Raw genomic sequence first — 72,089 nt, 5'->3', positions numbered from 1 at the left:
AAAGAGAAAGTTATTGAGGATGGTATGATGACACCTGGAAGAATGACTTCGGGCTATGAGTCTAGTGATACTTTAGACAACGAGCTTGGTATTCCGACTGTCTATACGCCTGGCACAAGGTAGAACAGGTACATTCCGTCTCATGAGAGAGGTGAATCGAGTAGTGCACCACAGCTTAGACACTTGCAGAGGGTCAGATACCCTGTTGACAGGTTGACATGCAGTGGCTACTTTGCAAAGCATTATGCGTACATGAAAAAAGTGATGGAGATCAAAGAACCAGGTACTTATGCTAAAGCAGCAAAGGATGAAAATTGGTGCATGGCTATGGACGAAGAGATGAAAGCCTTGGCTAAAAATCAGACTTGGGATTTGGTACCACTACTTGAAGGGAAAAAGCCTGTTGGCTGCAAATGGGTTTATAAAATCAAATGTAAGTCTAATGGCAGTGTGGAAAGGTACAAAGCAAGGCTGGTCGCTAAAGGATATGCTCAGCAGTATGGCTTGGATTATGATGAAACATTCAGCCCGGTTGCAAAAATGGCAACCATACGAACTGTTATTGCCTTGGCTACTGAAAAAGGCTGGAAATTGCAGCAGATGGATGTTAAGAATGCATTCCTCAACGGTGATTTAGTAGAGGATGTATACATGGTTCAGCCGGAAGGGTATGAGCACCCTGATTTTCAGCATTATGTATGTAGGCTGAAAAAGGCATTATACGGGCTGAAACAGGCTCTGAGAGCTTGGCATGCTAGGATCAGTCTACTTGCAGAGATTGGGGTTTGTTGTTGGTAGGGATGATCATAGCCTATTTACAAAGAAGACAGACAGTGGTTTAGTGGTGCTGGTCATATATGTTGATGATTTGATAATCACTGGTGATGATGACTTGGGCATACAGCATGCAATGAAGATGCTGAAATCTGAATTTGACATGAAAGACCTGGGAGAACTAAAGTATTTCTTAGGCATTGAGGTAATTCCAGCTGACAATGGGTTATGGCTGATGCAGAAGCACTATGCCATAGAGATGCTGAAGAAGTATGGCATGGCTGAATGCAAACCGCTGGATACACCTCTTGATCAGAATGTCAAGCTAGACATGAACACTGGGGCTGAAGTAGAGGATGTGACTATGTACAGGCAGATGGTTGGTAGCTTGATTTACTTAACCATCACTAGGCCTGACTTGAGCTATGCTGTAGGGATCATTAGTCAGTTTATGCAGAAGCCTAGAAAGCCGCACTTGGATGCAGTTAGACGCATTATGAGATATGTTAAGTCTACTGTAGAGTATGGGTTGTTCTATGCCAGAGATAAACCCTTGATATTGACTGGATACACGGATGCAAATTGGGCAGGTTGCTCATATGATCGTAGATCTACGAGTGGATATGCATTTGGATTTGGTAGCGGCATGATTAGCTGGAGCAGCAAGAAGCAGCCTACAGTTGCTTTGTCAAGTACTGAGGCAGAGTACAGGGGTGCTGCATTGGCAGCATGCGAGATTTCATGGCTGCTCAAGCTTATGGCTGATTTGGACATACAGGTAGATGCTCCAGTGAAGCTACTATGTGATAATCTGAGTAGTGTACACTTGGCTATGAATCCAGTTTATCATGCCAGGACGAAACACATAGAGGTACACTACCATTTCATCAGAGAGATGGTTCTCGCAGGACGTGTTGATCTTATGCATGTAAAGATAGATGAACAGGTGGCGGATATCTTTACCAAGTCCTTGGGTAAAGATAAGTTCTGTGGTTTTAGACAGCTGCTTGGAGTTCAGATGCTGTCTTGAGCTTGAGGGGGAGTGTTAGAATATCAAGCTCATTTATGTGTGTTGACCGTGGACACAGCTAGTCTAGCCATAGTAGTTAGGTACATTAAATAAGTCGGTGCCACTACTAGTGTAATGGTCTTATGACCTTAGGTTGTACTTTCACTATAGAGTGTGGAATGAATAATATAGTGTGAGAGAGGAAGCATGCTGCTTCACTCGGTCTGACATTTATCTGCCTCTTTGAATTTTAACAGTAGCCGTGGCTGAAAATGAGACATGGGAATTGGTTGAGTTTCCTGAAGGCAAAGTCCCCATTGGTTGCAAATGGGTGTACAAGGTTAAGTGCAAGTCAAATGGTTCGTTAGAACGTTATAAGGCCATGCCGGTTGCAAAAAGGTATGCACAGCAATATGGCCTTGACTATGACGAGGCTTTCAGTTCGGTGGCTAAAATGGCAATAGTTAAAATTAACATTGCTTTGGCAGCATGAAAATGCTAGAAATTATGGCAAATGGATGTCAAGAATGCTTTCTTGAACGGTGATTTGGTTGAGGAAGTATATATGGAGCAACCTGAAGGCTATGTTCATCCGGACTTTCCTACACATGTATGTAACCTAAAAATGGCTTTATATGGATTGAAGCAAGAACCTAGAGCATGGAATGCTTGGATTAGTAGTTACTTACAGCAACATGGATTTAGATTGGGTGATGCAGATCACAGTCTATTCACGAAGAAGACAGATCATGGATATGTATTTCTAATTGTTTATGTAGATGTTCTTATCATCACTAGAGATGATGAAGAGGTCATTGCTGAAATTAAATCATGTTTACAGGTTGAATTCAGAGTCAAAGACCTTGGTGAACTAAAGTATTTTCTTGGGATTGAGGTAGTGTCTACGCCTCAAGGTATATGGTTGCTACAGAAGCAGTATGCTCATGACATGTTACAGAAGTATGGTATGGCTGAATGCAAGCCTATGGAGACACCTCTTGATCAAAATGTTAAGCTGCAGATTAATGTTGGGAATGATATAGAGAATGTGACCATGTATCAACAGATGGTGGGCAGCTTGATATACTTGACTATTACCCACCATTCTGACTTATGTTATGCAATGGGGCTGATTAGTCAGTTCATGCAGAAGCCTCGCAAACCACATTTAGATGCAGTCATGAGGATCATGAGATATGTAAAGGGTACTATAGATTATGGGTTGTTTTATGCATATGGAAAATCCCTTGACTTGATATGGTTTACTGATGCTAATTGGGCTAGTTGTGCCTATGATAGGAGGTCAACTAGTGATTATACATTTGGATTGGGTAGTAGTATGATCAGTTGGCAGAGTAAGAAACAACCTAATATTCAATTGTCTAGTACAGAAGATGAGTACAGAGGAGCTGCCTTAGCGGCTTGTGAAGCAGTTTGGTTGATGAAACTGCTAAAAGACTTGGGAATATAGCCGGAAAGTAGAGTGAGATTGCATTGTGATAATACCAGTAGTTTTATGTTGGCTAGCAATCCTGTCTACCATGCTAGGTCCAAATATATTGAGGTTTACTACCATTTCATCAAAGAAATGGTTCTTACAAGGCAGATTGACTTAATTCATGTGAAGACTAAAGAACATGTAGCAGATATATTTACGAAGTCTCTTGGTTAAAAAAATTTCATATATTTTACACAACTAATTGGAGTTTATCAGATGGTTTGAGCTTGAAGGGGAGTGTTAGAATATCAAGCTCCCATTACTCTTTAGTGAGTCTATCTTTATGTGTGTGACCAACATTAGCTGGATACAACTGTACACATGTGTGAGATTCAATAAGTTGGTATAGTCACTGACTTAACCACAGTTAATCTTGGTTATTCATACCTATGCGTGTAAGTCTCTTTCAGTTAGTATGATGGAAGAATAATGGAAGAAGAACAACAATGAGCTGAGGCTCATCTTCCACTCCACTTTGTCTCTCTCCCTCTCTTCCAACAGTCCTATGCTCCTAAGGGAGGTAGGTGTTTTTGTTTTTCTAAATCACTGAGCACCTAAGAGGGCAAAGGGCCAAGTGATAAGTGCCCCTATTATGTAGGACAACTCTTGAGGCTCATGGAAGCTTAGAGGGGCTCTCAGTTAGTAAATTCCCTGTTGACCGTAGACGGAGTGTGATCACATACAACCCAATCTTGAGGGATTTGAAGGTTTGGGACAGTGTCTTTCTGTGGAAAGATAGATTTGTACCACTCTACAGAGTGATGATTCTGGATGTTACTATGAAATAAAGTATCTGATTTTTGAATTGTTTGTTATGTGCTAAAGATTGAGTTTAATGAACCCATTTTAAGGGAGTAATAAAAGGAAATTGATTTTATATGTCCAAATAGCATGGTAGTATGCTTTGCTAATTAGAAAACTAAGCAAACCCCATTGAGGAAAGTGGGTGGCTTTGATCCTAAACAATCAAATGCCTATAGTTGGGTGGACCCGATAAGTCAAGTAACTTTCCAACACTAGATAGAGCTGATTAAGTTGTGACCCTCCCAATACCAGCAGGATTAGTTACTAGGTTTAACACCATTTTAGGGGGTCAGAGGTGAGATTTTACCTTATGGGTAGGGGAATGAACTAAGTGTGGTGTTAACCTCACTCCTGCCTTTGATTGATTACAAAGTGGTCTTTCTTAGGTAGGCATTAGATTGATGTTAGGGGTGACTTGTCCACACTTCCCCTCTGAACTAGAACTAAGATTCCCATGTTCAAGTAAGTCCAAGGTTTCCCATGGGGAGATGGGATGGTGATGTGCATGTATATGACTTTTAGTCAACTACTAAGAGGACTCCTCTAGGTCTGTTGGAGGAGGCACCTCACAAGGGCTGAGGGTAAAACAATTGATAAAATGTATCGTAACCATGATAGTCATATTCAATTATAGTGTTGAGGTGTTCTTCGTTATGCATTTCATCATCCCCCTTGGGCTAAATTGTGGCCTTGCCTTTATTCTTGCCTTGCATTTGAGATGGATGAAAGGTGTCCTTCAATCTTGATGGCTCTTCCTTTTCAAAAATAGGAATATTGGACAAATCTATTTTTCTTCCAATGGGATTATAGTGTGGGGCTTGAGGGGTCATGGTGGGGTGGAATAGAATCATGGGTAGGATGAGAATCATTCATCTTGCTACCCAAACATTTGTTGATGACTACAATCAATTCATCAAGCCTACTATCCATCCTATACATTGACTTATTAATCTTATTAATATCACCAAGAATCTATCCTATCCATTAACTTATTGAGCTAATAAACATCACCAATAATACCCACATTTATATGGTTCAACTCCATTGACAACTATTGGTACTCATTAAAACCCTGAGGTATGAATGTCGCTATCCACATTATGTATGCTATGAGCATTTAATACACTTATTCCCTCATCCTCTCAATCATGATTAATAACCTCACTTGATTGGTTTAGTGAATTTTGATAGGCTCTAGCATCTTCATTCATTGCATCCATGATTTGGTCTTTTCGTTTGTTCTTAGCCAAGGTACTAAAGTGTTGTCCACAACAATGACCATAAGTTGGGGTAATTTGTCTATAACTCAAGATATGGATGTCCAAATTCCAAATTTTTTGACTCAAATAAAAATCTAAGGATTCCCTCTATCCAAAGAATATCAAGTGTCAAATATGATTCAATATAAAACATTTTGTGACCAAAATGCAATGGCGATATCGAATTTCCTACACCTTATCATCAATAGTCTATCCCACTTTTATTTTGATGTGTAGCACAATTCTAATACCTATAAAACCATATTAAAGACTTGTAGGACTTGTGCATATGCTATAGGAACTTGTCAGAAAAGAAGTAACCGCCTACAAGTACCAAGAATGTGTTGAGAAACCTCTGCATTAGTCAATGACACTTATAAGCAACGAACCATATGTAGTACCCTAGTCAATGTTTCTTGTAAGTTCTTGTAATCTCTGTAAGCACTAAATGACACAAAATTGAGTGTCCGATCAAAACCTCATGTCAAATACATCAATCTTTTCATGCTTCTTCAACACATTACCCAAATACGCCAATTCTTTCTGGTACACATGCACCTTTCCATATCATCATGATTTTTTTTGCATCTATGACTATATGTATCTTTCAAGACAAAGTGAATATAGGAGTACATAACGAACTATCTCTTTCTTTTTTTATATAAAATTTTTCATCATTAATCCTTGTTTATGCTTAATCCTTTGCATGTTGATGGTTACTAAGGGCCATCTTTGTGGTTGGAAGCCTACTTCTAGAGTATATTAGTCAATTTGCAATAGCTACATAGGAACTAACTAGTTCTACCTGATCCTGCTACCTATTCCATGTTATTGATCATTCTTGAAAAACTATTGAAGTATCTCTTGAATGAATGGATGAGATTATAAACACCTACGGCCTTGTTGCTTTATCTATCAAGATTCTGATATATATTTAGGTCATGCTATTCAAAATGAAATTGGAGAAAGCATGCAATTGCTGCTTTGGACTTTTGGTTCATGTTGTGTAGAAGAATCGCTTGTAATGTGTCTGCTTGATCACGTGGGACACTTCTTAGCAGCCCATCGGGAGGGGAGTCTAGAAAGCACCACCTGGCACTTGCAAGGAATGTCACAGGGTTTGTGATCTAGGTCTTCCCGAGTCTGCCCTGAAGCGGAAGTATCCAGCCGTTCCCACTTAGGACCGACCTGAAGTCACGGTTTCTTTCCTATCAGCCAAGTCTCTAGGCAGTAGCTAGTATCGAGCTCCAGATGAACCACTTTGCGTAGGAACAACAGAGTCAAAGCAGATTTATGTTGCACTTGGTTCATGGAGAATGGGAAACGAGAGGGATGCGAAGCTCAACCTCTCTGCCCATAAGGCATAGTCCCATTCCGCTCCCCTAAAACAACATAAATTGGGATTCTAACTCTACTGACTCTAGGTCTTAATAGTATCGTTTTCACATCTTTTGAGAAACCCAGCTAATCGGGACCACCCTTCCATGCGACGGACCCAAGTCACGTCCACCGCACTTTCCTTAGGTTGTTTAGTTATCTAATTACCTAACACATTATGTTTGACATGCAAAGGAAGCTTCCTTAATTAATCAATTTAAACACAGGTTCCTTCACGTAACTTAGGCACTGACACAAAAATAATGTCAAGCAAGTTCCTTTTTCAAATATTTGATATTTATTTATCATAGTCTTGGAATACATCAAGTATCATACCCGAAGGCTATCCCGGCAATCAACAGGATTGCTGCTCCAAGTTTTGCCCGTAGACTAGTACACGGGCCTTGAGATCCCATCTCAAGTCACGTCAGCCTCTTGTGCGGGATTCGGAGGCAATGAATTTATAGCCAGAGCCTCCCCTGGCACCCAAGCGTCCTCTCGCTCCAAGCAACACCCACGGAGAGACCTCTTGCGGCGGGTCCGGTCCATGTACTCGGCGTGGCTAACAATCCCCTTGGATAGGGCCAGGTAGGCAGTCGGAGGTAACTGAACCTGCCTCTCCCTCCAGGCTTTTAACCTGAAGCATTACATGTTTTGCCTTGAATTAGTTCCTTGAGTAAAGAAGTTCAAACAATGTACCTAAGTGTACAATCACGATCATTTCAGTGGTTGTTCGTATGACCAACTACTAAGGTGTGATTCCTTCTTCCCGAATGCTCCCAACATTCGATCTTGGATCGTTCACAACTTGGCGAGATTCCAAGTGCTTGGAAAGCTAGTAATCAAGTTTATATGGGGGATTGATTTCTATCTATCCACATAGAAGGGGAAGGTATAAAGTCCCTTTCAATTTTAAAAATATTTTCTAAAAAGTGAGAGCAACCAATGTAAATGTACTCTATGTGATTTAGCCAAATAGGGAGGGGTTTATCATTTTCAAATCCTCTCCTACAACCATCAATACTCATGCCATCAAACTATTTTTAAATGCACAACCTTTCACATAGAGGGTGTCGAAATTATAAGTACCGTGTGATGCGATTTAAAACTTTCCCGAACATTCCTATGATCTTTTTAAAACAAAGCGTTCTAATAATGCAACTAAGTTTTCCCTATGCAAATTTATACTTAATGCACCCATATCATGCGGAAATGAAAAGGGTGAACTTGATGGAACCTGAACTTCCGCAGGAGGGGTATTATCGGCTTGCGCGCTCCGGGTGGGGACTCCTACATGTGCTACTCTTACTCTCACATGTGTTGAGATGACAAGCTCAACACATGCGGACATTGATGATGGACCGCCTGGTTAGATGGGTCCACACGTCTACACTTAGCACGTCGGTGGTCATTATGACTCTCACATGGCCACTGATTCATTACTTATTATATTCAAGTTGTTACACCTATTTACAGCTGGCATAGTTATAGCGCCAGTCGACTAGTGTAGTCAGTTATACATTGTTTGACTTAGTAGGCCACTTTCATTTTATGTTGTATCTTATCTATACTTTGTGTACATTGTAAAGAGTGTGGAAGAAGAAGAAGAAATCAGCAAGAAAACGTTTTGGCCTCCATCTCTCTTCTTGTCTCTTGAGTGAGCTTCTCCTTGTGCATTCTGTGTGTGTTCGGCGCAGCATCTTGAGCAACTCCCCCCACCACGCGATTCTTGACATGGTATCAGAGCCGCACCACTGAGAGAGGCTGATTTCGAAGGTTGAAGCAAAGGAGAAGAAGCAAGGTTCGAGCAAGCAAGCCACGGGTAAGAAGCTCTCCCATCCTTCCACTCTTTCTCTTGGATAGTGCCTGTGGAGGCACCGGAAGCAGGGCAGAGCAAAAATCTCAGATTGCAGTGAGATTTGGTGTGCGCAAAGAGCGTTGTATATTCTGCAAATATGCCCATTAGGGCTTTCGCGCAGTTATTTTGGGCATTTGAGGCCGTTTCAAGGTCCGTTTTAGAGCCGCAAGGTTGCAGATAGCAGTTTCAGGGTACGCTGTGACTTCGGTTGTATCGACTGAAAGTGGGTGCGCAGGTTACAGATTTCAGATCTGTAAGATCAAAGGTGTTTACCAGTGAGTAAGTACAAGGTTTATTTGCAAACTGGTTGCAGATTGCATGTATTGTTGAGCAGACAGTAAAAAAGGTTGTCTGGTGTATTGCTATGCACTACAGGTCGAGGGTTGCAGAAGATTTGCTTGCTATTTGGTATTATTCTTGTGATAATGGCAGAGAATAGTGGAAGCCCCATCATTGAGAAGCTCGACAAGAACAACTACCCTTCATGGAAGTTCCGTGTCACGAACTTTCTTATTGGAAAAGGCCTCTACGAGTTCGTTTTAGGTGAAGAAAAGGAGCCGGAGGTGAGTGATCCTCCAACTGCAGAAGAGACAAAGACACGGAAGGAATGGAATGCAAAGGATAAAAAGGTCATGTATTGGTTGTCTGCGGTAATTGACAATAATATGTTGGGACACATTAGAAATGCTGAGAATGCATATGCAGCTTGGACCATACTTGAAAGTATGTTTTCTGTAAATACAAAGGCACGAAAGATTCAACTGAAGCAAGAGTTGAATACATTGAAGAAAGGGAAGATGTCTATCAATGAGTATGCATTGAAGGTAAGGAGCATTGCAGATGCCTTGGCAGCAATTGATGCAATGCCCGATGATGATGATTTGGTGTCGTCTACCTTGGGTGGACTTAACAATGAAAAGGCTTGGAAGTCTTTTGTAACTTCCGTATATGTTAGAAAGCCATTTCTAGATTTCGATGAGTTGGTCTCCCTTATGATCACTGAAGAGATCAACATGCAGAGTGAGACATCTGAAAGAAGTGGTGAACAGGTCCAAGCTTTCTACTCCAGTTCAGGAAGGGGACGTGGTAGGTTCTCTTCAAGAGGCCGTGGTATAGGACGTGGTAGTAACAACCAACAAAATAGATTAAATCAGCAATTTGGCGATATGCAAGTTTCAGGAGGTCGTGGTAACTTTAGAGGCAGGGGGAGCTTTAGAGGAAGAGGTGGATGGAAGAACAGAGGTTCTAACAACTCTAGTATTGTGTGCCACTACTGTGGCAAAACAAGTCATATTGCAGCCCAATGTTATGCTAAGAAAGATGATATCCGTAGTGGTAAGTTGCAGCAAGGAAACTATGCATCGTCTTCACGACAGAATGAAGACAAAAATGAACGTCTGTTTGTTATGCAGCATATGCTGAATGCTGTTACAGGAAAGGGAGCACATGATGATGTTTGGTATGTTGATTCAGGTGCATCCAATCATATGACCAGCAATGCAGAATGGTTTGGAGAGATGCAGAATTTGCAGAATGCAAGTTATGTGCAGACGAGTGATGACTCATGCCACCCAATTTCACACATTGGAAAAGTTCCCTTATCCTTGCATGATGGTAAGACAAAGAGTCTTTCAGATGTATTACATGTGCCATCTATTACAAAGAACTTGGTGTCAGTCAGTCAAATGGTAGAGCAAGGGCTGCAAGTCAGATTTAATGCAAAGGGCTGCTTTGTAGAAGATTTCAATGACAAGTGCAGGTTGGTAGCAAAGGGAAGTAGAGTTGGACGTATGTTTACTCTGGACGCTGGAATTCCTGCTATGAATGCTGCTATGTATGCCAAAGGAAAAGGTGTTGTTGCAGACATTGAAATTTGGCACAAACGCATTGGACATACAAATGGACAAAGGCTGAAATTAATGCAGTCCAAAGGGTTGGATACAGGTTTGCCTACATTTAGAGTTGCAGAATTTCAAAAGGTATATGAAGCATGTCAGTTTGGTAAGCAGGCAAGACAACCTTTTTCACATGATAGAGATGTAAGCAGAAATATCCTTGATGTTGTGCATACAGACATTTGGGGGCCTACACAAAATGTATCTCTTGGAGGCAAATCATACTTTGTCACATTCATTGATGATTGTTCTAGAAAGCTGTGGGTATATTTTATGAAGGAAAAGAGTGAAGCGTTTGAGCACTTTAGAACTTTCAAGGCTGCAATTGAAAGAGAAACATGCTTGAAAGTAAAGTGCTTGAGGTCAGATGGAGGGGAAGAGTACCTCTCAAATGAGTTCAGTGATTTTCTGAGGTCTCATGTGATAAAGAGACAGTTCACATGCAGGTATACCCCACAGTAAAATGGGGTTGCAGAAAGGAAAAACAAGCATATTGCAGAAGTTGCACGCGCCTTGATGGCTGAAAAGAATATGCCTAAGCATTTTTTGTCTGAGGCTGTTCATACTGTTGTTTATATTATGAACAGAACTCCCACAGCTGCAGTTCATGGTATGACCCCCAAAGAATGTTTTACAGGTAAGAAGCCTGATGTTTCACACTTGAAAGTGTTTGGCTGCATTGTGTATGTTCATGTGCCAGATGAGTTGCAGAGGAAACTGGACCCAAAGGCTGAAAAGTGTATCTTTATTGGATACTCTTTAGAGCAGAAAGGGTATCGCTGTTACAACCCTGCCACATGTAAGTTCAGAGTGAGCAGGGATGTCATCTTTGATGAAATGAGCAGTTGGTATGCATCTAGTGGTGATGCATTGGATGTTGATGATGATCATGATACTCATGTGCAAGCTGAAAAGCAAGAATCATGGACTCTTAGTGGACCAGAGACATCATCTAGTAGTCCTTGGTCTGGGAGACTAAGGAGTACCTCTACATCTTCAGGTGCATCTAGTAGCACTACAAGTAAAGACAAAGGAAAGAATAAAGTGTCAGAAGGCATTGATGCAGTTCTTGATGGAAACTCCAGTGGCTCAGAGAGCTTGGATGATGAGCTTGGCATTCCTTCAGTGAGGACTCCAGGTGTGCAGAGAGCACGGGTTAATGCAAAGACTCCATTGAGTGATCCAGTGGTACACAGGTCTAGCAGGGTGAGATACCCTGTTAAAAGATTTGGTTTTGAAGGTTATGCAGCTCACCATTATGCTTATATGGTGAAACTAGTTGAGGATGTTGAGCCCACATGTTTTGAGGAGGCTGTTGGTCATGCTCATTGGGATGCAGCAATGGATGAGGAGATGGCTGCATTAGAGGCCAATAAGACTTGGGATCTAGTATCATTGCCAAAGGGAAAGAAAGCTATTGGATGTAAATGGGTTTATAAGATTAAGCACAATACAGATGGTTCTATTAGCAGGTACAAAGCTAGGCTGGTTGCAAAAGGCTATGCCCAAACATATGGCATAGATTATGATGAAACCTTCAGTCCAGTTGCTAGGTTGGCAACTGTCAGATGTGTGATTGCTTTGGCAGTAGCCAAAAGTTGGAGGTTGTAGAAAATGGATGTAAAGAATGCCTTCTTGCATGGTGATTTGCAGGAAGAAGTGTATATGGATCAGCCAGCAGGTTATGAAGATTTAGAGCATCCCACGTATGTGTGCAGGTTGAAGAAGGCACTCTATGGGCTCAAGCAAGCACCTAGAGCATGGTCTGACAAGATTAGAGAGTATCTTTTCAATATTGGTTTTTATGTTTCTGATGCTGATCACTCACTTTATGTGAGAGAGGGAGATGCAGGTTTGGTCATCATAGTCATCTCTGTAGATGACTTGATTATTACAGGTGATAGTGATGGTGGGATTGCTGAAGTCAAGGGATGTTTGAAGATGAAGTTTGAGATGAAGGATCTAGGTGAGCTAAGGTACTTCCTTGGCATTGAGGTGATCAGATGTGATGATGGTATATGGCTGTCCCAAAGACAGTATGTCTTGGATATGTTGTCCAAGTATGGTATGACAGCATGCAAACCACTTTCAGTTCCGTTGGAGCAGAATGTAAAGTTGAGTGCTGATGTTGGGGATGAGATAGAAGACCCTACTATGTTCAGGAGGATAGTGGGGAGTTTGATCTACATGACCATTACAAGGCCAGATTTGAGCTATGCTGTTGGTCTTGTGAGTCAATTTATGCAAGTACCTAGAAAGCCACACTTGGATGCAGTCAGACGCATATTGAGATATGTGAAGTCCACTTTACATTATGGACTTTTCTATGAGGCAGGTACAGATGTATAGGTGTTTGGATACACAGATGCAGATTGGGCTGGTAGTATGTCTGATAGAAGATCTTCCAGTGGATACATGTTCTCTCTTGGTAGTGCAGCAGTTGCATGGAGCAACAAAAAGCAATCTACAATTGCTTTGTCGAGTACAGAGGCTGAGTATAGAGGTGCTGTTGTTGCAGCATGTGAGGTAGTATGGCTGCAAAAACTATTGGCTGATTTGGATGTGCAGGTGGAAGGTCCAGTTGTCATTTACTGCGACAACATGAGCAGTATACAGTTGGCTAGGAACCCTGTGTTCCATGCCAGGACAAAACATATTGAGGTACACTACCACTTTGTGAGAGAGAAGGTACTAGTAGGTGAGATTGACTTGGTGTATGTCAGCACACAGGATCAGATAGCTGACATCTTCACAAAGGCATTGGGTACAGAGAAGCTTCAAAAGTTTCGAAGCTTACTTGGAGTTGCAGAGATGCAGTTGAGCTTGAGGGGGAGTGTTGAGATGACAAGCTCAACACATGCGGACATTGATGATGGACCGCTTGGTTAGATGGGTCCACACATCTACACTTAGCACGTCGGTGGTCATCATGACTCTCACATGGCCACTGACTCATTACTTATTATATTCAGGTTGTTACACCTATTTACAGCTGGCATAGTTATAGCGCCAGTCGACTAGTGTAGTCGGTTATGCATTGTTTGACTTAGTAGGCCACTTTCATTTTATGTTGTATCTTATCTATACTTTGTGTACATTGTAAAGAGTGTGGAAGAAGAAGAAGAAATCAGCAAGAAAAGGTTTTGGCCTCCATCTCTCTTCTTGTCTCTTGAGTGAGCTTCTCCTTGTGCATTCTGTGTGTGTTCGGCGCAGCATCTTGAGCAACTCCCCCCACCACGCGATTCTTGACAACATGTGCTCCTCTCGTGTGGCGCTTTGGGGCCATTGCAATTGGGGCTAGAGAAGGTGGAGGATGTGCTGAAATTCCCCGCAATGGGCAGTCCTTCCCTCCGGCAAGGGAACTCCCTTCGCAGACGAATTGCGTCCTCCCGTGTTCTACGGATGAAACACCCCCCAGGAAGCTTTTTTTTTTGTTATTGGATTTCTGACAGGTCATGCTAAGAAATGAGATGGAGACGATGATGGTGTTGATGAGGAGGGTGGCGATTTCAGGCGGGGCAAGGGGGGTTGCTGTTAGGCGGAGGGGAGGTGGCGCTACTATTAGGCGGAGGGGGGGGCGGTGTTTGTTGATCATGGGGGGGCCGCTGCCAAAGACGACCCCGGGGGGAGGGGGGGCTTCCTCTTATATGGTGAGGGAGGGAGGGCTTCATGAGGGGGGGAGATGGCCGCCACCCCTCCACCTGGGGGGTTGCATGCCCCCCTCTCTCTCTTTACTCCCTCTCTCTCTCTCTCTCTCCCTGACATGCTGTCGACGGGGAGAGAGAGGGAGAGTAAAAAAATTTGAATTAAATTTAAATTTTTTTAAAAAGGGGTTTCATATGCATGGGGGATGTTACATCCTCTCCCTCTTAGAGGAATTGAGATGTCCTCATCTCGAGAAGATCTGGGGGTATTGTTGGTTGAGAGTATTTTCATCCATCTAGGTGGCAACCTCTTCGGGATAATCTTTCCACTAGATGAGGTATTCTCTCAAGGTCCTTGATCTCAAATGCCTCTCCCTAACATCTAGGATTCTATCAAGCCGTAGCTCAAGGACCCCTTGGCTAGGCATTACAATTTACTGATCATCAAGTACATGATTCAAATTAGGCAGGTACTTTTTCAATAGGCTAACGTGGAATACATTATGAATCTTTAGAGTTGCGGGTAGGTGTAGTCTGTAAGCATTAGGCTCTAGGCACTTGATGATCTTATAAGATCCATAATACCTCAGACTTAGCTTCTTGTACTCTCCCAAGGACAGTGAATGCTTTTTAGGACGTACACTGATGAAGACCATATCACCTTTGACGAAGGATTTGTCTTGCCATTTCAAGTCAGCATAAGCCTTCTGTCTAACCTTGGCAGCTTGAATGTCTTGTTTTATTGATTTGATTTGATCATCCATGTCTTCCAGCAGCTGTCTTGCAGCTTCTACCCTCAAAGTTGGATCTGAGAAGTTCAAAGGGGTATGACAATCATGCCCATACAATGCTTGAAAAGGGGTCATTTGAATACTTTGTTGGTAAGAAGCATTGTAGGCAAAGTCAACCAATGGTAAGTATTGAATCCACTTTTTGGGTTTGTGACAACAGTATGCCCTAAGCATATCTTCAATAACTTGATTGACTCGTTCTATTTGACCATCAGTTTGGGGATGGTAAGCTGTAATGAAACAGAGTTGAGTTCCAATAGCCTCAAAGATAGCCCTCCAGAAGTGTGATGTGAACAGAGAGTCATGATCACTAATGATTCTTCTAGGTAACCCATAAAGTTTGAATATTTCCTTGATGAATAATCTTGCAATGTCTGAAGCTTTATAGTTCAGGGATGAGATATGCGACCTTGGTGAGCATATCTACTACAACCAAAATAGAGTTATATCCTCCCTGAACTTGGGATAAGCCAACAATAAAGTCCATACTAATGAACTCCCATTTCATTTGGGGAATATCAAGTGGTTGCAATTTCCCAGGCATTTTAACATGTTCTTCCTTAATGCATTGACAAGACAAACATTCCATGACATATTTGAGTACGTCTCCCTTGAGCCTTTCCCAAAAATAGCACTTCCTGACCGTGTTAAGGGTCTTGGCATAACCAGGATGTCCTAAGAAAGGGGAGTCATGGGCTTCCCAAAGTATCTTCTGCTTGAGAGTTTGGCTTGAAGGGATACATAATCTTGTCCCAAAGTAGACAAGCCCACTACTAATGGAGAATTCTTGATACTTTGTCTTTAGCTTTGGGTCTTGATCCTTTATGGGGATCTCCCTTAGCATTTTCTGATAGACTGGGTCATGATATGCCCCTTCTTTTGCTAGCTCAAGAATCAGGTTGTTTGGCATTGATACCTTTGTGGCTAGAGACCTTGCTGTTGATGGATCTTGCAAAATAAGAGAATTTAGAAATGCCTTGAGATTGAGTGAATCGATAACTACATTCTCTTTTCTAGGCCTATATTTGATTTCAAAATCGTATTCTTCTAGCACCTCAATCCATCGACGTTGCCTCATATTGAGCTCATTCTGGGTGAAAACCCATTTAAGACTCTTGTGGTCCGTTACTAATGAAAATTTGTTACCTAGCAAGTAATGTCTCCAAAGTTTGAGAGCATGGATGACAGCCAACAGCTCCAGGTCGTGGGTAGCATAATTCCTTTCATGGCTCTTCAATTTTCTTGAAGAATATGCTACGGGATGACCTTCTTGCATAAGTACACATCCTAAAGCAAGTGAGCTAGCATCAGTTACTACTTCAAACTCCTTACTAAGATCAGGAAGTTGCAGGATGGATGCTGATACTAAGCTTTGCTTTAGTTTGTCAAAGCTAGTCTATTCAGTAGAGCAGGTGACCATACAAGTGTTACTTTCTTCTTTAGTAGATCAGTCAGAGGTGCTACAATCAAAGCATAATCTTTGATGAAAATCCTATACCACCCTATCAACCCAAGAAAACTACGTATTTCTTTGACAGAAGTTGGTGTTGGCCATTCCAGAACGTCTATGACCTTAGCTGGATCTACTGAAATTCCTTTTGCTGATACAATGAATCCCAGACATTCAATCTGTCACTTGAAAAATGTGCACTTCTTCTTCTTGGCATAAAGCTTGTGTGCTCTCATTGTTTCAAGAACAATGTGAAGCTCGGGTTCATGATCCTTTCCTTGTTTTGAGTAGACTAGGGTATCATAAAAAAAGACGAGTAGGAAGTCATCAAGATAGGGCCTAAAGATATACTGCATCAACATGTTGAAGGTAGTAGGAGCATTTGTCAGCCCGAATGACATTACTAGGAATTCGAAGTGTCCATACCTTGTACTGAACGCATTCTTTGGGATATCTTCTTCTTTGATCCTTATCTAATAATATCCAGATCTGAGATCTATCTTTGAGAATATCTTTGCCCCTTGAATACGGTCAAGTAATTCATCTATTCTTGGAATGAGGTATTTATTTTTTATGGTTGCTTGATTCAACCCTCTGTAGTCAATGCATAGGCAAAGCGTTTCGTCTTTCTTCTTTTGGAACAACACTGGAGCTCCCCATGGTGAATTGCTAGGACGGATGTAGCCTTGATCTAACAGTTACTTGAGTTTCTCTTTCAATTCAATAGCTTCCAAGATGGATATCTTATATGGCCTCTTTGCAACCGGTGCAGCTCCTAGCACAAGTTTGATTTCGTGGTCGACTTCCCTTTGGGGAGGAAGTTCCGTCAAATCTTCAGGGAATACATCTGTGTATTCCTTTAACCATGAAGGTCCTTCTCCAGATTCCTAATTCTGTTCTAACTTATATAGTTTAATCAAATAGATAGGCAAGCCCTTTTGAACACCTTTTATTATCTATGTTGCTTTTGCCAACTGTATTTTTGGCTTACCAGCCTCACCTTGAGTCATGACTAGTTCCCCTTCAGAATTTCAGAAGGAGACTTGGCCCTTCCCATAGTGGATGTGGGCATCATTGGGTATTAGCCAATCCATTCCGAGTAAACATTTGTGGACACCTAGGTTCATTACCCTAAATGTGGGCATCATTGGGTATTAGCCAATCCATTCCGAGTAAACATTCATGGACACCTAGTTCCCCTTCAGAATTTCGGAAGGAGACTTGGCCCTTCCCACAGTGGATGTGGGCATCATTGGGTATTAGCCAATCCATTCCGAGTAAACATTCGTGGACACCTAGGTTCATTACCCTGAATCTCATAGAAGTTGGCTTCCCACCCAGTAGGAATTTCACCTTAGCAGTTTGCCTAGTACAAGTGACCTCACGACCATTTGCTAATTTCACAAGTAAAGTAGGTGCGTCTATTGTGGCTACCCCCAATCTCTTTGCACAGATTGGTGAAATGAAGGAATGTGTACTGCCACAGTCAATCAAGGTTTTGAAGCTTTTACCTTGATATTCTAATGGATTTTGAATCACCGAGAATTAGCGATTTGGACCCTTCTTGTGAAGAGTGGCATGCACTCTTGCCCTCTCAATGTCAACATCCATGGATGGATCTTCTTCATTGTCCAGCTCCTTGTGGGAAACACTAGAGGTTCTCCATTTGGCCATAACGATGGTTCCTTGGCCATGAACGGCTCTATTTTGACCTTGGAATTGCCTCTGGTGATGCCCTCTGCCAAGCTTGGGACACTCCCTCTTGAAGTATCTAGGCTCGTTGCAATGGAAGCAACGTGGGTTGTGATCATTGCTTTGTGTTGGAACAAATTTGTTAATACCATTGATCCTATCTTTCTTTCTTTGGCCCTGATTCTGACCCTGTGCTCTCTTAGTCTGAGCCTTAGTCATGCCCTTATTTTGATCTTTGTAAGGCCAAATCCTATTGTTCCTTGGTTTGATCTACACCTCCTGTATTATTGGAGCAGCTTGAATGAGTGCGTCTTGTAGGTTTTTTGGGCGCGTTGATTCCAATCAAGTGTTTATGGGTCGATTCAACCCAATATAGAATTTTGACACCTGATGTGTCATATCCATTGGGCTTGCATACTTTAGGAGTGAAACAAACTTCGAATAATATGCTTCAAGGGATAATCCTAGCTGCTTCAAGTCATAGAATTCATTCATCTTTTGTTTGCGGTAGGTAGGTGGCATATACCTCCCTTGCACAGCTTCCTTAAGCTTATCCCAAGTGACTATCCCCTCCGAGATTGCTTGGTCTATGCACCACTATTTCCACCAAAGTCTCGCTTTGCCTGTAAGCTTAAGTTTGGTGAGCATGGCTTGGTTAGCATGTGCAGTTCCCGCTGCCTCAAAATAGTCCTCCATGGATTCAATCCAAATATCGGCGTCTGCTTGAAAAGTCCTTCCCTTGCCATCAAACTCGGGTGGTTTAATTTGTTTGAGAAGGAATTTCTTCTCTTGAACCACAACTTGACTTAGTGCAAGAGTCAAATGTGGAACTTGTGCTTGGGATTGCATTTGAACAATAAGATTCCTTATGTTAACATCTTATTATATGTTCCCATATTGTGTTAATATGACTAGCACAGTTTTTTAGCTAAGTAATTTAATCACTTAACACCTCAGTTAACATTTATGATCAAGATAGACAATTGTAAAAAGTCTTATTTATTCATGAAGGCATATCCCTTTGAGTACATTTATTTTGGATAAGTAGGATAGACTGATTGATACATTAGTTTGGGGAAAATAGGATTGTGTTACAATCGACTATAGGGATGGAATAATAATATGGAGTGGGGTCATGGATTTTCAGGAAATGATAAGTCATAGGAAGCTTGGGGTATCCCTTCCTTTGATACCCGTTCTTCTCATAGCGCCCTAACACTTTGATTGTGTCAGCAAAGATTACCCGGGCTACTTCTTCATAGACATACTTGTTCTACTTGACTTGCCAACTGCTAACGTGCAAAGTTACATTTACGCAAGCTTTGACAAAGAAGGAGATGCATAAAAGAAGGACAAAAGATGAAGAAGCAAGATTCAATTTATTGGAATCCAAGATGACTACCCAAGATATTAGACCAAATCCTAGAGATTTCGATCCTAATTTTGGCCCAATGAGGTTTTCTCTCAAGAGTTACAAAGAGAATGATAGTCTAGTGGTGGAGCCAAGATTCAACTTATTGAAATCCAAGATGACTACCCAAGATATTAGGCCAAAGCCTAGAGATTTTGGTCCTAATTTTGGCTCAAGGAGGTTTTCCTCTTAGAGCTATAGAGAGAATGATAGTTTGGTGGTGGAGCCAGAGATCAAAGGCGGAGTGTTATAGATGTGAAGAAAAGAGATATATCTCACCAAAATGTCCAAACCCTAAAAGGTCCATGGACTAAAAACCCTTATGCAATCGATGCAAAGGAGAATGCCACACTGCAAGAATGTCCTAGTGCTAGCTCCTATGAAAGCTACTCCTGATACCCAACATAAGACCCAAGAACTTGCCTCCAACTTGGTAGAATTGGAAGTTGCTACAATAACACATGCTAAAAAAGAGAACCCACATTTCCAAAAGAGAATGTTCCCTCTACCAAAATAGTGAAGTTCAATCTTCCCAAGGAGAAATAGAACAATACAGAATAGAATGGTGTAGTATAGAGCCATCCAATAATAGATAAGGATACAAAGATAGTTATAGAGATAGGACCAAAGGTCCAAGAGATAGAGGATGCATAAGTATCCCCACTGATAGAAGAAGGGTAGATGTTTCCACTTCTAGAGGAAAAAGGAAAGATAAAGGTGGGGGTTGCCCCGTTTCCTAGCCAATTGGAGAAGCCCTTGGATATTATTAAAGAATATGACTTGGTCAAAGACCTAGACTCTTTCAAACCAAACCTAACATTCCAATAGTTGCTAATGTTTTCTCCCAGATGTCGAAAGAAATGCAAAAGTATGTTGACAAGAGGACGAGGATTAAGGATTGCTCCTACCACTATTCCTAAGTCAAATAAAGCCCTAAAGCCTATGAAAGAAGTGGATGTGGCTAACACCTTCTTAGATCTCAGTACTCTAGAGATTGGTGTGTGGATTGAAGGTTTCTTTATTTTGCAGACACATTGATTGATGGAGGTTCATTAGTGAACATAATGGTGGATGTGACAATGAAGGATCTAGGCTTGCAAGGTATGTAGCCTACATAGTGGCTTATTAGACTGGTAGACCAAAAAAAAAAAATCCTTTGGGCATTCTCACATGTGTCAAGACAACCCTCGTAGTAAGAGACTATTTGCTAGCCTATCTAGTGGTAAAACCAAATTCGTATGGGACCTCATACATCTGCTTTTGGGAAAACCATGGCTTTTTGAAGCAAGGGCACATATGGATTAGTTCAAAGGAACCCTAACCCTAGACAAAGGATCCAACAAAGTGATGATGAAGTTGTATGGATTGCAAGGAGGTAATGGATCCACTTCCATTGAAGTCTTAATAGACTCCTCCAACGAAGTTGCAAATATCACATCAAGAGATAAAGAGGCTGTCAGTAGATCTTTCCCAAGAAAAGAGAGACACTGCCCCTAACGGTGAGCACTATAAGCCAACTCCCAAAAGAAGAAATGTCTTTGTCAATGGGTGAATACCTCCTTCTTGAGCCCAAAATGACTTTTGAAATCACCTCTAATAGTGAGATAGAGGCATGGATGTACTATTCTCCCTATTACATGCCATCGTAGAAAAAAAGGCAGAGCTGAGTTAGAGCCAGAGATAAAAATAAAGGAAAAGCTAGATGCAAAAGAAAAGACAGATGATACAATAGAGAATCTATTATTCTCTTATAGAGCCCCTATAGAGGTAGAGACAGAGTCTGAAGAGGACAATTATGACAGTGTAGAAGACAATTATGAAAGCGCATTGGAAGGATCCATCCAACTTGAAGAGGATACAAATGAGGAAGAAGTTCTAGAGGCTACATAAGCTTAAGATTCCATGTTGTTAGACAGAATGACTTTGATACCCTTTGGACTAGCTAATAAGTTGATGCAACATATGCAAAATATCCATAAGAAATGAACTAATAAGAATAAGCCTTCCTTTAGTAGTAGCTCTTGTCACATGAATCTACCATTCTCAAGAGAGGATGATGAGGATGCACCTCGCCAACAACCCCAAGTCCTACATCCCAAATAGAATTATCGAAGGGTCATGTTGTGTGACATTCCTAGAGGCATCCTTGGAAGATGATTCCTTGAGTCAAGAGATAGATAGCCCTCCCATCAAACCTGAAATAGTCTGTTAACCCGCAGACGAACAAGGTGGAAAATCTGGAAAAGCTAAAGTAGAAGACAAACGCCAAGGCAAAGTGAAACGGAAGACAAAGACGCACAAGGAGAAAAGTCCTAAATAAGCGAGAAAGGTGCATAAGGAAAAGCGCAAGTCAATACTTTTGTAAAAGAGCGCAAGTGCATCATGGTTTAATTCAAGGAGTGCCAGGCTCTCACCCGTGCAATTTGTAAATGTAGATGGGCGGTGGAAAGGAAGCTAGGAAGATAGAAGGACAATGGGAAAAAGGGCCGGCCATGTAAAAAAGGGGATAAGGGGATGACCAATGAATGAGAAGCTCATTCTTGTGTGTGGCAAAAAGTGGCTCTCCTCTTTTTCTTCTTGCTTGCTTGAGCTTGTGCTTGAGAGAGAATGTGTGAGAGTGTGAGGGAGTGAGTGTGTGAGGGTGAGGGACTGGGGAGGAGAAGCTCTCCATCTTCTCCTCTCTTCTTCTCTTCTCTTCTCTTCTCTTGTCTTGCTCGCAGCAATGGAGCTTGGAGCATGGAGCTTGAGGATGGAGCTTTCTCGAAGCTTGCACTTGGATCATGGAGCTACCGGAGTGCACAGGAGAGGAGGTTATTTCGATCAGCATGGAGGTAAGCTCACTACACCCATAGATATGGATGGCACGTCGGCTATGTGAGAGGTAGCCATTAGTGCTCGGCTTGGAATGCTTGAAACAATAAGCGGTCCGAGGGTCTTGGTGGTTGAGTGAAAGCTCCCACATTTTGGTTCTGTTGTCGGGACCAATGGATTCAAGCCTTGAGCGCTTGTGCGCTTCGAATCGAGTATTGAAGTAGGGTTTTCCCTGAACCGGTGCTTGAGGTAGATAGGTATGAAGCGAGGGAGTTTAAAGAGGTATTCAATCTCCTTAGCAAGTAGATTTTTGGTTTTTTTTGGATTTGGAAAAGTATGTTGGAGTAGTGTAGGTGATTACTTTGTTATTTGTATGCATTTAGGGTAGGAAAAAACAAGGAAAAAGAAGCAAACAATAGGATTTTCTGTTGCTGTATAACAGACCAAAACAGGGAAATAGGGGCACAAATCCTTGGAGTCCCATTTGATTCGAGCACCACAGTGATTCCAGGCATGTCTGGCATTTCCTTGTAGTGTTTTGCACCTATCTGGAAGGCGCTAGATGATTCGATGGAGTAGACATTGACCTAGAGGCATCGCGTGCAACTCGCGGGTCGTCGTGCGCACCGTCAAACCAGGCCGTCCGAGTCTCAGAATCAGACCACTCCAAAAATCAGACCTCTCTGAAAATCAGACCACTTTTTTTATCCGATTCCTAGAGTCGGACCACCAGTCCTAGAATCGAACCAATTTCATAGAATCAGACTAGTCCCAGAGTCGGACCAGTCCCAAAGTTGGACCAGTCCCAAAGTCAGACTAGTCCCAAAGTCGGACCAGTCCCAAAGTCGGACCAGTCCCAAAGTTGTATGGATCGCAAGGAGGTAATGGATCCACTTCCATTGAAGTCTTAATAGACTCCTCCAACGAAGTTGCAAATATCATATCAAGAGATGAAGAGGCTGTCAGTAGATCTTTCCCAAGAAAAGAGAGAGATTGCCCCTAACAGTGAGTCCCAAAGTCGGACCATTCCCAAAGTCAGACCAGTCCTAGAATCGCGGGCCATCATCCGCACCGTCAGACCAGGCCGTCCGAGTCTCAGAATCAGAACACTCCAAAAATCAGACCTCTCTGAAAATCAGACCACTTTTTTTATCCGATTCCTAGAGTCGGACCAGTCCCAAAGTCGACTAGTCTCAGAATCGGACGCCTGTCAAAATCGGATGTCCGATTCCAGAAATCGGATGTCCGATTCCAGAAATCGAACGTGACCAAAATCGGATCACTAGGCCGATTGGACCAACCCAAAATTGGGCGTTCGATTTTGATAATCGGACATCTGAGAATCGAACAGAAAACTGTGAAAATCGGACAAGTATCTAGAACACAAATTTTGACGCATCTAAACCCCGAAATTGACCCCAAAGGCTACGTAGAGCTAAAGGCACATCACAGATCCATCACTAGGCTGAAACACTTGGAGCAAGTAGTTCAAAATTTGGCTATAAATGGTCCTCCAAATTGTGCATGGTATTTATCATAACGGCCGTGTGGGCTCTGCCCCCTCCGCACCTCCCCCCAGTAGGTTGGAGAGAAAACGCTCGCCATGATAGGTCCTCCAAATTAGACCCTAGTGTAGTGATGGCTCTACATGAGTACGGATTCTCACCTGCAAAAGAGCAACCAAAAGCCCATACCCGAACAGAGAGAAACACTGCAAAGAACACAGCTTCACCCTCACAAGGGCAAATCTGCAAAACTAATGAAAGTGGTATTTAACCACACAGCCACTTCCTAGTGATGATTTTGCATCAATAGGCAACAAGGATGATTCTGTAACTCCCAATGTCTCTGCACACAGGCATACGATGCAATTTCTACAGTTTCTTTTCACCGATCTGTAGAATAGTGGTCGCACAGCATAAAATAGAGCATTTTCTTGAGTGCATGCAGAAAGCTTCCGCCTCCAAAACAGGCCCCGAAATGGCCTCAAATCAAAAAATTAGAGCAACTAAGGGCTAAATCCCACTCCCGTAGCATATACTGCCCTTTTGCTACACCGCGAAGGGCGTCTCAGTCTGAGACAATACACTCTTGCACTTTCCGGCTGTGCTACCTGCAGAGACTTGCTCCCAAAACTGAAAAATGAAAGTAACACTAGTCCTCTTACCAGAACACCGCGAACTTGGTTTGCTTTCTTGAGCTCCTTACCACGAACAAGGCTCTGATACCATGTCAAGATTGTGGGAGAGAAGGAAGGAGTCTCACTTGTAGCTTTCTTGCTTGCACAATGGGGGAATGCACACAAAGGTGGAGGCTGAAAACAGTTTTCCTCTTCTTAGTTGTGTAAGCCAAAAAGAACTCATGTACATAGAAATAGAAGAACCCTATATATGGGTCTCGAAACAAACTCAACTAACTAAGGTGGCATACTAACAGAGCCACGAACTAGAGTAGATAAGGATAGCTGTCATCTAGCTATTATTCATGAGAATTGTACCAACCGCATCTGAAACTGACAAGTCAGTGACATAAATGCACAACGGTCACCCTGGCATATCATGAGTGGAGCTCGATATCTCAACATATATTTCATGTTTTATTTGGGGATTTTACCTGGAAGATCACCCATTGCAGACTTATGCTTGCTAGAGGTGCCAAGGCTAGCAGCCTCTATCCTCTTGTAGCTGATTGGTCCTCTGTTGACCATGTTTTGTCAATCATTTCCATCCCACATGTATCTCTTTGGCATGCCTTTGAGCCATATGTCCTTGAAGGGAATGAAAATTATTTCTGGTTTGCAGCACTTACCGCCCCTTGACTATGCATGTTTTGATTTATGTGAGTATTGTCTTTATGGTAGACAGACTAGGAATACACATAAGAAGTCTGGTAGGACATTCATGAGTGAGCCCCTAGCATTGGTACATTCGGATGTCTGTGGACCCACACCCTGTCAATCTATGGGTGGTGTAAAGTACTTTGTGATGTTCATTGATGATTTTTCGCATAAAGTCTAGGCTTACCCCATTAAGCTTAAGCCAGATGTCTTGACTACGTTTCAAAGATGGCTTGCATTGGTTGAGAACCAGACTGGGCATAGGATGAAATGCCTTAGGACTGACAATGGGAGAGAATATGTGTCATGTGGCTTTGAGTAGCTATGTGACAAGAGGGGTATTAAGTGTCAATTGATCCCCCCCTACACCCCACCCAGAATGGTTTGGCTGAATGGATGAATAGAACCATCCAAGAGCATGTACGCAGTATGCTTAGCCATGCAGGCCTACCACAAAGCTTTTGGGCTGAGGCAATCAGTACAGTTGTGCATGTCATCAATAGATCACATTCCAATGGTTTGGATTTCCAGGTTGTAGAGGAAGTATGAACCCATCTTATACACATCTACATGTCTTTGGATGTGAGTTATTATACCATGTGTCCAAGGAAAAGTATGCTAAGTTGGATCCTAAGAGTGTCAAATGCATTTTTCTTGGCTATGGAGATGCATGGGAGATGGGTTACCACCTTTGGGATCCACAAGCACGGAAAGTCATCCATAGTCATGATGTAATCTTCCATGAGGAAAAGATCCATAGGCAGCTTGAGAAGGTCGTAGAGATACGCAGGGTTATATTCTAGGAGGATCCATGTGCTCCTACTAGCACAGCCAATTGGACAGCTTGCAGCAGTAGTTGGTACACATGGCCATGGTATTGGACAGGATGCTAGACATGTAGTAGAGCCTATAGTAAGATGGTCTACTAGAGCTAGATGTCCATCTGATAGATTTGAGCCCTCAGTGCATTATGTCTCGATTACAAATGCAAGAGAGCCTCTCACCTATGATGAGGCTATGCGCATGGGTGATAGACACTCCTAGGAGAGGGCTATGCAGTATGAGATGGACTCCCTACATAAGAATATGACTTGGGATTTGGTTGCATTGCCTCAGGGCAAGAAAACTTTGCCGTGCAAATGGCTATACAAGTTGAAAAGTACCCGTGGGTACCCCAAGTCGTCTTATAAGGTGATGGGACCTAAAATGGGCCAGCACTGGCTTTAGCACTATAACCCGACCTCTGACATTCACAAGACAACCCCACGGCCTCGCGGCCAGGAGCGTCTACATGACACATTGCCCTACCATCGTACATACATTTTGCATTTGTATCGTGTTTATAGTCCAACCCTTAACCTTCTCAGACTCCTCTAGGGGAGACCCTACACATTTTGGTATAATTCACCACATAGAACAACATAGGAGGCACCCCTTGCGACTGATTGTCTCGCAGCCCCACTGTGACCCTCCTACACCTTGGGGATTGGCCCCTCGATGCATTGCTAACACATATAACACATATGAAATAGACTCTACTCTTGGTGCCAATATTATATCATTCCAGTAATGTATCAGTCCTCATTTACTTGTCCCCTTGGACCCACCATCTAGACCTATAGCTTGGGTGCCTTACTCTCTCCAACGTGAGTCATTTATACTTCAACCAATTGCTATGCATGCTAGGAATAGATACCATGTGTATGATTCATGCAATGGTGTATGCTTCTATTTTGTGCACCAATAATTATGGTTTAAAATCAGCTTATGTGTCGTGCAAAAACAACCCTTTTTAATGAATTTCCACTAATACGTAATGCTTCATTGTACGAACCTAGCACCAAGGCGAACCTCATGCTACTAAATCCATTATTTCCAAATAAACCGCATCCTACATGTTATGCTTAAAGAGAACAATCAGACTTTGTATTATTTCAACGTTTAAACTATGGTATAACATCATCCTCCCCCTTACCATTTAAATTTTACTACGGTGCATAGGTGTAGAGGTTCTTTTATGTTAGTTTTTGTATGTAAAAGTAATAAATAGGCACTTTAACACAAAGAAAAAGGGCCAAACAGAGGCTTAACCTCATGCTTCAGCCTTGCTAGACATTCACATACATAGATCTTATTTTTCCATTTTTTTTGAATGCAAGAAACCCAAATTTTCCCATTTTTCTCTATTTTTCCTATTTATTTTAATATAAAATAGGTATTTTTGGTTTTTTTAAATAACTGATCATTGGAACTGAAACTCAGCATTTTTTCTTATTTTATCCTATGTCCACTCATTTTTTCCCACTCAAAATCAAAGTAACTATCAATTTCCATCAAAATTAGCATTTTTTCGAGTTTTGAGAATTTATGATTGTTGTAAATCAATATGGGTTCTGCATAACAATGATTGCAGCTCTCAAACATAATGCAAGGAACATTCAAATAAAATTTCAGCCCATGTGCACACCATTTAGACCATGAACGATAAAAAACATGCAAAATTCTTTTGTAAAATAGAGCATACCGCCTTTTTGCGTGTTTCAGGTTTTTTGAATATTTAATTGGGACTATCTATCGACCAACCAACCATGGATTTCAGCATAGATATTTAGCCTTCAGTTTCCTCAGCCTCTTGGAACAATCCGATGCCTCCTGGACAAGCATCCATCTCCCGATCCTCTTCTTGATTCTTGCCACATGAAGTGCCTCTATGCAGGAGAGAGAAAGACTTAATCTGCATCTCCACAACCGAGCAACCATTCCACGCACGAAGACAAGCGATAGGGAGCGAAGATAGGATGTAGATCAGGCATCCAGTCAGTTTTGGCGGGGTTGCTTTTAGGCTCTCCAACCCCCCTCTCCATCAAACGTGGCCATGGCATCCAACCTACGCATGAAAAAAAATGTCCCCCCCCCCCCTCCCCCACAATTTTCAAAAATTGAGGGAGCCACAAAGGGAGCCCCCAAAAGGCATGAATTTTGGGACTTTTAAAGTCCATTCTCACTTGATCTTGGGCCTTGGCCTCCCCAGGCACTCCCGTTTCTACGTTCGACGTTCGAATTGAAGTCTGAAAAATTGTGGAAGTATGTCTTGAAGTTCCACACTACTGGGCATCTCCCAAGGTCTCGTCCGACATACCAAAAAATTGTGAAAATTCATCGACCTCCATCCAGTGGGTTTATAAAGAACTTTCGGGCATTGCCCCTTAAAATCATACTGATTGCCACCACCGCCTTTGAGGAAGTCTATTTTTTCCCTGAAATTTGGACTTTTTTGCTATTTTTAAGCACTTCTTGGCATCAAAAATCATTCGTCATAAGGAAATACTTGTTGCTAAGGGTTTTAAAGAGGAGCATGGAGTTGACTTTGATGAAGTCTTTTCTCCTATGGTCAAGATGACCACCCTACACTTGGTTTTAGACGTAATCACACAGCTTGACTTGGACATGTTTCAAATGGATGTTAAGATTGCACTCTTGCATGGGGCTTTGCATGATGAGATTTACATGGAGCAACCTAAGGGCTTTGCAAAACTCGGTAGGGAGAACCTAGTGTATACGTTGAAGAAAAGTTTTTATGGCTTGAAGCAGGTACCTAGGGAGTGGTATCATAAGTTTGATGCCTTTATACAGTCACAAGACTATAGCAGAAGGCTATGGATCTGTGTCTTTACACGAAGATAGTTTGTGATGGCTCATTGCTTATTTTGATATACTTTATGTGGATGATATGCTGATAGCAAGGAAAGTTCACGATGAGCTGGATGCTCTTAAATCTCAATTGAAGAAGAGCTTTGAGATGAAGGATTTGGGATAGGCCTCTCACATTCTTAGTATGCACATTAAGCATGACAGGCATCAGGGACTACTCTATCTTCATAGAGGGAGTACATCGTAAAGTCCTTGAGCATTTCCGCATACAAGATGTGAAGCCTATTAGCTGTCCATTACCTTCTTATGTGAAGGTTTCACAGGCCAATTGTCCACAGACAGTATCCCTAGACAAATGAGCAGAGGGCCGAGATGGCCAAGATCCCTTATGCATCAACCATGGGCAGTTTGATGTATACCATGATAGCCACTCGTCCAGATATATTCTTTGCAGTTGGTGTTGTGGCATGCTATATGGCTACACCTGGCAAGAAACATTGGGATGCTATGAAGGGTATCATGAGATACCTAAAGGCACAACGAATATGTGTATTTGCTATGGCAGCCAGGATATAGGAGTTGTGGGGTACACAAACTCCGATTATGTAGGACATACAGATAGTAGGAAGTCCACTTCTGGCTATGTATTCACCTATGTTGGAGGTTCCATTTAGCAACATATTTAGCCTCCAACATATTCTATGAGTTCTATTTAGCTAGCCAAGAATCCGATCTTCCATGTGAAGATAAAATACATTGAGGTCTGGGGTCGTGGAAGACAAGTCTATTGACCTTGCCAAGATCTCCACTAACAAAAATCCTACAGATCTGCTCATGAAAAGCCTCACTACTGAGCGCTTTGCCTTCCTTGAGATTGATGGATGTTGGATGAGATGACATTTTTTCTCATCCTATTATACATGTGTACATTGTACTATCTTTTCTTTTTCTTTTCACTCCTTACTGGGGTAGATTTACCTTTAAATGTGAGGTTGTTTGGGGTAAAGGTACCTCTGGCTAGCCACCCGTATATTACTACACTGACACTACCCACCACTACTCATTGTAGGTGGTGAGCACTTGTCACCATCACTTTTTTCTTTATTTTTTTATGACAATTTGAATAAAGGAAGGCCCGATCACACATTGTGACTGTTGGAGTTCCCATTTGGTCTCTCTCTCTCTTTCTTACTCTTGCTCTCCTGCCATAGCTCTTCCAAGCAAGCTTTGATCCTTCTCACCTTTCACTCAAGTGGGATGATGGCAACAACATGGCCCTTTTCTTGTATAAGAACATTATCACCCATTTTGGCAGTCCCCTAGAGCTAGTAAGTGATTGAGGTACTCACTTTCTTAACAAGATTATGGAAGAATTGATAGAGTTGTACAAGATCTACCATCGCAAGTCCACACCTTACTAAATCATCCTTTGCTTGATCATTCTAACAAGGATGATTACTACACATCACTTGATAGGAACAATCAACTTACAGAGGCCCTTTGGGTGTATAGAACCTCCCATAAGGATGCTACAAAACAAACACCCTTTCAATTGGTGTGTGGTACTAAAGCCATGTTCCCTCTTGAGTTAGAGCTACCCTCTTTGCACGTGGCTATAAAAAAGAATGCCTAGACAATGATGAGTCCCTTAGTGCCATCTCCTACACTTGGAATGTTTGGATGAGACTCATAGGATGGCCCTATAAGCCACCCAAGGTCCATGGAAGGCCTATCATTACAGCTTCATTAAGCATAAGAGATTTGTAAGAAGCTAATTACCACATAAAATAATTAAACAAGAAATACAAAGAAATAGACTAAATTGCCAAGAAACCATAACCAAGGTGGCTAGGCTAAAATGATGTTACCATTAATGGCTGAGAATCAATTGATGAGAGGTTGTAGCATGGTATGCACCCCAAGCTATGGTGGCAAAGAGTATGCACCCTCTTAGATGGTGGGAGGTTGAGACCTCAAACATGAAATGTTAGAAAATGGAAAAAAAATATCATTAGCTAGTTACAACTTATCCTTTTATACTTAACCCTAGTAGAATAAATATTGGCTAAGGCATTAAGGCATTTTTACTCTATTACAAGCCATCTCGGCCGCCTAGAAGAGCTTTGTCCTCAAATTTGAATTTGGAAATAAGATACAAGGATAAGTACAAGGATAGCTTGAAATAGATGAATTCATGTTAAAATAAAAGTCCATACTGAAGAAGACCAAATAAGTCGATGAAGAAAGGCCATGTAAGTGGAACAAACTGTTGTAAGCTATCCAAAATAGGGTGTAGTACAAATTTGGACATATCTTGAAGTAGAACTGTCTAATTTTCATGTATGAGATATAATAAAAATGTAGATGATAATATATAATATTGAGTCATGCCATCAAAATCAAATTTTGATGAAGATAAACCATTTAACTTTAGTAAGCTGGTAATTGTTCAGTGAAAAAAATATACTCTCGAAGAAGCCATGGAAATTGTCCCAAGTACGAAGCATGCTGCCAAGAAGATTCTTCCATAGGAAAACCCTTCCACTTTATAAGATACTCCACAAGAACTCAGTTCCTTAGAACCTTCTCTTGCTTACCAATAATCTTTTTAGGTTCATAAATGATCAAACTATCTTCATCAAGGGGAGGTAGTTCTTCAAGAACATGGGTTTAAGGGCCAACATACTTCTTGAGTTGAGATACATGAAAGACATTGTGGATGCATATAGTTGAAGGTAAATCAAGTTGATAGGAAAGATCCCCAACTCGCTTAATTATTTATTATGGACCATAATACCTATGAGCAAGTTTATTATGTCCTCCCTTAAGAGAAGCATAACGGGATTTTGGAACCTTCAAGAAAATCCATTCACCTTTGTCAAACTCCACATGTCTTTTTTTCTCATCTGCAAAGGCCTTTATTGTCTCTTGAGATTTTCCAAGATTATCCTTGCATTGCTTCATAAGATCCTCCATCTTCTCTAACTTTTCATGAGCATTAGGATTTATATCATCATGAAACAATGGGAAAGGCACTTGAACCTTATAGCCATATAATGCTTCAATAGGAGACATTCCAATACTCATGTGATGAGTATTATTATAACAAAATTCTACAAGATGAAGCCAATGGTCACATGAGTTTTTTGTATCATGGCAAACATGAAGTAAGTAAACCTCTAGCCATTTGTTGACTCTTTCAATTTTCACATCCATTTGTGGATGATAAGCCATACTAGGAGAGTCAAAATAGTCCCCATAGAAGAGAACAAACTCCTCCAAAAGCTACCATAAATTTAGTGTCAGGATCAAACACAATCTTCATTGGCATTCCATGAAGCTTAAAGACACATTCCATAAACTAATCAGCCACTTGCTTTGTTGTAAATTGAGCCTTTGTTGAAATGAAATGGGTTGATTTAGTCAATTGTTCTACCACCACATAAATGCTATTCCACTATGTTTTGTTGAAGGCAATCCCATTTGAAATCCATGCTAATATCAGTCCACTTCCCATGAGGAATAGGAAGTGTCGAAGCAAACCACCAAGTAGAAGAGTGGAATCCTTATTTTGTTGACATGAAAAGACAACTCATGACATAGTCTTTAATATCTCTCCACATACCCTTCCAATAAAAGCTCTTATGGATATTATCAAATGTTTTGAAAAACCCATGATGTCCCACTTAAGGTGAAGAGTGCATCTCTCACAAAATTCGGTCTTTGAAAGATGATTAAGGAGTCAAAAAACCCATCCTTGATACCATAAAAGACCATTGTGTCATTTATAATTTGGATACTCTTCTCCTTTGCCTAGCTACAATTCCTTCATCATTTTGGATGCTTGCTCATCAAGCAAATACTCTTCTTGAATGTCATGGATCCAATCCTTATGCATGGTTGAAATAGTAGAGATAGAACATGCTCATATTCTTGATAAGGCATCTGTTACCACATTATCTTTTCCAAGATATCTCAAATTCATATCCTTGAAGTGTGTCTAACCATCTTTGTTGCTTGGGAGACAAATTTGGTTGTGAAAGGAAGTATTTTAGCACACAATGATCACTTTTCACCTTGAAATGGCTACCATAGATGTAATGATGCCACTTTTTAATCGCATGCAATTGCCAACATCTCTTGCTCATAAGCATGTTATTGACGCTCCTTGTCATCAATCTTTTGACTTTCATAAGCTATGACTCTATGGTCTTGACATAAAACAGCCCCAATTCCTCTTCCACTAGTATCCGCACATATGATAAAATCCTTAGAGAAATCCAGGCATACAGGGATAGATGCTGAAATTAAAAGACATTTCAACTCATTGAAACTTTTATGGGCTATGGAGTTCTAAAAAAAAGCCTCTTTTTTAAGCCCATTCAGGCCAATGAAGCCTCTACATGAGTATAATTCTTGATGAACCTCCTATAGAAGGATGATAACCCAAGGAATCCTCTCCAAAGAGGTTGCATTCGTAAGAGTAGGCCATTCTTTAACACATTTCACCTTGTTGGGATCCACTCTAATGCCTTGCTCTCCCACAATATGACCTAAGTATTTCACTTCATCTTCCTTGAATGAATACTTTTTCATCTTGGCAAAGAGTATGTGTCTTCGTAATGTATCAAAGACCTCTCGTATATACTTCAAATGCTCATCCTTGGATTTTCTATAGATAAGGATATCATCAAAGAAAACAAGGATTGTTTTGAATAAGAAGGGCTATAATATTTTGTTCATGAGAGCTTGTAAAGTAGTGGGCACATTGGAAAGTCCAAATGGCATAACCAAGAAGTGGTATAACCCCCTTTCAATCCTAGAAGCTGTTTTGAACTCATCTCCTTCATTTGAATTTGATGAACCCAAACGAATATATATTTTGGTAAAGACCTTTGCATCTTTAAGTTTATCCAAATGATCATCAATTCATAAAATAGGATGCCTATTCTTGACCGTTGACTTGTTCAAATCCCGATAATCAATGCACATATGAAATGATCCATCCTTCTTCTTGACTAAGAGAATGCACAAGGCAAATAATGATTGACCTGGCTGAATTAAACCCATTTGCAGTAATTCTTTGACTTGTCACTCCATCTCTTTCCTCTCAAACTTGGACAAGAAATAGGGAGATTTATTGATGGCCTTTGTGTTAGGTAACAAGTCAATAGGATAGTCACCCTCTCACTTTGGAGGCAAAGATGATGGCAGTTGAAATAAATCATTGTATTCCTCCAATAGCTCTTCCAATCTTGGATCCCTTTTCTTTGTAGAAGAAGATGGATGATTTGATGTGATTGGTCTTCATCTACTTTCACAAGAAAAAGAGTGAAGATACATTACTTGCATTGATTTTATTTCGCAATTTCTTCATGGAGATGTGTTCTGTATGTTTGTGGTCTATGCCTTGCAATTCTATGTGCTATCCTTGCCAATTAAATTCCATTTTGCATTTGCTCCAAATCTAGAGTAAATTTGCCAAGGGTTTTCAACCAATTGTAAATAATAACAATGTCAATAGGCCCCATATCCAAAGCAATCAAGTCCACATGTATTGTGCAAGAGGGTGATAGTTCAATTGAAGTACATGGACACTTCTTTACTAAACTCATATGCACCTTTGGCAACTTGTATCCACAAGGATGATTCCATGTCAACGGTAGCAACTTCAACCCTTTCAAAGATTTAGTGTTGATAAAGCTATGAATGTTGCCCGTATCTACTAAAATATGTGTATCATTACCATTAATGGTATCTTTGAGTCTAAGTGTACTTTCCTCTTTACATCTGGTCCATGTATCATGGAAAATAGTACACAAGAAAGGATGAGAATCATGAGTGCTACCCGGATCAAATGGAAACCCATCCATGGGATCATAGAATCCTTCATTAGTGGCATCCTCTTCTTCATGAATTTCTTCGACCATTGGATAAGCATCAACATGCAGTAGATTGTCCTCTTGATCCTCTTCTTCTTTAACTTCCACATATTGAGTGATTACCATATTGATTTTTGAATTCTTATCTTTGCACTTCAGCTTATGGTCTTGTGACCACTTCTCCCCATATTTGAAACATAATCCTTTGGCATGCATTTCTCTAAGCTTGTTGTGAGGAAGGAAGTTGCTATTAGAATTGTTTTGGGATAGTTTAGGAGTATTTTCAATTCTTGAAAATTTTCCTCTTGACTCAGCCACATTTATGAATTTTTTTCCCTATTTTTGTGCATAATTTTCACCCTGTTTAGAGGCATAAATAGTTTTGTCGGCTGTTCTCTGCCACGAACCTGGTGCATTACATAACCCAAATTCCATCACATGGTACGCGAAGGTACCAAAGACAGTAATAAATGTCGTTTTTAGGCTTGTCTTGCTCAGCAATCACCATTTGGTTATACCCTACAAAGCAATCCATAAATGAATAGGTATCCATGCCGCTAGTTGATCCAAAATTTGGTCAATAAATGACAACAGGTAGTAATCTTTAATATTTTTCTTATTCAACTCTCTAAAATCCATGCAAAGCCGGATCCGATTATTCTTATTCTTCTTGATCACAACTAGTGAGTACCATTCAGTATGCTAAACATGGAAGATCAAACCCACTTTCCGCAACTTCTGTAGTTCCTCGAGCAACCTGTCCCTTATTTCAAAAGGCATACGCCTTACTTTATGACGTATAAGGCGGGTACCTTCCTTTACAGGAATAATATGCATAGCTAGACTTGGAGGAATAACCCTAATTTCATCATAGCTCCAAGAAAAGATATCACGAAACTCCTGAATCACGGACACATAGTCCTCTCGCTCTTCCGAACTGAGCATAGAACCCAATTTTATTGGCCGCGAATCATTAGACATACCAAGGTCTAGCTCAATAACATCTGTGTCTCTTATTCTATCATGAGGCTCTATCGGCTCATTCAAGATTATCTGATAAATATCCTTTGTAGTGGACCCTTCCTTAAATCCATCACTCGATGACGACTCACTATTAGATGGATTATCTACTATTTCTAGTTCACTGGGGGATAAAGGAGGTCTCTACTTTAAGGAGACTTAGGGTAAGCATCCACTATTACATGATGGGCACCTCGACCTAGAATCACTCCACCAGTGGGTATATCAACTTGACAGTCTATTCGTAAAATCCAGGGCCTTCCTAGCAAAACTTGATAGCTAGGGCGTCCTACAAACCTTATCACCCTAAAGTACAGATAGCATTCCACACTTGCAATAGTAACGTGGACTTTAGTGATGTAACCTTCCGGTTGTCTTAGACTATCATCTACCATCCTAAGAAGTGTGGAGCTGTCTTTTTGAATTTCAAGACCTAGCCACTCCATCAAGTCTAAACTTATAATATTGATGGAGGATCCAATGTCCACGATAGCGTGCTCCACTAATATTCCATCCACATACGCTGGAACCCTAGGGCAATGCTTTTCAACATGATCAAACCAATCTTCTCCCACTCTAGCTATGCCCAAGGGTTCTACTATATACCTGATACGTAGGATTTTCTTGAATTCCTTGCGTACTCCTGGAGAAGTTTAATCAATTACAGGAGATTCACATCTGGTTTGACTTCGCAAAGAGAACTTGCTAGGTCAAAGTCATGGTAGTTAGCCAAAGTTCTCTTCTCATGCCAAACCATTATTTCCTTTGGTCGTTGGACCGCCAGCTTTAGTGCCTCTTTTTTGACTTTTTTCTTCTTTCTTGGCACCTCTCTATCCTTCTCGGGATCCACTTTACCGTCAATAGGCCTTAGAGGTCCACCTTCCATATCCAGATTCATGACTCCTTTTCCCTAGCATCCTACTTAGGGTTTCCCTTGACAGGTTTTACAATTCCTTTATCACCATCTTTAATATTTTGCCCTCTTGTTATGGCTCGTAGATTAGAAGTTTCTGCATCATTAATACGTACAACCTCAATAAGGCTGACTCCATTGCCATGAGGCAACTCCTCTACAACAACCTTTCCTCGTTGCATTATTTGTCTTGGTCCCTCATCTTGCTGGAGATTATTCCCTTGTGTGTGATGATTAACTGGACCAGGTTGTTTACTTCCTTGTTGGAGAAAATTGATCTTACTCCAACAGGTAGTAGCTAAGTGGCCATACTTTCCGCAAATATCACATTTGACATTCGGGTAATTCCTAGGGAAATGTTGGCCACCACACCACTTACAACTGAATCTTCCCAGAAGGTCACCTATCACGACAATGTCATCACCCAAGTGCACTTAACTGCCAACTGACTATCCACTGGGCTAGTTCTTTTTGTTGTTCTATACTACAATCATAGTTTTAATAAGCTAGTCTTGGGAGGGTTTCCCAAGTCTTTCTTCCATGAACCAGTATATAATACCTCATAATAATAACAATTATCTTCATAAGTAGAGCTAGTTTCATAATTAGAGCTAGTTTTTTAAAATGTGCAATATAAATCAATTTTCTTTGGAATGTATATGCACATTGTTTATTAAAATAAACTAAGGTATGGGGGCATGACATTCTTCCCTCCTTAGAGAAATCAAGATGTTTGTGGGAGCTTTCGCTCAACCACCAAGACCTATGGGCTGCTTATTGTTTCAAGCGTTCCAAGTGAGCTCTAATGGCTACCTCTCACATAGCCGACGTACAATCGATCCCACGAGTGTAATGAGCTTACCTTGATGCCGATATGAGTTTCCTTCTCTCTTGCTCACTCCGGTAGCTCCACGATCCTAGATGCTAGCTCAAGCATGCTTAAGCCTCCTCCATCTCCAAGCTCCAACCGCCATAGCCACGCGCCCAAGAGAAGGAAAGAGAAGAGAAGAGAAGAGGAGATGGTGAAGAGCTTCACCCTCTTGATCCCTCACTCCCACTCACTCACTCCCTCACACTCACAATCACTCCCTCTCTCAAGAGCACACACAAGTAAGGAGAAGAGAAGAAGAGAAGAGCTCTTGTTGGGCACACACCAAAAGAATGAGCTTCCATTCACTTTTTGAACTTTATATATACAAACCCTATAACCCCATGGGCACCCATCCTTTTTTACATGACTCGCCATTGTGGCAAGGTCCCTTTTTCTAATTCCCTCTTTTTGCTTCATGCCCTAGGCCTATATTCAACTATTCTTTTACAGGTGGCACAGAAGGGAGCCTGGTGCTCTTTTACAAGAGTTTTTGGAGTTTTTAAGGTGATTTTTATTTAAAACTACGATTTTGGCCCCGGCTTAGCTTTAGAGACTGCCTACGTGTCCTTGCTCCTTTTCCATCTTCTTTCTGCTTTTTCATTTATCCTTCCGCCTTCTCGGCTTGGGGTGAACATTATCCCCCTCCGAGAGGGGTGCCAATCCCATGGCACTCTTGTCAACTATTGGTGTTTAAGAGGCAGTTGGCGAAGCAGTCATGTGAGGGCAAGGAAACGTGTAGACTCGAGTGCTTGTGGAAGTGTGGTAGTAAGGTTGGTTGGAGAAGTCAAACAGATGGTGAGTGGTGCGGTGGTTGGGCGCGTTGGTGATGCTTGGAAGGATAGGGTCTGGTTCTCCACCTAAGGAGGGGGGTGTCTATCGTATTGTATAGTGCATTGTGCTCATGCTGGTGAAATGGGGAGTTGGGTCTAACCACAGGATAGCGTGGGTGATATCCCACACTTGGGGGCCCCATTCGTGCCAGAGGTGCAGTGCGAGTAGCTTAGGGTGATAGGTCTAACCATAGGCGAGTGGCCTCCCTAGGTATGTTCTGCCCTTGATGGGCCCTAAGCGTGTAGTGGGGGAGCAAAAAGGGCTAGGGGGTTCGGAGTGGAGCCAGTCGACCGAAGCCACCGCGCACGCCTAACTTGAGGACCCCTAGGTGTGGTGATTGTGCTTTAGGTGGTGCTGAGTGCTTGTGTAAGTGAGTTGTTTTGGTTATTCCATGTGTAATGATCTACTTGCGCTTTTCTTCTTTTCTCTCTCTCTCTCTCTCTTTTAAAAAAACTAGTAGAACGACAACCTATACCTAATCTTCCTTGTCTGATTGAGGTGGAGAAGGGGGTTAGATGGACTTGGTCAAAAAATTGATGGCTTTGCATGTATCCTTTGAGGTTCATGCGGACGTGGAGGGAGGTGGTGGAGAGGAAGGGATGGTTGCACCTAATAAAATGGCTATTGTTCATATCCTCTAGGAGAGCTAGGCAAAATGAGGGAAGAAGGCTAGCTCTCATCATTAGGCACACCATGGCACAACTGTCAATGGCATTGGGGTCAAAAAAGAGGGGAGGCAAGCCACGCTCTTGTGGGGTTGGGTCCTGCTTGAGTAATAGCTTAAGTAGCCTAAGATAATTATAGGTAGTTATAAAGGCTGGATTAGGGCAGGAAGAGAAGTCCGCGAGAAAGCGCTTCATGGAATCATTTAGGCTTCCTAAGTCAAAAAGGAGGGCATACTCAAAGGAGGCGGCATTGGAGTTGTAGATTATGGGAAATCATGCCGCCCATGGAGGGTGGCAATAAAATCCATGCCTACCCTACGAGGATACGCCATGAATGTGGGGTCATTCCTCTCATAGAGTAGGGTGTTGCAAAATGCCATCCAAGCAAGCATGCTAATATCGCATACTCACCTCCTCCAAAAGGGTTGGCAGTTGTAGCCTTGTACAGTATGTGGTATTTCGAACACCTTGTCTTGCCAAAACTCTGCTTCCTCTATGTCCCACAGAGTGGGGGTCTTCTCTCTTTCTTCCAGCCATTTTCAGCCCAATCGGCCACCAGTCGTGATCACCTCCTCCATTACTTTAATTGGTAGGACCCTCCGCAGGCTGTTAGGCATGAGGAAGCTGAAGGTGAAAGGGTTCTTTTCATTTTCTTGCCGTTCCCAAATCACCATCTCTGCATGGAATCCAGCAGGGAGGTCGTCGAGGCACAGTGGGAGGGTGCGGACGGCCGCACGATTGGTTTGGCTCTTAACTGCCTCCTGGATTCTTAAACTAGTTTTCTCCATCTCTCCCTGAGCGCGGTTTGTTTTTCCAAGGGCAGATCAATCTGTTGGTGTTCTTGATCATGCAGCGAGGGGGGTTGTGGGATTATCTCTTTGCTGGTTCACCTCATGATGAATTCAAGGTCAGCCTCCTCCCCCTGCTGATCTTCTAGTTGCGCTTCTTCCTCAAAGCCCAGTGCATCCAACTCTTGGGGGGTTAGGCCGGCCAATAGTAGGTACTTCCATTGTTCTTCTAAGCTCAACCTAACCTCCATAGGTTAGGGTGGCATATGTAGCCCCACCTGCAGGGCCCTGCGTGCAATGCTCATTTTCTTCTGCACCACCTCCAATGACTCCTTTCCCTCTAGCCAGATCATGTCTAGTAATGTGTTGAGGAAGGCCTAATGTTGGGCACTGAAGGCTGTCTCGGTAGCGTCTACTTTACTTTGTGCAATGATTTTTTCTTTTTCCACCAAAGCGAGGCACCGTGCCAATGTCTTCACTCATTTCTCGTTCTGCGCGGCCCATTCCTCTGCCCTTTTGTTCATTCCTTCCATGCTCTCCCCTTACTTCTGTACTAGGGTTACGAGCTTCTGCTCCTGGTCTTTGAGTTCTCTGCTCATATTCTCGTACTCTTTCCTTCCAAGGTGCAGTTGATCGGTCTCCTTTTGCTACTACTCCCTCTCTTGTCTTCTCTCCTCCTCTTTGGCATTTAGTTCCTCCATCATTTGCTTGATATTGGTGGTTCTTGCCTCTAATTCCCCATGTTGCATCAAGAGGAGCTTGTATTCCCGCTGCATCTGCATCAGTTCTTGATTTTCCTCCTCGAGCCGCTATTTGTAGCTTTCTTCCATGTCTTCCTTGGCCGTTGATTCCTGCTTGAGGTCAAAGATATGTCATTGTTGCATGGCTATTGTGTGGGTTTTCTCAAGCTGGAAGGCGGCTACTAACTCCTTTTCCACTACCAATTCAACCACAGCCATTCTCTTTTCCTCCTTCGCCCTCTCCAATTGGGAGAGCAGCTCGATGACGTACTCATCGTAACTGGCTGGTGGCATCATTGTTGTGTGGGTTGGGGTGGTCGAGGCTTCCACTCTTGGATGCTTATGGTCTTGTCGACGTAGCATCTGCGACTGGCCTCTTTTGCCCCATGGCGGTGGTTTCTGTGCTCTTTCCATGGGCCATTTCTTTACTAATAAAATATTGCATCCAGACCACGAAGTTGGAAACCTCCATGCTGGTGGGGATGCTAGGGGTGAGGATGGTTGGTTCGATGGAGGGTTCCATGAGGGTGGGGATAGGATGGAGGAGGGCCTTGCCTTTGCCTTCCAAGATAGCGGGTGGCATGATCTCTGGTACCTGCGTGCTAGAGCTAGGCCCTTCTTCCTTGAGCTAGCTCCAGGCTCCTGGATCATCAGCCCTGCACTGTTGCTCAATGGACCAGTGTGTGGCTTTGGCCAAGTCCTCCTCCTCCTTCCTTCTTAGTTCCTCTTCTTCCTTCGCAGCTCTTCTTTGCCTTTCTTTTTTTGCTTTCCTATACTCTTCCTCCAAGTTCTCCTTTTCTTCCTGCTCTTCTCTTTTTCTCTTCTCAACCTCCTGTTTTGATGCCTTTTTAGCCCTCTTGACTTGTTCTATTGTTTCTTCCTCTTCTTGTTTTTCTTATTCTCCCTCTCCTCGGCCTCCCTAAGGGATTTTCTTTTTGCTTTTTCCAAATCCTCTTTCTCCTTCCTACAGCCTTCATCCGGCTTCTTTTTCTTCTGCGATGTCTTCTTCTTGGGTTCCTTGACCTGCTTTTTTCTTGATTGCTCTTCTTGCCCCTGCCCTTCCTTATCAGTATCGATCATGTCGCTAGACCTCTCTTGGTCCTGATGAGAGGGTGACCTGTTGGGTGTTTCTCCTTCCCCTTCTTCTACATCCTGCATCTCTTTCACTGCCTCCTGGATGAGCGCAGTCAAAATGCTTCCATAGGCAGTGAACGAGGCCTTCGACGAGGCCTTCTTTCTTTTCATGGCCCTAGAAGCTGGAGACTCCCCTCTTGCGGGTGTGCTTCCTAAAGCCAGTGCTTTAGCCACCTGGTCAATAGTTTTGCACACATAGCCATTCGAGTCGAATTCATGCAAGGTATGAGCTGCTACGTTCTCCAGCACAAGCACACTGATTCGATGCATCAAGGCATTGTAGCATTGGCCGGAGAAGAGCGCGTGTACTAGTTTTGCCTGCAATCTGGTTTTTGGATCAGGGATGTCCTAGATGCTAATGCCGTATTTGTCAGTACGTCCTCCTTTCTCATCTTTAGCATGGCATACACATCCCTCTTTTGCTTCTTTTCTATTTTTGGCTCCAATCCCAAAGCCTTCTCCACCAAGGCAGGGGTTAAGCGAACCTGCACCTATTTGGCATTTTGTCCCCTTCCTATTGTGACGGTGTTGCACTCAGTGTCGAGGTCATAAGACTTGAGAAACTCCACACACTTTGTGTGGTCAGGTTCTTGCGCAATTTTTTATATGTACTTGGTGAAGTTACATTTTCCAACGACTCTCCTAGCTGCCTCATGCTTGGCCACCAAACCTTCTATGTTGTGAATGGTTCCGAACTTTAACTGGTTGTAGGCGCGGCTCTCCAGAGTGATGTTGTACTGCGCTCCTTCCTCTTTCGTGAATGGAAGTCTGTGGGCACAGTCTTGTTGCGACATCTTTTGTTCCTGTCATGAACCCCAGTTTCCATTAGTGCTTCCAAATTAACAATTCACAAAAAAAATTCATAGACTAAAAAGGAAAGACTCTATGTGTTTATTGAATGAAAGCCTTAAAATCCTATCCAATGTGGAGCCTTCCCTTTCAGCTTTAACTTTTTTCCCTTTTATTTTAAAGTTCTCTTGACATTTTCCTACCTTGCTCGTTGTCTACGTGCTTATGCATTTTTCTTGATTTTCACTGGTTTTAATTGATCTCTAGATTCACCTTACTCCCCTTCCCTTCCCATCTTGAGAAGAATACTTACTAGGATTGAAGGTGTGGGAGTTTGAGGACCTACGGCAATGGGTCTTAGGAGTCACCGGCGTAGGAACCAAGTGTAAAAATCAGGTTTGTACTCTAACTGAGCTGCATGATTGAGATCAAAAGGGCGAGTGCCAATGTGTGTTATCTAAGTGAGAACATCTGTTAGGAAGTCACCGGAGGCACCATGGCTAGCAATGTGTAGCTCCTCCTCAGTCAGTAGGCGATCGAGGTAAGGGTGTCCCTTGATGTGCTCTTCCATGGGGTGGTTGCAAAGAGTGGTTAACACTCTGTACAAGGTTGGCGCGATATAAGTAGGATCATACTCTGCTGTTTTTATTGTGCGGCGCTACTCCATGTTGGTCATGACTCAACATCCCTCTACTTCCCATTGCAACCTAAGAGTGTACCAGTGCTACAAGAATGGGGATTCAATCCCAGCAAGTTGGGATAATTCTGCAATTTCTTGGTCGGTGATGGTAGAAGTGGTTCGCTGATCGTATGATGTTATGAGGTGTTGTTTGAGGGCTTGCTCTTTAGAGACCTCGCTGTCGAGCAATACAGTAGCAGAGTTTGCTACCTTTGTGAAGGCAAGTTCAAACATCTCCTAAGAATAAGGCATTGTACGAATTTCGATTGCAAAAGGCTTGGGCAACAAGTCTAAGTCCAGGTGGTCATAGCTTAGAGCTAGCTCTCTAAAGGTGGCATCAAGCCATAGGAGGGTTTAAGATGTGTTGGCGGTTGGGTTTGATAGCATTAGAGCCTTTGACAGTGGATAGTTGTGGTTGCGGGTGTGCCTTAGGTTGCGGTTGGGCTTCCTGGCTTAGGGCTCGGGAAGCAACAGCTACTTCTGATAGACTGCTGCCTTCAGAGTGGATCATTGTAGTCGGATGGACTCTAGTGGGTGATGGGCCATGCGACGATGTCTGTCGTTTGGGCCGGTAGGCTTGTTCGAGTCTCTTGGGCATATGTGTAGATGGGCTTGATGGATGTGGGCCTGGGGAGCACTGCAGCTTATGGTTTTGAGGTTTGATGGGGCTGGGGGTGATCAAGCTTGGGGATAGTATACAAGTGGTGGTCTTGGCCGTGTGGGCTTTAGGGATATATAACTAGGCCTTCCCCTCATAGTAGCCTTGCGTGTGCAGGAGGGCTTTAGAGACCCACCTTCACGTGATCATGCCCTGATTTCTGTAACTGCGCGTTGATGTGCTAGATTTAGAGCTTTGGGTCTTATGAGGTCGTGTGCGATGACTCCTAAGCTGCGGTTGCAACTGTTTCGGCCTCCATTGGAAACTAGGTTGTTGAGCCTTAGCTTTTGTTTTTACGAGCAGTGGTTCTTGAGAGGTGGTGGGTAGTGGCCGAGCACTACCCTTCTCCTTAGATTCGGATAATAATAGTTCTATTGGTGGTCATGCAGACTGTTCCATCGCGCAACCCTTACTGAAAGGTGTATCAATGCGGATGTTGCCTATGGCGAGGTGAATGCACTGCAACTCATAATCGACATGGCAATGAGTTTTCTTCTTGAAGGTTTGCCCTAGCAGCATCTGCGTGCCTACGTCCTTGGTGTTTGGAAGCATGTAGAAGATCATTGGTACAGTTTTAGTCTCAATAGAAACGATGGCCCTGCACTTACTGAGGAGTGCATAGGAGCAGCCCCCCGATATGGATTTAACCTAGCATTAGTGGGTTTTAGTGGCGGTTTTCCAAGTTGGGTCCAATGATCATGAGTCAAGACATTAAAGTCCTCTCCCTCGTCAATTAAGGCATTGAAGATGCATGTTTGCTTGGCAGTGACCATGATGTGCAGGTATGTAGGTTCCACGATTTCCTCATCCTCGTCATCGATTTCAGTGATGGTGGCTACCCAAACATTGACTGGTGGTTCCAACATTGGTGGTTCATGCAAAGGATCCATGGGGGGATATTATTTCTTGACACGGCTGCCATTGAAGAGGCCTATTCCTTCACCGACTAGAGTCTCGAGCTCGACATTGCCTGTTTGGTTGATCACATGGACCCTGAAAGGTCCAAGACCCCGAAACTTCATTTTTTGCTTGTGTCCCTTGACTGAGTATAGGAGCACTAGGTCACCTTGTTCAAAGTCATGTTGCTTGACATGCTTGTCAAACCAGCTCTTGCATCGTGCCTTCTCGCATATGAGTGCATGAGTGGCTAGAAGATGAGTCTCCAAGAGGCATTGCATCCATGCCTCCTTTCTTTCCCATCGCTCTTGAAGCACAATTCGTAGGCTAGGCATGAAGAATTCTACGAGGAGAATTGCTTCGGTTCCGTAGGTCAACCTAAAGGGGGTATGTCCGACGGCCATTTTGTAAGCTGTGCGGTAAGCCCACAAGGTTGCCATCAGCTTGTTATCCTAGTCGATGTGTGAGGCCGAGACTACCTTGGTTAGGACGTTGACAAGAATCTTATTTGTGGATTCTGCTTGGTTGTTTTCTTGAGGGTAGTATGGAGAGGATTTTCGATGGATAATTAGGAAGGTGGATAGGAGATGAGTTATCACTTCATTGATGAAGTGTGTCACTTGGTCCTCACTGACTAGTTCGATGGGGTATCCGAATCGTGGGATCACTTGCTCCCACAAGAACTTGGCAGTCATTCGGGCATCGTTCTTTTGGGTTGCTCTCGCCTCTATCCACTTCGTTAGGTAGTCTGTGGCCACAATGATGTATTTGGCCTGAGAATACTGTGCAGCAAGGCTAATGGGTCCCATAAAGTCGATTCCCCATTTTTCGAAGGGTTTTCATGCAATGACTAGGGTCAACTCCATCTGATCCTTGTGAATCGGGACCTTCATTCATTGACATTCGGCACAATGTTTAACAAATCGTGCGGTATCATGAAACAACGTTGGCCACCATAGTTGAGACTGCAACACCTTGTGGGCTGTTGTGTCTCCGCTAAAGTATCCACCAGCAATCCCACTGTGTGCCTCCGAGAGCATGTCGTGCATCTCATGTTTGCACACACATCTGTGCCACAATCCATCTTGCCCTAAGCGATATAGCTGGCCTGCTATCAACTGGTAGGGTTGGATTTTAAGAATAAGTCACCTCAATCTTTCCTTCTCTATTGGTCGTTCAAGCAGTCCGTGCTCAAGCAGTTGGACTATGTCATCTGCCCAATATGGCATTAGATCAGCCTTGAATAAATCCCTCCCACTAGAGAGGTTAAAGAGGTGGGTGTCTGGCAATTCATTGGTAATGCCTTCTCCAGCGGATTCTCCTATGGGGAAGCGTGACATATGATCAGCCATGTAGTGTTGTTTTCCCTTCCGCACAACCACGGAGAAGTAATCTCCAAAAGTAGAAGAAGCCACCGAGCTATGCGTCTTGTAGTGCAAGGTTTGTTCACTAGGTATAGCAAGGCTTGATGGTCTACAAATAAGGTAAAGGGTGTAGCCAATAGATAATACCGAAACTTCTTCACATCAAACACCATGGCCAAGCCCTCTCTTTCCATCATCGAGTAATTCATTTCTGTCTCCGTGAGTTGTCTACTAGCAAAGCTCACTGGATAATCTAGGTTGTGTCAAGATTGTGGGAGAGAAGGAAGGAGTCTCACTTGTAGCTTTCTTGCTTGCACAATGGGGGAATACACACAAAGGTGGAGGCTGAAAACAGTTTTCCTCTTCTTAGTTGTGTAAGCCAAAAAGAAATCAAGTACAAAGAAATAGAAGAACCCTATATATGGGTCTCAAACCAAACTCAACTAACTAAGGTGGCATACTAACTGAGCCACGAACTAGAGTAGATAAGGATAGTTGTCATCTAGCTATTATTCATGAGCGGTGTACCAACCGCATCTGCAACTGACACGTCGGTGACATAAATGCACAACGGTCACCATGGCATATCACGAGTGGAGCTCGATATCTCAACAGGTTGTGCTCACCAGGTTGTCACAACACTACCCCCACAGCAATTTTAGAAGCATCAATATGCACATGGAAGGTTATGGTCCAATCCGGGGCTCGTAGAATTGGTGTTGTGGTTAGAGCCCTCTTCAACTCTTCATATGCTCATTGGCATACTTCAGTCCATTCAAAGACAATCAGCAGCTCGTATAAAGGTCTAGCTATCAATGCATAATTCAATACAAACCGACAATAGTATCCCTTATGGCCTAAGAAGCATTGAACTCCCTTGTAGTTGGTTGGGGGTGGAAGGTCGAAAATAGCCCCGCGACCTTCGAGAAGTCAGTGGCAATGCCGTTCTTAGACACCACATGGCCGAGGATGCATCCATGCTTCACCCAAAACTAGCATTTCAAGGGATTCAAGGAGAGATGATATAGGCGACACCGATCAAAGACTGCTTGGAGTTTGTTCAAGTGTTCAATCTAGGTCGAGTGAATGCAGAGGTCATCGACAAAGACTTCTAACTCCTTGCGAAGCACGTCTTTAAATATGGTGCACATGAGACGTTGGAAGGTGGCAGGGGTATTAGTCAACCCAAAAGGCATGACTATGCATGCAAAGACGCCCCACTCGGTGGCGGAGGCAGTCTTATGCCTATCGACAGGATGCACTTGCACCTGGTTGTATCCTAAGAAGCCATCCAGAAAATTGTAGGCCTCCTTACATGCCACTCTTTCAAGCATGTGCTCGGTGTATGGCAATGGATAATTATCCCTTTTGGTAGTAGTGTTCACCTTTTTATAATTGACGCACACTCTAATTTTTCTATTTTTCTTCATCACAATGACTATGGGTGATACCCAGTCCGTGTGCTCAATTTTGTAAATGAATCCTGCTTTCATCAGCTTGTCAATTTCTTCCTTGACAGCAGGAGTGTGCTTAGGATTCATTGGGTATGGTCACTGCTTCACCGGCACTACGTTTGGTGTCATGGGTATGTTATGAGTCATTACACTCAAATCTACCCCTTTAAGCTCTTCCAAGTACCATGCGAACACGTCCACATACTCTCGCAAGAGAGCAACCAGACTCACTTCCTCTTTCTCAGCCAAGTCATTGGCAATGAAGACTAGTCGGGGTGTCTCCCTTCCTAAGCTAAGTTCACCTCTTTGACCCTGGCTGGTCCCTCGATCAGTTCGCTCCTTTGCCCTTGCCATTTGTCACCCATCAAGATCACTACCCTATCTCCTTTCTTGAATTTCGTAAATCGTTTTGGAAGGTCCCGTGGTTTTCGTTGTTCGTCTGTTTAGGTGTCCTTGGGTTGGTTCGCCCTTCCTTGCTTCAATCGTCTAGGCCGAGCGATTGAGAGACAAGACTATGAAGATATTGAAGACGAATACTATGTGATGTATTTCCATTCAAAAATGGTGTATTCCTTTGCTTTCTTTGTTCTATTGATGGATTTTGTGAAGATGTTGAAGAATATGGTTGATTCTATCAAAACCGTGGGAGATCTATATGATGCTGCATGAAGATTTGTTGTGCCTGGTGTTCTTTTCTTCATTGTGATCATATGAAACATGATAAACAAGCTTGTTGATGTTACAAGATAGATTTTCTTGCAAGAGAATTCCATTTTCCTTGGTGTTCCTCTTGGGGCTCCATGTTTTTGGTGCGCTGCCGGGGAAGCTTGCCATCAACAAGCACCAAAAGAGGCTGAAAATGAAGGAAATGGCATTGCCAAGAAGAGAAGAATTCAATGGATGTTTGTAAAATTCCTTCTTCCACTGAAGAGTTGGAATTTCTCATAATCAAAGCCACTTTCCACAAAAAGTTCATCCCACAATGGCAGAAACACATCACCATCATGATGCATGCTCTATGTGGTGGACAGTTTCCTCTTCCTATTGAAGCAGCAGAAACTTGCATCTTGGTGGCAAACTGTTTGGGAACAAACTGAAGAGCAGAAACAGAGAGAATGAACATCCATGGAAGATTTGGCATTCATTGAGAAGTTTCCAGACAACATCAAGTGGGAGATTGTGAAGAAGCTTCAGGAGTCTTGGTCTGTAGAGGTTCACAAAGACAAGAAGGAAAAGAGTTGGAATTTGTTCGTGGATGCTCAACAGCAAGATACATGGGATGCTTGGTGTACTGATAATCTTCTGTTTGTTCAATTAGCAACCCACTGGAAGTTGGTAGACAGAGTGTTTTTCACAACCTACACTGTTGAAACCATCAGAAGCTGGCATTACTATGATGATGGCACTACCACAATGCTCAGACGTATGCATTTTGACACCTTCAGAACCGAATACCTTCCCCTGTGTAGTGGCATGAAAGCAGAATTTATGGACGTTGAAAAGAAAGAAGTAGAAGAAATGTTGGCAAGAGAGTCCTCCAGAGACTGAAGCCTTCTGTTAACCCTCTGTGGAGCACTAACAACATAGTGGAGCCAACCCCCTGATGAATGACGCAATAAAAAGGCAAGCGTTAGAACGAGTCCAGAGGTACGTGAGAAGAGAGAAAGCAAAAATCAAGGCTGAGAACGAGCTCGCAGCAGAAGCCGCCTTTGACGCCCTTGCGGAACTCTTTACAGAAGTCCCAATGGCACATCAAGCCCTTCCTCCTCCTGCTGGAGGTCCCCTTCCAAGCCAGATCCGTCCTGGAAATATTGATGACAGGCCAGCGAATGTAGTTCCATTGCCAGTTTTTAAGGGAGAGTACAATGAAGACCCCGATCTTCATGTAGCAGAGTTTATGGTAGCGTGTGTGGCCAACAATGCCAGAACCCCTGAGCATTGGTTAGCGATATTCCCCGCCACTTTCAAGGGCGCGACGTTTCAGTGGTATGAGAGACAAGCAGCATGAACTTTTGGCACATGGGACGACCTGAAGTTGGCCTTCCTCACTAAATTCAAGCGTGAAGGTTTTGAAGAGCGGATGCGAGAGGAATTTATGAACCTAAGTCAATCTTCTGGAGAAAGAGTAGAAGCTTATGTCTCACGAATGGAATCCATCCTGAAGAGATGGACTAACCATAATTTAGATGATGGCATTCAAAAGGGGGTGTTTCTCAGAGGATTACAACCAGAAGTCCGTAAGTTTGTGGAGCTACAAAGACCAGCCACCCTGCAAGCTGCAACAGAAGGTGCAAGACTGTACGATGAAGTGGAAGCTAGATTGGCGATGAATACAGGAAGAGGAGTCCTACCTCCTCTGATGCTAGGAATGATGTATCCACCAAATGCAGTCCCAGGGACTGTTCCCTACCCCTACCAACAGATGCCCCCGGTATCACAGTACAGTGCACCAAATCCACAGTGGCCACAATCCATGCCTCAAATGATGGTTCAACCACAACAACAATGGTCCCAACCAATTTCCTCAATGCCAAATCAGCAGCAATAGTGGAACCCTACCAACTGGAGTCAACAGCCAACAGTTCAAACAGGAGCTATAAATCAAAACCAGAACAGAGACCCCTCTGTACCAGCCCAACCCGCTTATGCAGTGATTACAGAGACTCCTCAAAACCCTCCTGCCATTACGTCCGGAGGAGAAAGCTTGAAGGATTATTTATCCAACTCAGTTGCAAACATTAAAAAGGAGTTGATGGATGTGATTACAGAACAACTACAGACGTTGAAAGTGAATACCGCAAGCATATCCAATGTTGCGGGAGCAAGAAGAGATGTGATGCGGTCAAATACTTGGTGTGGTAAGTGTCATCAACAGAGGACATTTGCTCTCTGAAGGAGATGCATGATAGGAGAAGGAAGGAAGAAGACGCAAGATTCAACTTGTTGGAATCCAAAATGACAACACAAGATATTGGACCCAAGCCTAGAGAGCTTGGTCCTAATTTCAGACCCAGAAGATTTCCCTCTCAAAGTTACAAAGGAAGACAGTCTGGCAGTGGTCAGAGATCAGAAGTGGAATGTTACAGATGTGGAGAAAAGGGACACATCTCACCAAATTGTCCAAATCCTCGAAGGTCAGTGGATTACAAGCCCTTATGCAGTCGATGCAAAGGAGAAGGCCACACTGCAAAAGACTGTCCAAGCCCAGCCCCAGTGAAAAACAGTGCTATTGATAGTCCGGCCAAGGCCCAAGAGCCTACCTCCAATTTGGTGGAATTGGATGTTGCTGCCATCACGCATGCAAAGCAGAAGGAACCACCTATTCAGAAAGAAAATAACCTTCCATCCAGAACAGTGAAGTTCAATCTTCCACCAGAAGAACAGAGCCTAACAGTGCCGTACAGAGCACTACAGTGCCACAGAGAGTTACAGAGACAGTTACAGAGACAGGACCAGAGGTCCAGGATACAGAAGAGGAGGAAGTGCCACAAGTGGCAAAAGAAGTTCCTGTAATTCCTCTGTTGGAAGAAAGAGGGAAAATGAAAATGGGTGTTGCCCCATTCCCTAACCGGTTAGAGAAGCCAGTGGATCCTATTAAGGAATACGATCTGGTCAGAGATCTAGATACCTTTAGACCAAATCTCACATTTCGACAATTATTGATGTTGTCTCCTAGTTGCCGGAAAAGGTTCAAAAGTATACTGATAAGAAGACGTGGTTTAAGGATTGCTCCCTCAATAGCAACAAAGTCCAACAAGGCTCCAGAGCCTGTCAAAGAAGTGGATGTGGCTAATGCTTTCCTAGATCCAGGTACTCCAGAGACTGGTGTGTGGATAGAAGGCTGCTTCATTGCAAATGCACTGATTGATGGAGGTTCATCATTAAACATTATGACGGATGTTACAATGAAGGATCTAGGCTTACAAGGTGTGCAACCCACCCAATGGCTCATCAAACTGGCGGATCAGAGTAGAATCAAGCCTTTGGGCATTCTTCCATATGTGAAGTCTACAGTGGCTGGAAAAGATTATTGGTTGACCTATTTGGTGGTGAAGCCAAACTCTTATGGTACATCCTATCCTCTATTACTGGGTAGACCATGGCTTTTTGAAGCCAGAGCAAGGACGGATTGGTTCAAAGGAACCTTGACCTTGGGCAGAGGACCCAATAAAGTGGTGCTGAAACTGTATGGTTCTCAAAAAGGACATGGATCCACCTCCTTGGAATTATCTTCTGATTCCCCTAACGAGGCTACAGATGGAACGTCAGCAGACGAAGATGCTGTCAAACAGATCCTTCCCAAGAAAATAGTAGCACATTCCTTAACAGTGGATACTGTAAGCCGACTTCCAAAAGATGCAAAGCCATTATCAATGGGTGAATACTTCCTGCCTGAATCCGGAATGACTTCTGAAATCACTTCTGATAGTGAGATAGAAGCATGGATGTACTGCTCTCCCTGTTACATGGCCATAGCAGAGACAGAGACAGAGACAGGAGAGGAAACAGAGAATCTCTTCTTCTGTTACAGAGCTCCTACAGAGACAGAAGCAGAAGCAGAGACAGAGACAAAAGAGGATGAATATGATATGTACGAAGAAGGTGATGAAAGTGAAACAGAAGAATCTATCCCACCTGAAGAGGATACATTTGAGGAAGAAGTTCCAGAAGCATCAAAAGCCGACGAGCTCATGCTATGGGACAGAATGGTGATGGTACCATTTGGTCTGGTAAATGGATCTTCTCATATGCAAAACCTTTATAAGACATGGATTAAGAAGAACAAGCCATCTTTCAAGTGTGGCTCATGCCGTCCTAACCTATCCTTGCCAAAGAAAGATGATGATGATGCACCGTGCCAACAAGCACCAGTCCCACAAACCCAACAGGCATCAGAGGGTCCCTGTTATGTGACGTTCCTGGATGTGTCATCATCAGAAGATGAGTCCTCAAGCCAAGAGGTAATTAATTTTGACACCAAACCCGAAACAGCTCTTATCCCATTTCAACATCTCAAGGAGCAACCTAAGTCTCCACCAAAAGAAGAAGTTGGTTCTAGTGGGACATCTGAAGAGGATACCACTCCCTTGAAGGAGTCGAATCTCTACCCAGAAGCAGTCCGCGGGACCTTTATCCGTGAAGTAGAAGGTGAAAGGCAGTTAACCTTTGTGGATGCAGAAGGCACTGAACGCCACTTGAAGGTGGGTAGCAGTCTCCTAGAAGAGGAGTTGTCAACCTTGTACAACTTGTTGAAAGAAAATTTGGACGTGTTTGCATGGTCTTACAAAGACCTAAAGGGGATTGATCCCACAATATGTCAACATCATATTGACTTGGAGCCTGATGCCAAGCCAGTACGGCAACGATAGAGGCGAATGAACCCGAATTATTCCACATTGGTGAAAGCGGAGCTGCTGAAGCTTCTGGAAGCCGAGTTCATCTATCCAGTGGCAAATAGTGAATGGGTTTCACCCATCGTGGTTGTACCCAAGAAGAATGGAAAATTGCGAATATGTGTGGATTTTCGGAAGCTTAATTCCAAGACGAAGAAGGATCATTTTCCTATCCCTTTCACAGATCAACTGTTGGACACAGTGGCAGGACATGAACTTTATTCTCTTTTGGATGGATTCAGCGGATACAACCAAGTCCAAATCGCAGAAGAAGACCAATCCAAAACAACCTTCACCACAGAATGGGGGACCTACGCTTACCGAGTGATGCCATTTGGGCTCTGCAATGCCCCTGCTACTTTCCAACGAGTCATGATGGCCGCATTTCAAAATCATCTGCACGACTTTATTGAGGTATATTTAGATGACTTCTGTGTCTATAGCTTGATCTGTGAACACTGGGAACATCTGGAACAATGTTTTGACCGATGCCGGGAGTATGGGATTTCCCTCAACCCCGACAAATGCATCTTTGGGGTCTCTTCTGGAGTTCTGTTGGGCCACATTGTCTCTGCACAAGGGATATCAACAAACCCTGCAAAGATTGAAAAGATTGCAGCTCTGACAGCATCCACCAACCTCAAACAGTTGAGGGGATTCTTAGGTCATGTGGGTTACTACAGAAGGTTTATAGCCCATTTTGCGACAAAGGCAACTTCGTTGCACAAGCTTCTGAGGAAAGATGCAGAGTTTACTTGGACAGAAGAATGTGACAAAGCCTTCCACACTCTGAAGCAGTGTCTGATAGAGGCACCCATTCTGCAACCTCCTGATTGGACGAAAGAGTTCCACGTACACACTGATGCATCAATTGAAGGCTTAGGTGCTGTCCTCTGCCAAAAGGGCTCCTCGAAGTTGGATCAACCGATCTATTACGCAAGCCGAGAAGTCACTGATAGGGAACGGAACTATACAGTGACAGAGCTGGAGTGCTTGGCAATGGTGTTTGCCCTGGAGAAGTTCCAGCCAGGAAGGCTCTGCTAGCAGGTTATTGGTGGCCTACAATTCACAAAGATGCCTACTCTTCCATTTAATTTGTTGAGGAAATGAGTGCCTCTATCACTTACCAGCTCTAAGGGACTACCAAAACGGGTGATGATATTGTACATGAATAGGGGCCACGCTGTTACCATCGTCCCGCTTTAGGGCTTTAGCTTCACACCACTTTGTGACATAATCTGTACATCCTCGTATGTACAGATTATGTCACAAAGTGGTGTGAAGCTAAAGCCCTAAAGCGGGACGATGGTAACAGCGTGGCCCTATTCATGTACGAGAATATCATCACCCGTTTTGGTAGTCCCTTAGAGCTGGTAAGTGATAGAGGCACTCATTTCCTCAACAAAGTCATGGAAGAGTTGGCAGAGTTGTATAAGATCCGCCATCGCAAGTCCACTCCTTATTATCCCAGAGCCAACGGCCAAGTCGAAGTCACAAATCGATCCTCTGCTCGATTCTGACAAGAACAATTGCTGCACATCGTCGTGATTGGGATGATCGACTTACAGAGGCCCTCTGGGCGTACAGAACCTCCCATAAAGCAACAACAGGACAAACACCCTTCCAGCTGGTGTATGGAATAGAAGCTGTTTTTCCGGTTGAACTGGAATTACCCTCTTTGAGAGTGGCTATCAAAGAGCGTTTGGGGGATGATGATTCACTGCAACGCCGTCTCCTGCACCTGGAATGTTTGGACGAAATTCGTAGGATGGCTCTACAGTGCATGGAAGCCACGCAAGCTCGACGCAAGGCTTACCATGACAGCTTCATCAAGCACAAGGAGTTCAAAGGAGGTGATTTGGTCCTAGCCTATGATTCACGCTTTGGCAAGTTTCCTGGCAAGCTTCAACAGCGGTGGATGGGCCCCTATAAGGTACTTGCCGTCAACCCTAATGGTTCTGTCCAAGTGCAGATCGTTGATGCCTCTGATGATCCCTTTCTGATCAATGGATATCGCCTGAAGAAGTACTTCCCTCCTTGGGGATCTTGACAATTACGGACACTTGATCTTTTCCCTCGTTGGCACGGCACTGTACTTGTTATGATGCTACTTCTGATAGCCGTTCTTCAATCACTCCTGATGAAGTGGGCGCAACCCTCTGTCCCCTTAAACCCCCCTTCCAGCCTTGATCTCTTATCCTCTATTTTCCACCAGCGACAGTGGCGAGGTTGGTCTTGACACATGGTTTTTCTACCATTCCCTTGCTCACTTTGCAAAGAAAAAAAAAAAGAGAAAAAAAAAACAAAACATATCGGTTATGGGAGAAAAGGACTTAGGTCCCTGTCATGCCGACCTATTCTTCGAGAAAAGGTGGAAACACCCTCGGGAATAGGGGAAAATAAGAATAAGAAAAAAACCAAAGAAGAAAAAAAAACAAGAAAAACAAATCTGTTATGAGAGAAAAGGAAGCAATTCCCTGTCATAGCAGGCCTCGTTCCAGGACAAGGTGATAAACACCCTTGGGCGGGAAGCTGGCTGTGAAAAAGGTGGTAACACCCAACAGTCCAGAAGTGGATTCATTAATTGATATTTCCAGGATCCAATTCCGAAGCTGCCTCCCTTGGTACGCTGTGTCATGGGTCTCTCTGCAAAGCGTCTAACTGTCCTCTAGCAGACAACATGTTCCTATCCAATACAATGTTCGATTTGATGGCTACCTCCCTGGGTACGCCTCTTCAACAACTGATGACGCGATCTTCATCGACAAACAATAGAGTGACGTGAGCTTTCATCCTAACCGGATGGGGAAGTGAGTATGGTTGCCCTCCTGTATCTATCAACAACGAGTGAGACAGAGGGTGGGGCGAGAGACCAGTCTTTTCCCTTCAAATCAAATGAGAGGAGAGAAGTGTGAATGAAGTATTGCATGCACGGGATGGGCCTCTCAAAGCACAAAGCACAATTTGTTTCTGTGCACTGCACCATAAGGCTCCCTTGCCTTCCTTCTTGCACCGTATGCCGGCACAGGGCGGGATGCACTGTTGCACCATCAAATGCGCACAAGGCATACAACCTTTGCACAAGTGACTGTGAGGATTACATCAATGGGTTTCAGGAAAAGGCTGCCCTCCTGTATCTATCAACAGAGCGTGAGACAGAGGGTGGGTTGAGTGTGACTGGAGTTTCTTCAATCAATTACCGAGAGGTGAGATTGAGGGACGTTACGACACTTGGAGTCAGGTATGTTCCCGTTTCCCTGTGCACCCACGGGATGGGTCTTTACCATCATCACAAGACATATCACCCTGTTCTGTACACTGCACTGTAAGGCTCCCTTGCCTTCCTCCTTGCACTTATGCCAGACGGGTTAGACGCACTAATGCACCATCAACTGTGCACCCTGGCATACTCCTTCTGCACCAATTTCCCTTGTCAATTCCTCAACCGAGTATGAGATATGGTTTTTAATCATTCTTCCTCGAGTGATATTAGTCATGGGGCGAGTGACTGTTCTTTCATTTCGTTTGAGTGATTGTGAGTTGAGTGTAGTATCCCTTATCATCGACGAATTTCCTGCGATTCCTACCATCAGCTACCTCCCTGGGTACTGCTGCGTGGTCCCTGCCATGACGAGCGTGTGCCGAGAAGATGCCTTGGTCCCTCCAGCGCCGACAACCACACTAGACGTGCCATCGATACTCAACCTTGATTTTTGACGAAACGGGCCAAGTTTTTCTAACCCTACAACTTCTGTTTCTTAGTGATGGTCATGTTTTAAGTGTGGGGACGTTGGTGGATGGTCTGTGGCATGGTCCTAGGTCCCTGTTGTTTGGTTAACCCTATCCGTTAAGGACTTAAGTGTGGGGACGCGTCCCTGCGCGTCTATGTTGCATACCCCCCTGCATATGCCTTATCTTGTTCCTGCATGTATGCCATTTTTTGCTTTTACCTTCCTGGGGTCCCTCCCAACCACCCGGTTATGTTCCACCCACTCTCGGGGCTGTTCCCTTGCAGTTTTCCTTCATTCCCTGATTTTGAGGTTTTTCCATGTGAATGTACCCTCCGTTCACCAACGTCCAAATCCAACCTTATAGCCCTGTTCCTCCCGTTGAACTGATCATTTTTCCTTTTTACCTACCCCTGTTCCGGTGCACGGTTTTTGAGTTATTAATTTTTGAAGCATTTTGCACAAATTAGCCGGTTTCCCATGTGAACGTGCTTTTCTTGCTTCGAAACTAGGATCTGTCGTCCTAGCCCTGCCAACCACTTTTCCCCTAACATTTTTCCTTTTTATTCCGCATCATTCCGATACACGGTTTGTCCATGATTAATTTTTCAGTTTTTTAAGACTTTTTTCCTCGTATTTTTGACATTTTTCCATGTGAACCTGCCCTATTTGCATCGGAATTCCAATTTGATTTGACAGCCGTGTCCTCTGTGCCTTCCCCCACCTTTTTCCTTTTTCCTCCACCCTTTTTCGGCTTTCGGATTTTTACTTATTAAATTTTGAATGAGTTTTCAGGAGTATTTTTGGAGTTTTTCACATGTGAACCCCTCTTCCTTCCACCGGAACTGCAGTTTAACATGATAACCCTGTGCCACCCCTTCCTGCGGATATTTTTCCTTCTTACTGCATGTCATTCCGGCGAATGGGTTGTCAGATATTAATTTTCGATCCCATTTTCGGGTTTTTTTTTGGGTTTTTCCCATGTGAACGCGTCTTATCTCAGTCGGAATTATGTTTTGATGTGATAGGACTATCGGGCACATCTTTCTGCACAGTTTTTCTTTTTTCTGTACCTCATTCCAATGCACGGATTTTTCGCTATTAATTTTTACTTGCGTTTTTTGGTTCGTTTTTTGTGTTTTTTGCACGTGACCGCCCTTTACCCCTCCCGGAACCTCCTTCATATATTTTTCTTGTTTTCCCTCTGTCGTCCTGCCCACTTTTTGTTTTTACACTATGTCGTTTTGACGTCCGGATTGGGAGTTATTAATTTTTCTTTATTTTTACGTTTTTCTCGCGCCCGTTTTGTGCGTGAACGCGCTTTTTTTTTCGATTTTCCGAGTCTCCACGCGCCCTGGTCGTGTCCATGTAACCCGTACCGTCTTCCCCGCGTCATTTCAATCCCGTCACGGCAAATTTTTTTACCCCGCTCCGCGCACGTGCACGGGACGGGGGTACGCGCCCTTGCCCCCCACCCCTTCCCCCCCAACTGCCCACCCCTTCCCCCCCACCTGCCCACCCCATGGCCCCCCCCATGGGCCCCCCACCCCTTCCCCCCCAACTGCCCACCCCTTGCCCCCCAACCGCCCTTCTCTCTCTCTCTTTCTTTCTCTCTCTCTGTGCGTTCGTTCTTTCTCTCCTTCTCCTCCCTCCCCCCAGCCCACCGCTGCCTTCTCCTCCCTCCCCCCAGCCCCGCTGTCCCTCCTCCCTTTCCCTTCTCCCGTGCCGCCTCCGCCGCCCTCCGTCCCTCTCTCCCTCCTCTACGCCTCTGGCCCCGCCCTGTATCCTCCAGCCCGCTGTCGCCCCAGCCACGCGCCAGACACGCCGCTGTCGCCCCAGAAACGCGCCAGCAACGCCAACGCCGCCACCACGCTTCCCGCAGCACCGCCTCTGTGCCGGTCGTCGCCGCCGTCTCCTCCAGGTTGCCGCCAGCCGCCGCCACCTTCCTGCTCCACCTCCTCTCTAACCCTAGGTTAGTCAAACTAACCCTAATTCACTTACACTAACCCTAATTCACTTAAACTAACCCTCATTAACCTAAACTAACCTTAATTAACTTAACCTAACCCCCCTAGGTTAACCTAACCCCCTAGTAACCTTAAACCTAACCCATCCTAAACTAACCCTAGTTAGTTTCCTAACCTAACCCTAGTTAGTTTCCTAAACTAACCCTAGTTAGTTTCCTAACCCTAACCCTAGTTACTAACCACCTCCCTCTAGTTAACTACCCCTAGACTAACTTACTTGACCTAACTAACCTAGACTAACCTAGACTAACCTAAGCAACCCTGACTAACCTGACTTGATTTAGGTAGCCTAACATGACTTACCCCCACTAACCAGACTTAACTGACTTATGCCTAACTGACTTATCCGATTAATGTGATTTAGGTGATTTAATTAATCACTACATTAATTTTTCCCTTTAAAAAATTCAAAAAAAATTCTAAAATTTCCTTTTGCCTTTTGCCAATTTTTGGGAGTTTGTCCGTTGGCAATTGCCTACCCTATAATTTCTGAAAATTCAATATTTCCTAATTTCACCTCCAAATTGCCAATAAATGTAGACAATTCATTTAAAAATTCTAAAAAATTCTAAAATAGCTTCTAAAAAAATCTAAAAAAATCCCCTCACCTCCCTTCATCATTTTCCCTTTATTCAAATATAAATAATCACAACTTAACACAAAAAAATAAAAAATTATAAAAATATAAAAATATAAAATCAAAAAAATAAAAAAATAAAAAATAAAAATCAACATAAACAACCAACACAAACCAAATCCACCCATCCGCTAAGGTGTTGTCATTGTTGTTTCATCAGTGGTCTTTACTTTTCCTTTCCTGGATTCCCTTCTTTTGGTGGACTCTTCCGTGCGCATTCCTGCATTACATCCACACCACTTCCAGGTATTTATTTTATGTGCTTTATTTATTTTTCATTTCCCCCTTAATCACAAATTAATTGTTAAAATGAACCCTTTAATTCACCCACAGTTTCCACACGCATTCGCGCTAAACACACATACTTTTTAAATTAAAATCAACCAGCCGTTCACTTAGCACGCGCTACGTGCGCTAAAGAGGCACTTTAAATTTTTAATTAAAATAAACCAGCTGTCACATGAGCACGCGCTGGCAAAAAAGCACTCCACATCACTTTAATTTATAATCAATGAATTGCATTTAGAGACCCAGTCGGGAATCGAAGTCCGGGAATCGAATAACTGCACCGCTTAACCTAATAATTGGTAATTAAATAACTAATAAGGAATCGCCGTTTTCTTGTTAAGGTTTATCACCTAATAAAAAATCACCCATTTTTAATAATTGATTAAAATCAACCCTTCATTAAATTAATTCCCCCCCTCACTGCACTTAATTCCCCTTTTTAATGAAGCGTTTCGTGGGATGGGTTTGCGCAGTTCTTAGTGTTATTTTCCTTGGTCTAGTCTTGGTTTATCACAGATATAGTTTTGATTTGTGTCGGATTTGATCTTATTTTGGTTTACTGTCTTAGTTACGGTTACGGGTACGGTATGCAGTTTTTTTTCTTTTATTGCCTGATACGGGGTTCAGGGTGTTTGTCCGATGCATCGCATGAAGCTTTCGGTCGCATTTGTCTCAAGGTCATGTCAAATTTTTTCTAGGATGTGGTTTGCTTGGGGTTAGTAGGTCGAGTCACGTTTTCTTATTGATAATTCTCTTATCCTTGGTTTTTGTCTGTTGCTTTGCAGGCATTCTCCTTGATTGTCTGTGTTTGTGGTGTGTGTGTAACCATCTGAATGGCGCCTTCTCATGCTCCTCCCCCTATCCAGTACGTCCCACTAGTTAGTAGGGATTACTCTTCCCTACTTACTTTTGAGCCTCTTACGAAGGCAGGACTTGCTGCTTTTGTGGCCACTCCTTTTCCATTGCTTCCGGAGGATCCATCGTTATGTGATGAGTTCCTGGCCTCTTACAGCAAGAAGACAGGCGTAGTCCAAGGAATGTCTATGACGTTGACATCTCGCGGCTTAGGGAAGGCTCTATCTTTACCCTTCAAAGGAGAACCTTTTGTGACCACTCGTTAGCTCTTCTCTAATGAAGAGATTCTAAAGCTGTTGCAAAAGCAGACAAGGGAAGTCCTTGATGTTAAGAAGGTGATAAACTCTTCCGGAGTTTCTTTTTCTATGATTACTGATCCCGTATGGAAGACGATGTGTCAGTTCCTTCAGGACAGGTTTATGCCTGCCAAAACGCCATCCCACTATTTGTCCAAAGAGCTTTTCACAGCTTCCAGGATGGTGCTGAAAGGAGTTGCTATTGATTGGAGCACTTACCTCCTTACTAAAATGGATCAGCATTTTGTTAAAGTCACCAGGGGTAATGTTACCAATGTTACATACGGATCATATTTGTCTGCCTTCTTGACCTATTCAGGTTTACAGAAGACTGTACCTCCACCTCCTCCATCAGATCCAGTACCTCCTCCTCCACCTTCAGAAGAGTCAGCACCCATTGACATTGAGGATGATGATTCTCCGCCTCCCCTGGTCATACACCGCAAACGCTTGAAGAGGGTAGCGGATAAAGCCCCTGTTGTACTTCCCTCAGTGCCTATCCATGCTACTTCTGGCAGTGAACTCCCTGGGTATCTCACTTGTACTAACCTGTTCAGAGCACATCGAGAAGGATCCTTGGAGATCTCAGTTCCTTCCCTGAACAGTCTCGTTTCAGGAGATGCCATTCCTTTCCTCTGCAAGGATATTCAAAGTTCCATTGAGTTGTTAGTGACAGCCTGTGTTCAACAGCTGTACGCGTCCTTTTATGAAGAGCTCGTGCAATCCAAAGACCAGTTGCATAAGGCAACATCTAAGTTAGCTTCTGCTAAGGATACCCTAGCAGATTTATTTAAGCAAATGGAACAACAAACCCAACTGGTTACCACCCAAAGCGATGAGATTTCTTCATTGAAGACCCAGTTACTCGAGGCTCAATCCCAGGTTACTAGCCTTTCAGTAGAGAAGGAGAGGATGTCCAGCGAAGTGAAAGAATTCCAAGTTCTTTTAGATGACAAGCTTTCAGCTTTACAGATGGCTAATGACACAATGGCCAACCAAGCTTCCCAAATCCAGCAGTTGCAAGATCAGCTTGCAAAGTCCCGCTCTGTTCCTCCAAGCCCTCCTGTTCCATTGATTCCTTCTCTTTCACAGCAGGACTTGGCTGCCCTCCAGAGACAGGCTACTTTGTGCCCTCTATTCCAAGATAAAGTGGAGAGATTGCAGTCCAGAATGGACTTGTTATGGTCTACCTTTGAGCAGTTTCAGGAATATGTCTTACCTGACCATTCTTTCTTTGTCCACTACCACTTATAGAAGTTGGTTTTCTATATGAAGCTTTCCACGATGAATTTACCTTTTCCAGAGGATGGTTGGAGTGGGGCTTGGTCTGCTGAGTTGTTGACAAAGGTAGTCAGAATGGTCTTTGAAGATTCTGCCACGCCAGATACCATGTTGATGTCATACATGTATCTCCGAGGAGATTTGTTAATCCCAGATGAGGTAGATATGGCATGGTATGTGGGGGATGTGGTCTTACAGGCTGTTTTATATGTCAATCATTTGGAGTTGCGCATAGCTGATATGTTCCAGAGTTATTCCTCCAAAGTAGCTGATTGTCAGGATAATTCGTGGCATCCCATGATTGATTCGGTGGTCCTAAATCAAATACAAAACACAGCTCCTACCTTTGCCTAGAGTACTAACCAACTGAGGATGGATCTCTTAACCTATCTTTCCAAACATAATCCATTTGATGCTACCTTCTTTGATGCCTATCATAGACGATCTCTCTTGGGACCTTCTGTTCCTACCCTCCTCTATTACCAACAAATGGCTCACCGCTATGCTATATATATTTCCCTTTGTCAATCTAATTCCACTATTTTACCCCTTCTTTTCCAACCTTCATCTTTCCCTCAAATTCCTATTTTCACTTACTGTTCCTTTATTGAGGATCGGGTATTTTCCCCTTCTCCACCCTGTCCTTCACCCCTCATTAATGTACCCTCCACATTTCCTATTTATCAGTTAACACCTTTCCTTAGTGATTCCTTACAAATTTCTACCACTCCTTCTTTAGCCTTTTCTTCCTTTTATGATTTTTCCTATCCTTCCCTTCATCCACTTTCCCTTATTCCACTACCCTCTCCTAACACTTACATATCTTAACCACCTCAGTTGGTTAGTGACTGTGATGGTTTTGATAATCAGATTTCCAGAAGAAGGGGATGGAGTTCGGATGATTGCCTTACAGGACTGCAGATTAATTGGCCAATAATTCCAAGAGAATGGACAGCTTCTAGTCAAGCTTATCAAAACCATGTTCATTTTGCCCAGCAATATTCACAGTCTGCAGATCCCTCAGTGAGATCAACTGCTCACTTTGCTTGGTACCTGGCGTATATGCATAGGCACTCTCATACTGATTCAAAGCCTATTCCAAAGTTGTGCATGAATGTCAATGTCAACATTGATTCCCAACAGTTGGAGATATTGTATTTTCATGCCCTCTGTTTGCCTAGCAGATACTTGGTCCTGTTAGAAAGGATGTGCTGTCTCCAATTTTTTCAAAATCCTCCTAAAAACTTTGTAGATGAATCCTTATCTATGGATCGATTCCGACAACATCAATCTTTTAAGAGGGATCATCTTCATTGATGCCTTTCCAATGTATGGTGGAAGCTTTTAATGAACACCTCTCTTTTTGACGAAGTCATTCAGATGGTTGTGTTGTGTATTAGTGTTTGTGTTGTGAGTTCCTTTATGTCAAACGAACGTGGTGGTTTCCTATTGGATTTCGTGTACGAGCTATGTTTTGGAGATTTGTAGAGTTGGGGTCGTGGTTGGAGAGTTGAAGCTGATGCTGAAGAAGAAGAAGCAAACTCTTATATCCTTTACAAATTTGTGGTGATTTTTAGTTTGATAAGAGGTGTTAATGTATAAAGAGTTTCCTTTCTTTATATTTTTTATATCAGAAATAGGTTATAAGTTGGGGTCGTGGTGGATGGATTCTTTGTGAAAAGATATTGAAGATTAAAGTTGAGCTTTTCCCTGAACTTGTATTCCCTTTTTCCTGGGTCGCGAGGACGCTTCCTTATTAAGTGTGGGGATATGTTGAGTGTTGAAATGACTTGTTTTTTGGCTGATTTTTGTTGTTTTTGAGAGCTGAATGGTTGATTTTATGAGATGATTGATTGATTTGGAAGTGGTTTGAGAGTGTTTTAGATGATATTGATTGTGTCTTGGAAGTTCATGATGTTTGTTGATGGTTCTGTGATGTTCTGATAGGTTTTGAATGGTTCTGTATACCTTCTGTTTTGTTCTGTTTTGGTCTGTTTTGTTCTGATTGTCTTCTGTAAGGAGGGATGAAGTATTGATTGATGAAGAATGAGATATTGTAAAAGTTTATTGAATGGTTTGTGAGAGTTTGAAATGGTTTGAGAGTGAGTTATGAGGTTTTGATAACCTTCTGTAACCTTCTGTAGGTCTTTTATAGACTGTTCTGCTTCTGTTCTGTTCTGTACTGTAGCTGTTCTGGTACTGTTCTGTAGACTGTTCTGTATGCTTCTGTAAGTGTTCTGTGGAATGTATGTGTGACTTTGGGAAAGTTTTCTAGCCTTGGAAAGAGGTGAATACAAGTGCAAAAGAGCTTAAAGAAGTGGAAGAAGTAGCTGGTGAAGACTCAAGAGAAGACTAGAGTGAAGTGACAGTAGTGAGCCGTGAAGAGACACTGTAGTGGCTCTGGTGACCCTTCATATCGGACATACCTCTTGGGAGGGGTATCCACGACCTAAGAGTGATTATTGAGAGTAATTTTTTTGAGATATTGTAGTGAGGATATGATGTATTATTGATGGAGTGAGAGAGAGAGAGTCAGAGATAGCCAATTCTACTCAAATAGAGTGATTGTATATGAGAGATTGAGAGACAAGACTATGAAGATATTGAAGATGAATACTATGTGATGTATTTCCATTCAAAAATGGTGTATTCCTTTGCTTTCTTTGTTCTATTGATGGATTTTGTGAAGATGTTGAAGAATATGGTTGATTCTATCAAAACCGTGGGAGATCTATATGATGCTGCATGAAGATTTGTTGTGCCTGGTGTTCTTTTCTTCATTGTGATCATATGAAACATGATAAACAAGCTTGTTGATGTTACAAGATAGATTTTCTTGCAAGAGAATTCCCTTTTCCTTGGTGTTCCTCTTGGGGCTCCAAAGGCCCAGTTGTACATAAGGTTCAAGTCATGCACCTTGGTACCTCTCCTATGCCAAATTGTCCTGGCCAATGGCTGTGACTAATTTGTGGGCCTGTAGCATCAAAGCTTGCCCTCAAGGGTACTGTCTACGGTGTGGTTGCATCTCCTGACTTTGGTCGAGGGGGTAAGACTGACGTGCTCATGCTAATGAGATCCTCGCTCTTGTCCTCTAGGATGGGCTCAATGTCTCTTAAGTGCTCTTGGGCCTCTTTTACCCAGTCCTTCACCTTCTCTATGGCCTCAAGTTGGCGCTTCAAATGCAAGTACTCCCCTACCTTGGCACTTCCCTTTTCGGCCATCTTGGGGGCTGAAGTTTCCATCTCTATGTCCTCGAATTTCTTTCCAACAGGCAGAGTTGTAGCACTCTCAGCTTTTAGTGCGATCTTAGCCTCCAGCCTCCTCTTCCTTCGCCTGCGGCTCTTTTTTCCCGTCAAGGTTGCATCGAGGTTGCTGGACCCCGGTAGAGTGATATGCTGGCCTGCTTCATGTGGGCATGGGTCATGACCCGCAACGGGATGGGTGTGGCCTCCCCATCAAGGTTATCGATGCCAAACAACCCCAATGGGACAGATGGTCCTTTGGCTGAATTTGCAGAAGGTTTTCACTTTGGGAAATTGACGAAGAGATGGGTGATTCCACACTCAACACACCTTAGATAAGCTTTGTCTATGTTCTGCTACTCCCTCTCGGGGCAACGTGATGAGACATGGCCTGGGTGACCACAAGTAGGTCCAGATTGGATCTTGCATTTGCACTCGTAGGCCTCTACCTCGTCCTCTCCCTAATGCCATCACTGGTACTAGTCGATAGTCCATAAGGATGGCATTGCCCTCTTCGTCGTGAGGGACATAAGGGTATAAGTAAGTCTCTTCCTCATTTGGCTCTTCCACGTAGTGGACTGAAGCGTCACTCGGTGGATGGGTCACATAGGGACCGGGCGGCCTAGGTATACCTATAGGGTTTATGTCCATCCTGGGGACAGCCGGCTTAATGTCGTTAGGCACAGGAAGGGCCAATGGGGCTCCCCTTTCGAAAAGTGGCTGCGGTCTGTTTTCTAAGTAAGGCTGACCATATGGTTGGGAGTACGGAAGTCTCCTAGGCAATCTGCAGTGCATAACGTCGTGACCGAACCTATCGCAGTTAGCGCAAGGTCTTGACCGAGGGTCTTGACACTCAACTGGCAAAAGATTTTTGCCATAGTACACACATTGGATGTGTGGCCGCATTGGTCGTCTTCACAGGTCTTGCAGCTTGACTATCTCCATCTTGACATCAGTCAAGTCGTGGTTCATCTCGATGGCCTTCCCCTTATCTTGGGATGATGGGGCTGGTCGCTCACGAGAGGTTGGTGCTCTTTCCAAACCTCGCAAGATGGTTTCTTTTGAGTTGAAGCTCTTGGAGATCCTCTCTTTCAGTTGATTGTCAACTCTGATAGCTTCCTCAAAAACCCTAGCTAGTGTGTCTCATTGCAAGCTCGAGTTGGCTGCCAAAGCCTTATACAGTTCCTTGTTTCGAATTCCAATGATGAACATAGTTGAAACTGCTCTTTCAGTCGGTCGTTCACCTATAGTGATTCTCTTGAAGAGGCTCCTTACGTGGGTTATGCAATTGCGAATGTCCTCCTTCTCTTTCTGCTTGACATTCATCAGTCGTACTAGCAGATTGTCGGAGTATTCAGGCTCGGCAAATCTCTTAATGAAGAGATTCTTGAGGCTATTGAAGTTTGCCCACTCTGCAACGTCTAAGCTTGTATACCAAGTCCTGTCCTTGTCACCTAAGCACAGCCCAAACGCTTGAGAGAGCTGAGTCAGTTTGCTGAGGCTGTTGGCTTCACAGACTTGCTCGAACTGCTCTACAAAGCTATATGGGTCATCATGGGGTTGGAACTTGTCGAGCTGCTTTGCGACTATCGAGATTTTAGACTGGCTCTTAGAGCCTTGGGTTGCTCCTAATCCTACCATTAGTGAGGTCGCCAATGCTGTAGCACTTTGCTTATGCTATGATGTTGTCTAACAATCGCTTCATAAGAAGTTCGCTCAGCGTTAAGTCTCCTTCTAGGGCGCTCTCGTGGTCCATTCAATTTCTGCTGTCTAAGTTCAACAATCGCTATACCTCATGCAACTCTGTGCTTTGCCTTTGACTCTTGGCTTGCTGGTCTCTATTGTCCGTGACTATGCCTTGAAATGCCTTATGGGCTAGGTTCCTCTCTTGTTCTAAGTCTATGATGATAGCATCTACTGTCCCGACTGTGGTGCTCATATCGGGCGTGCACATTGTAGCTGCTGACCTTGCTGAATAGCCTCTAGGAAGAAGCCCAAGTCGAGTTCCTTGTTAGACCTACAGTCCGAGCTTTCCTCCGCCATAGTCGAGTTCTCGTGCTTCGCCAAGCTATCGATCAAATTAAGTGGGTTTGTCAAATCTCCTTCATTTGCGCCACTTGCTTGGTCCTACTTTGCATGTTGATGGTTTATCTCCATCCGTGGGTTCTCTCCTATTCGTGGGTTCCTTGAGTGGCTTATCTGAGTGAGTTCCTTGACTTATTAAATATTGTCCTCAAGTTATCTCCACTCTGTGCGTGTGTTCTTTCTGGTGCACTTGTGTTCAATCAGGCTTTCAGTTTTTCTTAAGTGCACTTCAAGTGCGAAAATTCAAGGTGAGTGCGGCAAACAGCCTCTAAGCGTCTCATGCACCCTCGAGCTTGATAGGCTTTGTAGATCAATTCTCTGGCCGTCTAGACGGGATTTAGGGCCTTTCGATTACGTTGTCTTACTGTTTTTTGGGCTCGATCAGGGTTTTATGGCTCGGCGGGTTACCTCTAGGTCTCTGGGTTTCTAGGTATTGCAATAGCCCACTCAAACTATTAAGCGGCTATGCCTTACGATTTTGTCTACTCGATGCGCCAAAATCAGGCTCTAAACGTCAGGAGGGCTTACAACAGGTTGCGCTGCTGAGCTCTAGTTGGATCAAGCCAAATCTCTGAGACTGAGTTAGACACACACTCGACCCAATTGGTCCGAATTGCAAGGGTCGAGCAAATGACTCAGACGGGCCGAATCGCACTTGTTTGAGTGCAAAAAAACTTTCGTAGGCCGAGGTACGAGTGGAGTAACTCAGATGGGTTGATTGGGCCAAGGGCCAAGTTGGGTCCTGGGCCGGACCTCGGGCCAAGTGGACTTCGGGCCGAGTGTTGGTTTGGTAAAAGGGCCGAGTAGGGTAACTCGGATAGGCCGAGTCAAGTGTTGGGCCGAGGGCCGGGGCCGAGGGCCAGGGCCGAGGGCCGATTAGGGTTTTCAGGTCGAGGTCTGAATGGGCAGGTCCGAGGATCGAGTCTGGGACTTGGCCTAACAGGGGCCGTTCGGACGGGCTAAACCCGGCGCGATGAATGCCGTGCAATGACAATTTTGATCGAATCTCCCTAGTTAAGCAATCATCCCAAGCACAAACTTCTAGATCCTGGCTAAGGCACCAAGGGAAGTGATTGGTATACCTAGGGTGAGCTGTAGGCTCTCCGATGACGCAATCAAATCGAATCTTTGCGAGGACTCTGTGTGTGTGTGTGTGTGTGTGTGTGTGTGTGCATGCATGCGTGTGTGCGTGCGTGCGTGCGTGCGTGCTTGCGTGTGTGTGTGTGTGTGTGTGTGTGTGTGTGTGTGTGTGTGTGTGTGTGTGTGTGTGTGTGTGTGTGTGTGTGTGTGTGTGTGTGTGTGTGTGTGTGTGCAACAATTGCAAATGAGCTCTCCTTGGCCTCCTGGCTCTTAAACCCCTTCCCGAGTAGGGCTTTGCCACTCTCAATCACTCACTTGCCGACATTAAGCATCCCAAGCCAGTTTTTTGCCATTTTTTGCATGTTTTATGCCTATTTTGCCCTGTTTGCAACAGTATACCCTACCCTTTCCCTATTCGATTTCCCAATCCTATCCTATACTAAATGCAACAAGAATCGAAAGCAACAAACTAAAACGATTTCTCCCTATTTTCCAATCATCAAACAAACTAACTAACCCAAAATACTCACTTGTTTCGAAGATCAAAACACCCAACCTTCCTACCTACCTCAAGCTCCATTTTGGGGGAGAATCCCTTACTTCGATGCTCGATATGGGGCGTGCAAGCGCTCAAACTTGAATCCATTGGTCCTAACACCAAAATGTGGGAGATTTCGCTCAACCACCAAGACCCACAGACCGCTTATTGTTTCAAGCATTCTAAGTGATCTCTAATGGCTATCTCTCACATAGCTGACATGCCATCAATCCTACAAGTGTAGTGAGCCTACCTTAATGCCGATATGAGTTGCCTTCTCTCTTGTGCACTCCGGTAGCTCCATGATCCTAGATGCTAGCTCAAGCATGCTCAAGCCTCCTCCATCTCCAAGTTCCAACCACCATAGCCACACGCGCAAGAGAATGAAAGAGAAGAGAAGAGAAGAGGAGATGGTGAAGAGCTTCACCCTCTTGATCCCTCACTCCCACTCACTCACTCCCTCATAGTCACAATCACTCCCTCTCTCAAGAGCATACACAAGCAAGGAGAGGAGAAGAAGAGAATAGCTCTTGTTGGGCACACACCAAAAGAATGAGCTTCCATTCACTTTTTGAACTTTACATATACAAACCCTAAAACCCCATGGGCACCCATCCTTTTTGACATGACCGGCCATTGTGGCAAGGTCCCTTTTTCTAATTCCCTGTTTTTGCTTCATTCCCTAGGCCTATATTTGACTATTTTTTTACAGATGGCACAAGAAGGAGCCTGGCACTCTTTTACAAGAGTTTTTGGAGTTTTTGAGGCGCCTTTTATTTAAAACTACGCTTTTGACCCAGCTTTAGAGACCGCATGTATGTCCTTGCTCCTTTTCCATCTTCTTTCTACTTTTTCATTCATCCTTCTGCCTTCTAAGCTTGGGGTTAACAATGTCCTCATCTCGAGAGAAACTGGGGGTATTCTTTCATAAGGATTACCTCATAAATCCAAGTGGCATCTTCTTCAAGATAATCCTTCCATTATACTAAGTGTTCTCTTAGGATTCAGCTTCTTAGAGGTTTCTCCCTTGTATCTAGAATCTTCTCAGGTTGCATTTCTAGAACTCATTGGGCAAGCGTGACTATTTTTTTGTCGTTAAGCACATGATCAGGGTTTGGTACATACGGTTTCAATAAGGTTACATTAAATGCATTGTGAGTCTTGAGATAGGGTGGCAATTTAAGCTTATATGCTTGCCTTCCCATTACTTTGATTGCTTCATATGGTTCACAATACCTTGGACTAATATTTTTGTATTTCCCCAAGGATAATGAGCTCTTTTTAGGTCTTACCCTTAGAAACACCCTGTCACCTTGCTTGAATGTTCTTATGGATCTTTCAAGAGCTGCATAGGACTTTTGTCAATCTTGAGAAGCTTGAATGTCATGTCGGATCAATTGGATTTGATGGTCCATCTCTTCAAGCGTAGCCTTAGAAGCCTCTACCTTGAGAGTGGGATCTGAGAAGTTTAGAGGTGTATGACATTCTTGCCCATACAAGGCTTGGAATGGCGACATCTTGATTATTTTTTGAAAGGCAGTGTTATAAGCAAACTCCACCAAAGGTAAATGTTCAATCCACAATTTCAGTTCTTTACCCACAGTAAGACCTTAGAATATCTTCAATGGCCTAGTTCACCCTCTCAGTTTGTCCATTAGTTTGAGGATGATAAGTAGTACTAAGGCATATCTACATTCTAATTTCTTGGAATATGCAAGTCCAAAAATTAGAGGTGAACCTAGAGTCTCGGTCAGTGATTATGCTCTTTGGCAATCCATATAACCTAAATACTTCTTTGGTAAAGATTTGAGCAATGTCATATTACTTATAGGTTGTTTTTACTAGGATCAAGTGTGCAACTTTTTTTAATCTATCAACCACTACCATGATGGAATCATATCCACTAGTAGTAGTAGGTAATCCAACAACAAAGTCCATACTTATGGACTCCCATTTCATTTTTGAAATGTCCAAGGGTTGTAACTCTCCAGGCATCTTGATCCTTTTTGCCATAACTCTTTGACAAGTCAAACACTGAGTTACATACTTTAATACATCCCTTTTTAATCTTGGTCAGTGATAGCTCTTACAAATTGTTGTAAAATACCGCCCGCCCTCACATAAAACCCCCTAATTTTAAGGAGAAGACGGTAGTCAACGGTGTGGAAAAAGGGGAGAGGAGTCATCGATGATGACATGGAGAAGTCAGAGACGATGATCATAAGGAGGTTGACGATGATGCCGAGGCAAGAGGAAGGGAAGCTAGCAATGATGATGATAAGAAGATGATGAAGTTGAGGGGAAGGCCACGAGCCTACCACCCCCCAGGCCACCTCGACTACTAGAGCCCCTGTTGCCACGTAAAATGGGTGGTGGTCATCGCCACCACCACACCACCACTACTTCATCCCCCCCCCCCCCCCCAAAATACCCCCTTACCCCTACAAACCCCCCCCCCCCCCCCCCCACGCGCGCAAGGGAGATAGGAGGCCTTGAAGGGAGGATACCACCTCTTTGTTTCCCCCTTATGCTGTGAAGAGAGAGAGAGAGAGAGAGAGAGAGAGCCCCTTGCTACCAAAAAGGATAGAGAGAGAGAGAGAGAGAGAGGGGGGGGAGGGAGGGAGGGAGAAGAAGAAGAAGAAGTGATAACTCCCCAAAATTGTGCAAATTTAAGCACACAAGTATGATCTTCATTGGCAAATATCATGTAGTTTGATCATTTAACCTTATAACTTCATTGTAAAATCTCAAGACAAGCATTGTAAAAGGTATGACTAGATATTATAAAGTCATGACCTTAAAGTATATGTGTGTTTCTTCTCCAAATTTGGAAGGTTGAGAAGTGAAAATAAAGGAATCTTCTTGTAAGGTGCAAGTAACCATGTAAAACAAAAGTCTCAAAGAAATGAAAAGGTGGAAATGAAGAGCCTCTCTTTTCCCGTTTGAGCTTCTCTTTGTGCCGTGGCAGGGTGCTATTCAAGAAGAAGAAGAGGGAGAGAGAGAGAGGGAGAAGAATAGAGAGGGAGAGAGAAAGGAGATGAAGAAGAGAAGAAGAAGAAGAAGAAGAAGAAGAAGAAGAAGAAGAAGAAGAAGAAGAAGAAGAAGAAAAGGGAGAGAGACAAAGAGAGAGAGAGAGACTCTGAAGGATCCCATTCCTCTTCCCCTCCTTAGAGGGTGACCACATGCATTGCTCT

Source organism: Lygodium microphyllum, chromosome 8 (assembly GCF_053477565.2).
Source record: "Lygodium microphyllum isolate KBCC chromosome 8, Lygodium_microphyllum_v1.1.10, whole genome shotgun sequence".
Classification (NCBI taxonomy): Eukaryota; Viridiplantae; Streptophyta; class Polypodiopsida; order Schizaeales; family Lygodiaceae; genus Lygodium; species Lygodium microphyllum.
The sequence above is the reverse complement of the archived record's forward strand: the minus strand, read 5'-3'. Positions refer to the sequence as shown.